This window comes from Triticum urartu, chromosome 2 (genome assembly GCF_003073215.2).
Source record: "Triticum urartu cultivar G1812 chromosome 2, Tu2.1, whole genome shotgun sequence".
Taxonomy (NCBI): domain Eukaryota; kingdom Viridiplantae; phylum Streptophyta; class Magnoliopsida; order Poales; family Poaceae; genus Triticum; species Triticum urartu.
Genome location: NC_053023.1, coordinates 378,107,933 through 378,180,021, shown reverse-complemented (window position 1 = coordinate 378,180,021; position 72,089 = coordinate 378,107,933). Strand labels below are relative to the sequence as shown.

Here is a 72,089-nt window from a genome sequence, read left to right as displayed (position 1 = left end):
GTTGAATTTTAATGTGTTCCTTGAGAAAGCAAAGTTGAAAGATGATGGTAGCAATTACACGGACTGGGTCCGTAACTTGAGGATTATCCTCATTGCTGCACAGAAGAATTACATCCTGGAAGCACTTCTAGGTGTACCACCTGCGCCAGCAACTACAGACATTGTGAATGTCTGGCAGTCGCGTGTTGATGACTACTCGATAGTTCAGTGTGCCATGCTTTACGGCTTAGAACCGGGACTTCAACGACGTTTTGAACATCATGGAGCATATGAGATGTTCCAGGAGTTGAAGTTAATATTTCAAGCAAATGTCCGGATTGAGAGATATGAAGTCTCCAATAAGTTCTACAACTGCAAGATGGAGGAGAATAGTTCTGTTAGTGAGCATATACTCAGAATGTCTGGGTACTGCAATCACTTGATTCAACTGGGAGTTAATCTTCCGGATGATAGCGTCATTGACAGAATTCTTCAATCACTGCCACGAAGCTACAAAAGCTTCGTGATGAACTATAACATGCAAGGGATGGATAAGACGATTCCTGAGCTCTTCGCAATGCTAAAGGCTGCGGAGGTAGAAATCAAGAAGGAGCATCAAGTGTTGATGGTCAATAAGACCACCAGTTTCAAGAAAAATGGCAAAGGGAAGAAGAAGGGGAACTTCAAGAAGAACGGCAAACAAGTTGCTGCTCAAGAGAAGAAACCCAAGTCTGAGACTGAGTGCTTCTACTTCAAGCAGAGTGGTCACTGGAAGCGGAACTGCCCAAAGTACTTGGCGGATAAGAAGGATGGAAAGGTGAACAAAGGTTTATGTGATATACATGTTATTGATGTGTACCTTACTAATGCTCGCAATAGCACCTGGGTATTTGATACTGGTTTTGTTGCTAACATTTGCAACTCGAAACAGGGGCTATGGATTAAGCGAAGATTGGCTAAGGACGAGGTGACGATGCGCGTGGGAAATGGTTCCAAAGTCGATGTGATCGCAGTCGGCACGCTACCTCTACATCTACCTTCGGGATTAGTTTTAGACCTGAATAATTGTTATTTGGTGCCCGCGTTGAGCATGAACATTATATTTGGATCTTGTTTAATGCAAGATGGTTATTCATTTAAATCAGAGAATAATGGTTGTTCTATTTATATGAATAATATCTTTTATGGTCATGTACCCTTGAAGAGTGGTCTATTTTTGTCGAATCTCGATATTAGTGATACACATATTCATAATATTGAAGCCAAAAGATGCAGAGTTGATAATGATAGTACAACTTATTTGTGGCACTGCCGTTTAGGTCATATCAGTGTAAAGCGCATGAAGAAACTCCATACTGATGGACTTTTGGAACCACTTGATTATGAATCACTTGGTACTTGCGAACCGTGCCTCCTGGGCAAGATGACTAAAACGCCATTCTCCGGAACTATGGAGCGAGCAAGAGATTTGTTGGAAATCATACATACAGATGTGTGTGGTCCAATGAATATTGAGGCTCGCGGTGGGTATCGTTATTTTCTCATCTTCACAGATGATTTAAGCAGATATGGGTATATCAACTTAATGAAACATAAGTCTGAAACATTTGAAAAGTTCAAAGAATTTTAGAGTGAAGTTCAAAATCATCGTAACAAGAAAATAAAGTTTCTATGATCTGATCGTGGAGGAGAATATTTGAGTTACGAGTTTGGTCTTCATTTGAAACAATGCGGAATAGTTTCCAACTCACGCCACCCGGAACACCACAGCGTAATGGTGTGTCCGAACGTCGTAATCGTACTTTACTAGATATGGTGCGATCTATGATGTCTCTTACTGATTTACCGCTATCATTTTGGGGTTATGCTTTAGAGACGGCTGCATTCACGTTAAATAGGGCACCATCAAAATCCGTTGAGATGGCGCCTTATGAACTATGGTTTGGCAAGAAACCAAAGTTGTCGTTTCTTAAAGTTTGGGGCTATGATGCTTATGTGAAAAAACTTCAACCTGATAAAGCTTGAACCCAAATCGGAGAAATGTGTCTTCATAGGATACCCAAAAGAGACTGTTGGGTACACCTTCTATCACAAATCCGAAGGCAAGACTTTTGTTGCTAAATTTGGAATCTTTCTAGAGAAGGAGTTTCTCTCGAAAGAAGTGAGTGGGAGGAAAGTAGAACTTGATGAGGTAAGTGTACCTGCTCCCTTATTGGAGAGTAGTTCATCACAGAAACCGGTTTCTGTGACACCTACACCAATCAGTGAGGAAGCTAATGATAATGATCACAAAGCTTCAGATCAAATTACTACCGAACCTCGTAGATCAAATTACTCCCGGATGGATCATGAAGCTAATGATAATGATCATGAAGGTTTTGTCGATCCAGAGGGAGCTAACAAAGTGTGCAAGCTCCAACGATCCATTTATGGACTGGTGCAAGCCTCTCGGAGTTGGAATAAACGCTTTGATAGTGTAATCAAAGCATATGGTTTTATACGGACTTTTGGAGAAGCCTGTATTTACAAGAAAGTGAGTGGGAGCTCTGTAGTGTTTCTAATATTATATGTGGATGACATATTGTTGATTGGAAATGATATAGAATTTCTGGATAGCATAAAAGGATATTTAAATAAGAGTTTTTCAATGAAGGACCTCGGTGAAGCTGCTTATATACTAGGCATCCAGATCTATAGAGATAGATCAAGATGCTTAATTGGACTTTCACAAAGCACATACCTTGACAAAGTTTTGAAGAAGTTCGAAATGGATCAAGCAAAGAAAGGGTTCTTGCCTGTGTTACAAGGTGTGAAGTTGAGTAAGACTCAATGCCCGACCACTACAGAAGATAGAGAGAAGATGAAAGATGTTCCCTATGCTTCAGCCATAGGCTCTATCATGTATGCAATGTTGTGTACCAGACCTGATGTGTGCCTTGCTATAAGTTTAGCAGTGAGGTACCAAAGTAATCCAGGAGTGGATCACTGGACAAGGGTCAAGAACATCCTGAAATACCTGAAAAGGACAAAGGATATATTTCTCGTTTATGGAGGTGACAAAGAGCTAGTCGTAAATGGTAGATGATTCTAAATCGCAAACCGGATACGTGTTTACATTGAACGGTGGAGTTGTCAGTTGGTGCATTTCCAAACAAAGCGTTGTGGCGGGATCTATGTGTGAACCAGAGTACATAGCTGCTTCAGAAGCAGCAAATGAAGGAGTATGGATGAAGGAGTTCATATCCGATCTAGGTGTCATACCTAGTGCATTGGGTCCAATAAAAATCTTTTGTGACAATACTGGTGCAATTGCCTTGGCAAAGGAATCCGGATTTCACAAGAGAACCAAGCACATCAAGAGACGCTTCAAATCCATCCGGGATCAAGTCCAGGTGGGAGACATAGAGATTTGCAAGATACATACGGATCTGAATGTTGGAGACCCGTTGACTAAGCCTCTTCCACGAGCAAAACATGATCAGCACCAAGACTCCGTGGGTGTTAGAATCATTATTGTGTAATCTAGATTATTGACTCTAGTGCAAGTGGGAGAATGAAGGAAATATGCCCTAGAGGCAATAATAAAGTTATTATTTATTTCCTTATATCATGATAAATGTTTATTATTCATGCTACAATTGTATTAACCGGAAACATGATACATGTGTGAATACATAGACAAACAGATTGTCACTAGTATGCCTCTACTTGACTAGCTCCTTGATCAAAGATGGTTATGTTTCCTAGCCGTAGACAAAGAGTTGTCATTTGATTAACGGGATCACATCATTAGGAGAATGATGTGATTGACTTGACCCATTCTGTTAGCTTAGCACACGATCGTTTAGTATTCTGCTATTGCTTTCTTCATGACTTGTACATGTTCCTATGACTATGAGATTATGCAACTCCCGTTTACCGGAGGAACACTTTTTGTGCTACCAAACATCACAACATAACTGGGTGATTATAAAGGTGCTCTACAGGTGTCTCCGAAGGTACTTGTTGGGTTGGCGTATTTCGAGATTAGGATTTGTCACTCCAATTGTCGGAGAGGTATCTTTGGGCCCACTCGGTAATGCACATCACTATAAGCCTTGCAAGCAATGCAACTAATGAGTTAGTTGCGGGATGATGTATTACGGAACGAGTAAAGAGACTTGCCGGTAACGAGATTGAACTAGGTATTGAGATACCGACGATCGAATCTCGGGCAAGTAACATACCGATGACAAAGGGAACAACGTATGTTGTTATGCGGTTTGACCGATAAAGATCTTCATAGAATATGTAGGAGCCAATATGAGCATCCAGGTTCCGCTATTGGTTATTAACTGGAGATGTGTCTCGGTCATGTCTACATAGTTCTCGAACCCGTAGGGTCCGCACGCTTAAAGTTAGATGACGGTTACATTATGAGTTTATATGTTTTGATGTACCGAAGGTTGTTCGGAGTCCCGGATGTGATCACAGACATGACGAGGAGTCTCGAAATGGTTGAGACAAAAAGATAGATATATTGGACGACTATGTTTGGACACCGGAAAGGTTCCGGAAGGTTTCAGACATTTATCGGAGTACCGGGGGTTACCGGAACCCCCCGGGAACTAATGGGCCTTGTTGGGACTTAGTGGAGAGAGAGAGGGTCTGGCCAGGGCAAGAGGCGCGCCCCCTCCCCTTGAGTCCGAATAGGACAAGGAAAGGGGGCGGCGCCCCCCTTGCCTCTCCCCTCTCCCACTCCTTCCTTCCCCCTCCTTCTTGGACTAGGAAAGGGAGGGGCAAACCTACTTGGAGTAGGTTTACCCCTCCTAGGGCGCGCCACCCCATTGGTCGGCCCTCTCCTCCTCCCCCCTTTATATACGGAGGAGGGGGCACCCCATAGACAACAACAATTGATCTATTGATCTCTTAGCCGTGTGCGGTGCCCCCCTCCACCATAATCCACCTCGATAATATCGTAGCGGTGCTTAGGCGAAGCCGTGCATCGGTAGAACATCATCATCGTCACCACGCAGTCGTGCTGACGGAACTCTCCCTCAAAGCTCGACTGGATCGGAGTTCGAGGGACGTCATCAAATTGAACGTGTGCAGAACTCGGAGGTGCCGTGCGTTCAGTACTTGATCGATCGGATCGTGAAGACGTACGACTACATCAACCATGTTGTGCTAATGCTTCCGCTTTCGGTCTATGAGGGTACGTGGACATCATGTTGGGGAACGTAGTAATTTCAAAAAAATTCCTACGCACGTGCAAGATCATGGTGATGCATAGCAACAAGAGGGGAGAGTGTGATCTTTGTACCCTTGTAGACCGACAGCGGAAGCGTTAGCACAACGCGGTTGATGTAGTCGTACGTCTTCACGGCCCGACCAATCAAGCACCGAAACTACGGCACCTCCGAGTTTAGAGCACACGTTCAGCTCGATGATGATCCCCGGACTCCGATCCAGCAAAGTGTCGGGGAAGAGTTCCGTCAGCACGATGGCGTGGTGACGATCTTGATGTTCTACCGTCGCAGGGCTTTGCCTAAGCACCGCTACAATATTATCGAGGATTATGGTGGAAGGGGGCACCGCACACGGCTAAGAATATGATCACGTGGATCAACTTGTGTCTATGGGGTGCCCCCTGCCTCCGTATATAAAGGATCAAGGGGGGGTGCGGCCGGCCAGGAGGAGGGCGCGCCAGGAGGAGTCCTACTCCCACCGGGAGTAGGATTCCCCCCCTTTCCTAGTTGGAATAGGATTCGGGAAGGGGGGAAGAGGAGAGAGAAAAGGAAGGGGGGGCACCGCCCCCCTCTCCTTGTCCTATTCGGACTAGGGGGGAGGGGCGCGTGGCCCAGCCCTGGCCACCTCTCCTCACTTCCACTAAAGCCCACTAAGGCCCATATACCTCCCGGGGGGTTCCGGTAACCTCTCGGTACTCCGGTAAAATCCCGATTTCACCCGGAACACTTCCGATATCCAAATGTAGGCTTCCAATATATCAATCTTTATGTCTCGACCATTTCGAGACTCCTCGTCATGTCCGTGATCACATCCGGGACTCCGAACAAACTTCGGTACATCAAAATGCATAAACTCATAATATAACTGTCATCAAAACCTTAAGCGTGCGGACCCTACGGGTTCGAGAACAATGTAGACATGACCAAGACACGTCTCCGGTCAATAACCAATAGCGGAACCTGGATGCTCATATTGGCTCCCACATATTCTACGAAGATCTTTATCGGTCAGGCCGCATAACAACATACGTTGTTCCCTTTGTCATCGGTATGTTACTTGCCCGAGATTCGATCGTCGGTATCTCAATACCTAGTTCAATCTCATTACCGGCAAGTCTCTTTACTCGTTTCGTAATACATCATCTTACAACTAACTCATTTGTTGTAATGCTTGCAAGGCTTATGTGATGTGCATTACCGAGAGGGCCCAGAGATACCTCTCCGACATTCGGAGTGACAAATCCTAATCTCGAAATACGCCAACCCAACATGTACCTTTGGAGACACCTGTAGAGCACCTTTATAATCACCCATTTACGTTGTGACGTTTGGTAGCACACAAAGTGTTCCTCCGGCAAACGGGAGTTGCATAATCTCAGTCATAGGAACATGTATAAGTCATGAAGAAAGCAATAGCAACATACTAAACGATCGGGTGCTAAGCTAATGGAATGGGTCATGTCAATCAGATCATTCACCTAATGATGTGATCCCGTTAATCAAATAACAACTCTTTGTTCATGGTTAGGAAACATAACCATCTTTGAATTAACGAGCTAGTCAAGTAGAAGGCATACTAGTGACACTCTGTTTGTCTATGTATTCACACATGTATTATGTTTCCGTTAATACCAATTCTAGCATGATAATAAACATTATCATATATAAGGAAATAAATAATAAATTTATTATTGCCTCTAGGGCATATTTCCTTCACATCACTCTCCCCTCTCGTTGCTATGCATCACCATGATCTTGCGTGTGTGTAGGATCTTTTTTGAAATTACTACGTTACCCAACACTTCCCACTGCACTAAGTGATTGGTATGAGGATAGGAAAGATGGCAACACATGCACACACTAGCCTCGCCTCGTCAGGCACGGGCACAACCACATGATGGGACAAAGGGCGCCAACGTGCGACATGTGCGTGAATGTTCTGCCAAAATATGACCCATGGCTTGGGAGGAGCGCAACTTCTTTTTGTCGTTTTGTTTTATTTTTAGTTTCTTGGTAGACAAGTTGATTGTTTCTTGACCCGTAAGTTGGAAACCAAGTCGGTTGAGATCATGACCGCGACACGATACTACATGGGTTCTCCTATAAATATGACTTACCAGTCAAAGTGAAAGATACAATAAAAACGAGTTAGGGGTTTGCCTCCTCTAGCTACTTGCATTGCAGCCGTAGTCTACTCCATCCCGAAGGCCGGTAACGAGCGTGAGAGAAAGTCTCTGGAACATCTCCCCCTTGTGATCCTGCACCGAAAGAGGGCGAATTAGGTTTATGGGAAGCGTTATGCACGACTGCTCAAGTTCGTTGCCACAGGTCGTCTTCCATCCAAGTCGGGGGCGTCAAGTATCGACGTATTCAACATCATGTGCTTCAGCCGGTCTTCACCATCGTCGTCTGCTTCTGGCGGTCTTCACCAACGTTGTCATCAACAACATCGCCTCTGCAACAGTCACCCGCCGCTTCTTCTACAACTGATTAGTACGCGCGTCGTAATCTGATCCAGCCTCTTATTACGCTAGTGTTGCATTTGCGATGCTATTGTACAAGTTTTTCTTGTTCATCTAGTATGTTTTTTTCCAGGGATCATCTAGTATGCTAGAGTGTTACATCTAATAATAGTTTTAATCATAATTTATATATTCTAATAAATCACAATCTCCACCTAATAATAAAGGGGTTATTGCTTTTGGCGGTATGTCATAAAATTTCCCTTAAAGTTGCCATGAATTATCCACTATGCCACTCATAAGTTAAAAAAATGATTCATTTTTTCCTTCTGATGCGTTCGCTTTGTTTCATTTAGGGAAAACCCCTCATGTATCACGAGAATATAATCGGTGCAGTGGCCAACGCGTCAGTCTTGTATCCGAGAGGCCATGGTTTGACTCCCCCTTTCTCGTCATTTTTCCTCCCTTTACTCTTTAGATGCTGGTGGGCGTATGCTCGCCAAAGCATCGATGAGCCTTTCCTTTTACGGGCAGATTCATTTTAAAAAAAAATCACAACTTTCAAACCATAACTCCAAATATAACATGTTATATATGAAAATCCCTCAAAAAATATGTAGATTTCAGTTATGCTATTATCTCACTGGTTAATCAGTTCTAAAATTGCTTTAGGATGCAACCTTAAATAAATATCTTCACTATATTAGGTATTTGGGAATGCCTACATTTTCTACCCTATTTGAATTTAGTAGACATGGCAGAAAATCTATTATTGGCATCGTAGGGGATGTTGATTCCTACCAACTACCATGCTAAAGGTTAAAACACGTATGTAATCATCCTCTCTATTTTGCACAGTGCACTACCAATCCCTATATGATGATTCATATAAACTAAGGATACGAGCTTTATGTAACCAGTAGCTTAATGTCAATTTTCATATTGTTTGAAATTGTGCCAGTACAGATTTTTTTTAAATATTGTTTGTTGATGTTGTCGGGTGTGTATGAGGGATAATTTTTTTCTTCCCGTTGTAACGCACGGGCATGTTTTGCTAGTATTAACTAATTATATATCCAACATAAGTGAGGTGTCTCTTGTTTGAGCTTTCACAAAGTTGCAGTGTTCCGCTTCTTCATTTTTTGAGTTGACTTTCTTTTTCTTTGAAATGGAGCTTGTTCACTTCCATGTGGACACATCTGCCATTCTCACATGCACAACTTCGGCTCCAAGAGAAAAGGACACTGGCCGATAGCTTAGCCGGACGCGTAAACCTAGAGATCTCTCTCCATCACCGAGTCTCATGCTCAACTTAAAGCTTCATATTCAAAAGAGCTTGCAAAGTTGTCTTCTCCTCTTGTTGTTAATGATGATGCTTGTGCTTCTAACTCTATTTCTTGTGAAGCATCCATTTTGAAGGAGAATGTTGAGCTAACGGCTCAACTTGAGTTACTATCTAGAAATTATGAGAAATTGGAAGAAAGTCATGTAAAGCTCACAAGCTCTCATGACAATCTTCTAGTATCCCATAACATCCTAAAGATAGCTCATGAGGCTATGATTACTAAGGTAACATCTAGTGAGCCTCATGTGGATACTAGCACTACTACAAGTCAAAATGCTATCTTGCCATGTGCTAGTCCTCGTAATTCATCTACTCATAATGTTACTACATCTTGTGATGAATTACTTTCCTTGTCTTGTTGCTCTAACGTTGAAGCTTATACTTCCTCGAGTACTTTTGTTGAGACTAACCATGTAAAGGAAATCAACGATCTCAAGTCCCAAGTCACTTCTTTGAAGATTGACTTGCAAAAGTGTCATGAAGGGAAGTCCACACTCGACAATATCTTGAGTGTGCAAAAATCCCCCAATGACAAAGGTGGACTTGGGTTCAACTCCAATAAGAAGAAGAAGTCCAAGAGCAACAAGAAGAAGGGCCAAGAACAAGTCAAGAATTCGGCCAAGATTATTTACTTCAAGTGCAAAATTGAAGGGCATCATGTTAGATCTTGTCCATTGAAGAAGATGCCCATTAGTGAAAAGCAACAAGGGAAGCAGCCACAAGTTCACTCACATGCTCAACCTCAAGTTGAAGAATGGCCTCTTCCCAAGAAGACTCAAGCTAATGCTTCTCAAGTTGAGAAATCAAGTGAGAAGAAAGTGGAGAGTAGACGTTGCTACTTATGTCATGAGAAAAGTCACGTCGCTTCTTCATGCATGAATGGTACCTTATCCAACCCTATTATAATTGATGATGTATATTCTCTTGGGAAGGATAAGGTTGGCTGTGACGCCCCGAGACCGATTTGCCAGGTGTCCTCTAGTTATTCGCTGTTGTTGCCTTGTCATTGCTTGCGTGTCATGCATGTCATACCATTTCATCATGTGCATTTCATTTGCATACATGTTTGTCTCATGCATCCGAGCATTTTCCCTATTGTCCGTTTTGCAATCCGGCGCTCTTATGTCACCCGGTGCCCCTTTCTACCTCTTTTCGTGTGCGGACGTTAGACGTTTTCATATTGGACCAAAACTTGTCATGCGGCCTTGGTTTACTACCGGTAGACTGCCTGTCAAGTTTCGTATCATTTGGACTTCGTTTGATACTCCAACGGTTAACCGAGGGACCAAAAAGGCCTCGTGTGTGTTGCAGCCCAACACCCTTCCAAAGTGGCCCAAAAACCCACCTAAACCTCCTCCATCATCTCAGTCGTTCGATCATGATCGTGTGGCCGAAAACCGCACCTCATTTGGAGCTTCCTAGCTCCCTCTATCTATAAATATGTGTCTCCATCCGAAATTCTCGCGCAGATGAAACCCTAAAAACCCCTCCGCGCGTCGCCGGACACTTCCTCCCGCGCCGGCCGGACATGTCCACCCCGCCGCCACGTCGCCCGGACCAATCCGGAGCCGCCACCTCAGTGTGCCGCCTGCCCGAGCCAACCGCAGGGCACCACGTCACCGCCGCCAGTGCCCCACATCACCGCCGCCGCCCGGGGCCCAGATCCGGCCCGCCCCGGGGCCGAACCGGGCTGCGCCGGGCCCGCCCTCCGCGTCGTCGCCTCGCGCCTCGCCGCCCTTGCTCCACCGCCTTCACGCCGTCGCCGACGATCTACTCCGGCGACCGGACCGCGCGCCAACCGCGCCGGGCCCGCCTCCGCACCACCGCGAGTCGCCGCGCCGCTCGTCTTTCGCGGTGCCCGAGCCCCGCCGCCCCTCGCGCGCCCCCGCGCCGAGCTCGCCGGCACCAGGAGCTCGCTGGAACCGCCGCCCGACCTCCAGCGAGCTCGCCGGAGCACGGGAGCCGCGACGCCGTCCGCTCTGCTCCTCCGTCTACTCCGATGGGCGCCCGGCCTCCTCCGGTCAGATCCGGGGTAGGGATGGCCGGATCCGCCTCCTCCGGCGACTTCCTCGACCTCCGGCCGCCCCTTCCTCGTCTTCTCCGGCCATCCTCGTCTCCCAATCCGCCGTTGACTTTTGCTCCGAGGTGGTGATATTTCTGCTAAGTCCCCCAGATTCCAGTATTTTTGGGCATTTTCATCGCATCATAATTCATCATCCGTGGCTCCGTTTTCAGCGTGTAGCATATCAAAATGTTCGCCTGGACGAGTACATCATTTCATCTCATTGCATCGTTTTCTTTTGAGCTCATCTTGATGCCCGAAATGTCGTTGGAAGAGGGCTATGTGAGTAATTTGTCAGATCTGTTTCATCAAATAGCTATTTGTCATTTTTGCCATGATTAATGTGTGCATGCTATGATCCTAAGCTCTACATGTGTTTTGTTATATGCCATGCCATCTTTATAGAGGTGCTTGCCATGTATTTTTGTGATATTTGTGGTGACTAGCACAAGCTTGCAAAGTAGCGTAATCGGTAATGCTGATTTCAGGGACTTAGAATTTCACTAAGTCCTTATCCTGATTTTGTCGTTATGCCATATGTTCATGTTTTTTCCTAGTGACCCGTGCCTCTTTTGAGGATGATCAGTAAGGATGTTTTGTTAACATTGTGGTGCTATATTCATCCATGTCTTTGTTTGCAATTATGGAGCACCCTAGCTTGAGTGAATCGAGCTCTACTTTTGCTATTTAATGTTCCTGGCAGATCATTGACATGATTAGCGATTTTGCTGAGGATGTTGCTATTGATCTGTGCATGATATGTTGTTGTTCTTGCCATGTATAGCTCCTAGGCCATGTCTTCTTGATGGTTGTATGCTTAGTTTGTCATGCCATGTTTTTTAGTGAGTGCATCGAGCTCGTAAACATGCCTACTCGTTAACTGATTTGCATGCTCCAGTTTTTCACCAAGTCTGAATCTGTTTATGTTTTTGCCATGTTCACATGCTTGCATTTGTATTTTATGATCCCTTTTGGCTCACGGTCACTAAGGGACTTTTGTTAAGTGCTTTGAGTAGCTTCATGCCATGCCTTGCTTTGCCATGTTATATTCCTGTAGCATGTAGTTTTCATGCTCCAAAGTACGCTTCCTGATAATAAATCCCAGACTTGTGTTAATTTCACTAAGTCTGAAACCTGTTATCATTTGCACTTTTGCCATACTTGTTTGAACCTGTTAATGAGTGAATTAGCCGTAGCTCAGTGTTCATATTTTGTCAAGAATCTTGATTGGATTCCTGCCATGTATTTTGTTGCCATGTTTGAGTACTGTAGCATATTTATCTTGATGCATTTAGATGCCTACTTGCTGTTTATCGCAGACCAGTGCCATATTTGTTTTGCTTGCCATTTCCAAACCGTGCATCCGATTCCGGTGATCTTTATATCGATTTCAACCGAAATCACCTCACCTTTCCATTGGCACTCTTGGATTTCCAAGTTGAGGCCAGGTTCAATCATTCTTTGTCAAATCATGCATATGCATCACATACCGCATCCCGCATATCATACCATGTTCGTGTGTTGGTTGTTTACTATGTTGTGTGCTTCTTTCCGGTGTTGCTTCTTCGGGTTGGTTCCGGTAACGTCGTGATTGTGAGGACCCGTTCGACTACGTCCGTTTATCTTCTTCATGGACTCGTTCTTCTTCCTTGCGGGATTTCAGGCAAGATGACCATACCCTCGAAATCACTTCTATCTTTGCTTGCTAGATGCTCGCTCTTTTGCTATGCCCATGCTGCGATACCTACCACTTGCTTATCATGACTCCCATCTTGTTGAACCAAGCCTCTAACCCACCTTGTCCTAGCAAACCTTTGTTTGGCTATGTTATCGCTTTGCTCAGCCCCTCTTATAGCGTTGTTAGTTGCAGGTGAAGATTGGAGCTTGTTCCATGTTTGGAACATGGATATTTTGGGGATATCACAATATCTCTTATTTAATTAATGCATCTATATACTTGGTAAAGGGTGGAAGGCTCGGCCTTATGCCTGGTGTTTTGTTCCACTCTTGCCGCCCTAGTTTCCGTCATATCGGTGTTATGTTCCCAGATTTTGCGTTCCTTACGCGGTTGGGTTATAATGGGAACCCCTTCACAGTTTGCTTTGAATAAAACTCCTCCAGCAAGGCCGAACCATGGTTTTACCATTCTCCACCTAGCCTCTTTTTCCCTTGGGTTAGGCCAGCCCAAGGGTCCTCTTTATTTTAACCCCCCCCCCCGGGGCCAGTGCTATGTTTGAGTGCCGTAGCATATTTATCTTGATGCATTTAGATGACTACTTGCTGATTATCGCAGACCGGTGCCATATTTGTTTTGCTTGCCATTTCCAAACCGTGCATCTGATTCCGGTGATCTTTATATCGATTTCAACCGAAATCACCTCACCTTTCCAGTGGCACTCTTGGATTTCCAAGTTGAGGCCAGGTTCAATCATTCCTTTCCAAATCATGCATATGCACCGCATACCGCATCCCGCATATCATACCATGTTCATGTGTTGGTTGTTTACTATGTTGTGTGCTTCTTTCCGGTGTTTGCTTCTTCGGGTTGGTTCTGGTAACGTCGCGTTTGTGAGGACCCGTTCGTCTACGTCCGTTTGTCTTCTTCATGGACTCGTTCTTCTTCCTTGCGAGATTTCAGGCAAGATGACCATACCCTCGAAATCACTTCTATCTCTGTTTGCTAGTTGCTCGCTCTTTTGCTATGCCTATGTTGCGATACCTACCACTTGCTTATCATGCCTCCCATATTCTTAACCCAAGCCTCTAACCCACCTTGTCCTAGCAAACCGTTGTTTAACTATGTTACCGCTTTGCTCAGCCCCTCTTATAGCGTTGTTAGTTGGAGGTGAAGATTGAAGTTTGTTCCTTGTTGGAACATGGAGATGTTGTTCCTTGTTGGAACATGTTTACTTGTTGGGATATCACAATTTCTCTTATTTAATTAATGCATCTATATACTTGGTAAAGGGTGGAAGGCTCGGCCTTATGCCTGGTGTTTTGTTCCACTCTTGCCGCCCTAGTTTCCGTCATATCGGTGTTATGTTCCCGGATTTTGCGTTCCTTACGCGGTTGGGTTATAATGGGAACCCCTTGACAGTTCGCTTTGAATAAAACTCCTCCAGCAAGGCCCAACCTTGGTTTTACCATTCACCACCTAGCCTCTTTTTCCCGTGGGTTAGGCCAGCCCAAGGGTCATCTTTATTTTAACCCCCCCCGGCCAGTGCTTGTCTAAGTGTTGGTCCGAAATGGGCAGCCTGCGGCCACCTCGAGGAAACTTGAGGGCTGGTTTTACTCGTAGCTTGACCTATCCGGTGTTGCCCTGAGAGCGAGATATGTGCAGCTCCCATCAGGATGTCAGTGCATCGGGCGGCTTTGCTGGACTTGTTTTACCATTGTCGAGGATGTCTTGTAACCGGGATTCCGAGTCTGATCGGGTCTTCCCGCTAGAAGGAATATCCTTCGTTGACCGTGAGAGCTTGTGATGGGCTAAGTTGGGACACCCCTGCAGGGTTTTGAACTTTCGAAAGTCGTGCCCGCGATTATGGGTAGATGGGGATTTGTTAATGTCCGGTTGTAGAAAACCTGAAGTTGATCTTAATTAAAATACATCAACCGCGTGTGTTACCGTGATGGTCTCTTCTCGGCGGAGTCCGGGAAGTGAACACGGTGTTGGAGTTATGCTTGACGTAGGTTGTTCTAGGATCACTTCTTGATCATAGTTGTTCGACCGTGCTTTTGCCTTCTCTTCTCGCTCTCTTTTGCGAATAAGTTAGCCACCATATATGCTAGTCGCTTGCTGCAGCTCCACCTCATACCTTTTACCCTTCCTATAAGCTTAAATAGTCTTGATCTCGAGGGTGTGAGATTGCTGAGTCCCCGTGACTCACAAATACTTCCAAAACCAGTTTGCAGGTGCCGATGTTACCGAGCAGGTGACGCAACCAAGCTCAAGGAGGAGCTCGATGAAGATCTTGTCCTTTGTGTTGTTTCGTTCTAGTTGATCAGTAGTGGAGCCCAGTCGGGACGATCGGGGATCTGTGTAGCATTTGGGGTAGTCTTCTTTTATTTTGGTTCCGTAGTCGGACCTTGATTGTATTTGGATGATGTAATGCTTTATTCATGTAATTGTGTGAAGTGGCGATTGTAAGCCAACTATGTATCTCTTTCCCTTATGTATTACATGGGTTGTATGAAGATTACCTCACTTGCGACATTGCTTTCAATGCGGTTATGCCTCTAAGTCGTGCTTCGACACGTGGGAGATATAGCCGCATCGAGGGTGTTACATTGGCAATGTGTTTGCCAAATTTGTTGGTACTCAAAGTGGTGTCAAGAAAAGAACCAGTTGGGTAGCCAAGCCTACTGTGACTAACCTCTTAAGACCCTAGTTGGTCGGGGACCAACTAGCTCAAACTTGATCAATAGGTGTTGTTGGAGGGCATTGTAGACTTGGCTACATTATGAAGAATTAAGGGGACTTCATCATTCTTATTGTTTCAAGCCAAGTCAATTGGGCTATCAAGTTTCTATCTTATATCCAATGTGCCTCCTTGCGGTTACTTGTACTTAAATTGTTTACATTGAAAGTTACTTGCTCCTTTGCATGTTTTGGCTTTGTACCTTACATATGTTTGTATATGTTGTGCTTCCAATTTGCTTATATTGAGCAATCAAGTATGTGTGTGTTGGTTTGCACATCATGTACGTGTGTGTCGTGCGTTGAACCTTTATGATTCTTGTTTTTATCTTAGTTGGCTCTTGTGAGAGATTAATGGAACATCCCATTTTGAGGTAGTAATGTGCCTTGGGCATTTCACGATCCTACAAATGTGTGTACATGAGGAATACCACCTAGTATTGATATTATAAGATTATCTAGTCTTTATGTGGTATGTCTCCTCATGAGAAATTCAAATTCTAAATAGTCCATTAATTATATCTTGTTGGATCCTCTTATTGCATCTTGTTAAGTTTTTATTGGTATCACATTATGGGGGAGTAATATGCTATGTGCATATTACAAGCTTAGAAAATGTGTACATTTGAGGCATTGTCACTTAGAATTGATATTGTAAATTATCTTGTTCCTAGGTGACATGTTAGCTCCACAAGTTGCAATTTGTTTTTGTGTTTGGTGTGAAGATGATGATGGATATCTTTGAAATCTACCACCAGGAATTATTTCCAAATACTTCTTGTCTCTTGACAATTGGTAATCATTTATGTGGTAGAAATTGTTGATCATCTTTACATTGGCCTTTGCTTTTATTTGCCTTATCTCTTGCCTAGGATTGTGTCAACTCCCACTGTATTCCATACCACTTGTGGATCTTGTTAATTCATTGAGCTTGTCTAGTGTATCTATAGATATAGTGAAAGCGGTGATCCCATCTTGTGCATTTTGTATTCAAATGCAAATTCTCTATAATGCACAATGCTAGGGGAGCTATCCTATTTCTCTTGGCACACTCACCTTGTGATCCTTATCAAGTGTGTGTTGGTGGAACGCAAACCTTTTCTTTTTGGTACTTTGTGCCATCATGAAACTTTGTAGAGCGTTTGGTTTGTTTAGAACCATTCTCTCTTTTGGGAGTTCGACATCTTTCTTTTTGCATGTATCAATGGATATCTCATTCCTTGATGTATCTTTTAATTGATATCTTCCAAGTGATGATATCTCCTTTTGGTATCCTTTTCACTTGGTTTCCCTTTTTCATTTGGGTGTTGGTTCTTGAAAGTATTTAGCATGCATATTTACTTCATGTATTTTCTTTGGCATGCTTTCTTTCTTTGACCCAATATATAGGGGAAAGTCCACCAAGTCTCAAATTGGATGAGATGTGCATGATATTTATTTTCATATCTATGTGCGCATATTTATGTGGAGTTTGTCCTATGTATTTGTGTTTCTAACTCTTTGGTCCCAATGAGTTTGGGTACCATTTTGTTTGTGTTATTGTTCTAGGAACAATTGGAGATGCATTGGATGCTCGGCTCACTCATAAGGAAGGTGGTGTCACCATGTGCTTATTGGAGTCGAGATAGGATGTTCGATGAACTACTATCTAATACCTTCAATTGGTATCTTCTACATCCTTCCAATGCTATCTCGGTAACAAGTATCTATTCATGCATTCCTCTCTTGCATTCAACCTTGTGTAGGTTGCATCTTGGCATGATATTCATTTTATCTTGTGATACTTGTTTCCTTTCTCAAAGCATCCCAACGATGATCTCTTGTTGCTAGTTGTGATGTATTTGATGGAGGTGTGGTAGGAGTTCATTTATATACAATAAGACCATATCTAGCCATGTGATATGCTTTCAAACAAACATCTTATTGGTATATTTATGACTTCCTTGTGGATATCTTGTTCTTTCCTTTGTGTAACTATTTCGTGTGTTCATCCTTCTTTGTGGATTGATATCATCTTGATTTTGATCTACCTAGAATCTTATAAACTTGAGAGAAGTTACATCTCTAGTTGATATCCTTATTCTTTCACGTCCACCTTTTTCCTTGGTGGTTTCGTGAAAGGATTTATCTTGAGTGTGGGTCTTATATCGTTGCACCTTGATGCACTCTTTTGTGGTGAATATTATTTTTCTCTTGCTTGTCTTGATGAGGCCTTCAATTTCGATTGGTATCCCTCCTCTTGACAAAGCCATCATTGTATATCTTCATCATGGGTCGTCACAAGCTTTGGTTTTTAAGTTGCTTTTTGGAGAGCTTGTGAACCCATTTGCTAGTTGAGTGTGGGGGGGAGGACATGTCTTGCACCTTGTATCTCATTATTTAAGACTATGTTGATGCTTAATGCTCATCCATATATTAGTCTTATCAAGTGCTTTGCCATGGCTCACACACATCCTTTTGGTCGAGCCCATTAGTAAGTTGTCTCTTTTACATGTTGCTCAACCATGTGCTTGTTGCAAGAGCTATGCCTTGTATCTTATCTTAGCCCACTTGCACTTGTTGTGAGTTTCTGTTAATTTTGGGGGAGTGATGACCCTATTTTGTGCACTTGGTATCATAATGCAAATATTCTAAGTAGTGCACAAATCATGGGGAGCTTCACTAGTGTCTTTAGAACACTCTGTTGCTCTCTTGCAAGTGTTAGGTTGAGATTTTTCTATTTGCTCTCTTGCACTTGTCGTGAGGTTCTAGTGATTTTGGGGGAGTGACGATCCTATTTTGTGCTCATTGTATCCAAATACAAAACTAAATAATGCACAAAACACGAGGAGCTTCTCTAGTTTCTATAGAACACTTCTATGATCTTATCATAATATCTTTTATTCATGTGGCTCATAGGATATTTGGTCTAGTTGGTTCAATTGGTTTGCTTGCTTCAATTGGTATCTTTTGATTGCTTGATTGCTTGTGTATCTCTTTGTTATGTCTTTGTGGCATATCATTCTTTAGCAATCTCTGTGCCTCAATATAGTTTGTCTTCCTCCAAGTATTTACCTTTGGATATGTGCATTGCATTCCACTCTCTTGCTGAGAAATACACAATTTATGGAGGAACACAATTTATATTGGCCTTCAAACTCTTCGCCCATTTTGGGAATCGATGCCAATGGGGGAGAAGTTTCAGAGAGTTTTGTGGAGAAGTGTACAAAGTTATTTCTTCTTGCTTTGGTTTTGTTCCTTAGCATTTGCATATCTTACGCATGCATCATTGGTTGTTGCATTGCATGGTTGGTGATGCATAATTCCTTGTATAAACTCTCTTGAAAGTGATTGTCATCAATTACCAAAATGGGGGATATTGAAAGAACATGTGGTGCCCCCATGTTTGGTTTTGGTAATTGATGACAATCTCTATGGACTAATGGTTGTCCTGAGTTATATTTGAAGGATTTGTCCATATGATTTTCTTGAAGTCCATTTGTTGGTTTCAAAGAGTTTATATGTTGACTAATGTCCTTTTCAAGGAATTATCCAAATATTGGTCATGTGAGAGTTGAGCTTATTGCAAGCATTTCTTAAAGAAGAAGATTGTGTGATCATTCATGTTTACCTTCAAGACATCATCCAAATGAAGAGAGTTGGAAAGATTCAAGGTTGATCAAGACTAAGTATAGAGAGTGATTCAAGTGGATCAACACACAAAGCGTACAAGATGTACCGAGTGGGATCAAGTGATCCCATGGTATGGTAAGCCTTGTCCATTGCGCTTTGTGTACTAACCCATAATCTACGTGAGAGTTCTATGTGGGGTTAGGTATATTTCCATGGGCTTGCGTCAAGAGGAAGATATAATAAAACCCATGGAGAGGATGACATCAAGTGGTGATCGTCATCAAGATCGCGGTGTGCAAGTTCAAGTGGAGCATCACGAAGAGATCAAGTGCTTGAAGCTTGTCGTCCATTGTGGTGTCAATGGACGTGTGAAGATGTGCCGAAGAGTGGCTCACCCATAGTGGAGATGGGGGAGCAATCAACTAGTATTCATCAAGCCAACGCAATCAAGAAAGATGGTCCAACTTGAGGGAGTCAAGATCGTCATCATCTAGATCAAGTGGACTTTGTGCAAGGAAAAGGTTTGCCCTTGATAGGTTTTCTATTTTATCGGTCTCACGGTGGTAGTTGGGAGACCGAGTTATAGGATCGATTATTGTACTATCAAGGGGGGCTCTCGATGAGTAGCTTGATCGTATCGTTCGTAGAGAGCTCAAACCATTGCATCCTCGCATCATCTTTATTGGTTATTGTTTGTTCCTTCTCCTTGTGAGATTTAGAGCTTATGGTCATTTTCATGACAACCTCGAGTTCATCGAAAACGGAGTTCACATGCATCTTCTATGATGTTTTTGATGTTGGAGGTTATGTCGCTTCTTCGATGTTGGATGCTTCTCATCGTCACCTATCCAATAAGCTTGAGTTTGCTCAATTCGGAGATCATTTGTAGTAGTTGTGGCAGTTCTGGTTTTCCGGGTGCATCTGTTTTGCTTGGGGATTGCTTGATGCACCCTTGTAGTAGTATTGCTCTGGGCAGCGGTAGTACCGCTTGCAAGCGGTAGTACCGTCCCTGTCGGGCGATAGTACCGCTTGTAAGAGGTACTTCGGTTGTCCAGTTCCGCGGCTTCTACTGCTACTTATTCTGGGGGTCTGTTTTTCATATCAGGTTCAGCAGTAGTAGGAGTGGTAGTACCGCGCCTACCACCACTCCTAGTACCGCTCGTGGTGTTCCTCTCCATCTCTCCCCTGTGTGCTCTATCCCTAGTGGTAGTACCGCTCACCTGAGCGGTAGTACCGCCAGTTGCAGCCAAGCGGTAGCACCGCTCCCTTGAGCGGTAGTACCGCGCGGTGCGGGCTGAGCACATAACGGTTGGATTTTCCCCCACCTATAAAAGGGGGTATTATTTCCCATTGAACCTTATCCCTTTACCCCGTGTTGTTCCCCCATTGTTGACCTTCTTCGAGCTTGCTATCTCTCAATCCCTCCATGGATTCTTGCTAGTTTTTTTTGGGGGGGGGGGGAGATAGGAGATCTAGATCTACGTTTCCACCAATCACTTTCTCCTCCATGTTAGGGATTGGATCTAGATCTTGGAGTTCTTCGTGTTCTCTTCTTCGTTCTTCCTCTCATTTTCCTCCCTAGCATTAGTTGCTTTGGTGGGATTTGGGAGAGAAGGACTTGGGCACTCTGTGTGCCCTTGCCATTGCATTTGGTGCATCGGTTTGAGTTCTCCACCGTGATACATGGAAGTTACAAGTTGAGAAGCTTATTACTCTTGGGTGCTTGGTACCATTGAGCTTGTTCCTCTTGGGTGCCTTGGTGCCCTAGACGGTTAGTGGTGTTCGGAGCTCAATCATTGTGGTGTAAAGCTCCGAGCAAGCTCGGGGTCTCCAATTAGGTTGTGGAGATCGCCCCGAGCAATTTGACGGGTTCTAGTGACCGCCCCCAAGGGTTGCCAATGTTGGGGAACGTAGCATGCAATTTCAAAATTTTCCTACGCTCACGCATGATCTATCTAGGATATGCATAGCAACGAGAAGGGGAGAGTGTGTCCATGTACCCTTGTAGACCAAAAGCGGAAGCGTTTGCTTAACGCGGTTGATGTAGTCGAACGTCTTCTCGATCCAACCGATCAAGCACTGAACGTACGGCACCTCCGAGTTCTGCACACGTTTAGCTCGATGACGTCCCTCGAACTCTTGATCCAGCAAAGTGTCAAGGGAGAGTTCCGTCAGCACGACGGCGTGGTGACGGTGATGGTGAAGTGATCCGCGCAGGGCTTCGCCTAAGCACTGCGTGAATATGACCGGAGGCGTAAACTGTGGAGAGGGGCGCCGCACATGGTTAACAATGTTTGTTGTGTGTTCTAGCGGTGCCCCCCACATATATATAGGTTGGAGGGGAGGAGAGGCACCCAAGGGGGCGCCCCAGGTAGGACGAATCCTACTTGGGGTCCTCCCAATTCGGCCTCCCCCCTTTCCTATTCCTATTCGGAGTAGGAAGGGAAGAGGGGGAAGGGGGAATACTATTCCCTTTTTCCTTTCCTTCTCCAATTTGGCCAGCCCATATGGGGGGGCGCACCAGCCCCTTAGTGGCTGGTGTGTTTCCCCTCTTGGCCCATTAGGCCCATATAGCTTGCCGGGGGTTGCCCAGAACCCCTTCCGGTGACCCGATACATACCTGGTACCCCCAGAACACTTCCGTGTCCAAATACTATCATCCTATATATGAATCTTTAACTCTCGACCATTTCGAGACTCCTCGTCATTGAAGGAAATATGCCCTAGAGGCAATAATAAAGTTATTATTTATTTCCTTATATCATGATAAAAGTTTATTATTCATGCTAGAATTGTATTAACCGGAAACATAATACATGTGTGAATACATAGACAAACAGAGTGTCACTAGTATGCCTCTACTTGACTAGCTCATTAATCAAAGATGGTTATGTTTCCTAACCATGGACAAAGAGTTGTTATTTGATTAACGGGATCACATCATTAGTTGAATGATCTGATTGACATGACCCATTCCATTAGCTTAGCACCCGATCGTTTAGTATGTTGCTATTGCTTTCTTCATGACTTATACATGTTCCTATGACTATGAGATTATGCAACTCCCGTTTGCCAGAGGAACACTTTGTGTGCTACCAAACGTCACAACGTAACTGGGTGATTATAAAGGAGCTCTACAGGTGTCTCCAAAGGTACATGTTGGGTTGGCATGTTTCGAGATTAGGATTTGTCACTCCGATTGTCGGAGAGGTATCTCTGGGCCCTCTCGGTAATGCACATCACTTAAGCCTTGCAAGCATTGCAACTAATGAGTTAGTTGCGGGATGATGTATTACAGAACGAGTAAAGAGACTTGCCGGTAACGAGATTGAACTAGGTATGGGATACCGACGATCGAATCTCGGGCAAGTAACATACCGATGACAAAGGGAACAACGTATGTTGTTATGTGGTCTGACTGATAAAAGATCTTCGAAGAATATGTAGGAGCCAATATGATCATCCAGGTTCCGCTATTGGTTATTGACCGGAGACGTGTCTTGGTCATGTCTACATTGTTCTCGAACCCGTAGGGTCCGCACGCTTAAGGTTACGATGACAGTTATATTATGAGTTTATGCATTTTGATGTACCGAAGGTTGTTCGGAGTCCCGAATGTGATCACGGACATGACGAGGAGTCTCGAAATGGTCGAGACATAAAGATTGATATATTGGAAGCCTATGTTTGGATATCGGAAGTGTTCCGGTTGAAATCGGGATTTTACCGGAATACCGGGAGGTTACCGGAACCCCCCGGGAGGTATATGGGCCTTAGTGGAAGAATAGAAGAGGCGGCCAGGGCTGGGCCGCGCGCCCCTCCACCCCTAGTCCGAATAGGACAAGGAGAGAGGGGGCCGGCGCCCCCCTCCTTCTCTCTCTCTCTCTTTTCCCACCCCACGAATCCTATTCCAACTAGGAAAGGGGGGGAGTCCTACTCCCAGAGGGAGTAGGACCCCTCCTGGCGCGCCTCTCCTGGCCGGCCGGCCCCCCTCCCTTGAACCTTTATATATGGACGTAGGGGCACCCCCTAGAGACAAGTTGATCCACGTGATCATATTCTTAGCCGTGTGCGGTGCCCCCTTCCACCATAGCCCTCGATAATATTGTAGTGGTGCTTAGGCGAAGCCCTGCGACGGTAGTACATCAAGATCGTCACCACGTCGTCGTGCTGACGGAACTCTTCCCCGACACTTTGCTGGATCGGAGTCCGGGGATCGTCATCGAGCTGAACGTGTGCTAGAACTCGGAGGTGCCGTAGTTTCGGTGCTTGATCGGTCGAGACGTGGAGACGTACGACTACATCAACCCAGTTAACGCTTCCGTTGTCGATCTACAAGGGTACGTCGATCACACTCTCCCCCTCTCGTTGCTATACATCACCATGATCTTGCGTGTGCGTAGGAAATTTTTTGAAATTACTACGAAACCCAACAGTGGCATCCGAGCCTAGGTTTTATATGTTGATGTTATATGCACGAGTAGACCACAAGTGAGTTGTGGGCGATATAAGTCATACTGCTTACCAGCATGTCATACTTTGGTTCGGCGGTATTGTTGGACGAATCGGCCCGGATCGACATTACGCGTACGCTTATGCGAGACCGGTTCTCCCGACGTGCTTTGCACATAGGTGGCTTGCGGGTGACAGTTTCTCCAACTTTAGTTGAACCAAGTGTGGCTACGCCCGGTCCTTGTGAAGGTTAAAACATCACCAACTCGACAAACTATCGTTGTGGTTGTGGCGCCCGGATAATCAAGCTACAGTAACCCTCTATTAATGCTGCCTTGTCACCACTGTTACTGTTGTTAATCTCGCGTTAGTTCGAAACTGTTTCGAATTCAAAATTCAAAATCAGCGCAAACAATAAAAGTTTTCAAACGTTCAAACTAAAATGTTCAAAATGGGACGAATAAATCCTAAGTAATAATGGTGAAGAGACCACACTTGTATAAAATGTGTAAATACTCAAAAATGAATAAAACATCAGCAAAATAAATTAATTAAATGCCTTTTGTATTTTGTAAAATATTAAACTATTTTATTTAGTTGTCCAAATTATTGTGGCAGTGGTATATTTAACATACTACATTTAGGTGTTATTCTCACATTCTATAAAATTGAAATAAATTAAAGATTTAAGAAAACCAAAAAGAAGAAATAAAAGAAAATAGAAAAAAAACAAGAAAATTAAAAGGAGAAGGACCCCCCCCTGCCGGGCCACGGCCCAGTTGGCCTAGCGACCAGGCCAGCCCACCCCGCGCCCCAGCCTACTTACCGCCCCGGTCCACCCGACCGAAACCCTAACCGCCCCACTCTCCTCCCGATCCCCCACTCTCCCCTCGCACTCCTCTCTCTCCCTCCTCTGCCCGATCTGGATCGGGGAAAACCCCGATCCCATCGGCCCGACGCCGCCGCCGATTCCCGCGGCCACTACGCCGAGTCCCCCCCTCGCTGTGACGCCCTCCCGCCTCTGCGCGAATGCCCTCGACGCCGCGGAGCTTCGTCACCAACCGCCGGAAGCCGCGGCCTCGACCCGGTGACGCCTCGTCGTCGATCTGACGCCGCCGTCCGTTGTCACCGCCACCTCGTCGCCGCCCCGTCATCATCTCCTTCCCGCGTAGCTTCACCGAGCCTCGCCGCCCCGTACCCCTGCAACGTCGGTGAGGCCCCCGGCCTCCGCCTCGCCTCTTCCTCTCCCTGTACAGAACGACACCGCGCCGCCCCGTTCCTCCCTGTCGCCGCTACCCCCGTCGTGGCCTCGCCCTAGCTCGCCGGCGTCTTCCCGTTCCTGCCCGCGGTCGTCGCTTGCCGTCAACCGTTGCTGGCTGCTGGCCCTCCCTGCCGCAGCCTCGCAACGCCGCCCGACCACCGCCGTTCGCCGCCGGCCGCACTTGCTGCACGCGCCCTGGCCGTGCCACTCGCTCCGGCCTCGTCGTTCCCATGCGCGCTCCAAGCGCATCCCGCCCCGCTCTCCCTCGCCGACTCCCTGCGCTCGCCTCGCCCAGCTGCCGTGGCTGGCCGGTGTGACGCGCCGCCGAGCGCGCCCCCAACCCCGTTGCTCCGACGGCCGTCGCCCCGTGCCTGTTCGCCGGTGCCCGGGCCCTCCTCGCCACGGCGATCTGGGCGAACGCCCAGTCGGGCGCCGCAACGCCCGACCCGCCCCGTTAGTGCCCAGCGCCCGATAGGCCCCCTGGGCCACTAACGCGGGGGCCCCATGGCCCCAGAACGTTTTTATTAAAAAAGAAGAAGAATTAAAAAAAAGATAAATATAAAAATATATAACTAATTAATTACAGAAATAATTAACTTAATTAATTTTGATTAATTAAACTAAACAAATAATTAATTTAATTAAACATTAGTTATCTAATTAACCTGGTTAGTTAATTAGCTAATTAATTAGTATGACAGTGGGGCCCACCCCTAATTAATTTTGATTAAGTTTAATTAAACTGTTTAATTAAAATGTGTCACTGACCAGTGGGACCCACTGGTCAGGTTGACCAGTCAACTCTGTTGACTGCTGACGTCAGCATGACATCATGCTGATGTCATAAAACCAAATTTCGAATTAAATTAAATAATTAATTAGATTTCAGAAATTAGTAAAATCTTTAGAAAATCATATCTTTTAATCCGTAACTCGGATTAAATTATTTTCAACATGAAAGTTGCTCAGATCGACGAGACGATTTCGGATACGCAACCCGTTCGTCTGCCACACCCCCCTAACCTATTGAACTCGCAACTTTCCCCCTCCGGCTCCTTTGCCGGAAAACGCGAAACACCGGGGATACTTTCCCGGATGTCATCCCCCTTCACCGATATCACCTACTACCGTGTTAGGGCACCTCTAACGCCGTTACTTGTCATGTCATGCATCGTCATGCAATTGTTTGCATTATATTTATTGTTTCTTCCCCCTCTTCTCTCGCTAGACACCGAGACCGACGCCGCTGCTACCCAGTACGACTACGGTGTTGACGACCCCTCTCTCTTGCCAGAGCAACCAGGCAAGCCCCCCCCCTTTGATCACCAGATATCGCCTACTCTTCTCTATACTGCTTGCATTAGAGTAGTGTAGCATGTTACTGCTTTCCGTTATTCCTATCCTGATGCATAGCTTGTCCTTGCTACTACTGTTGTTACCATTACCTGCTATCCTACTGCTTAGTATAGGATGCTAGAGTTCCATCAGTGGCCCTACACTCTTATCCGTCTGCCATGCTATACTACTGGGCCGTGATCACTTCGGGAGGTGATCACGGGCATATACTATATACTTTACACAGTTACATTACTTATGATACTGTTCGGAGATGGGGGCTGAAGGGGCAGGTGGCTCCATCCCGGTAGAGGTGGGCCTGGGTTCCCGACGGCCCCCGACTGATACTTTGTGGCGGAGCGACAGGGCAGGTTGAGACCACCTAGGAGAGAGGTGGGCCTGGCCCGGGTCGGCGTCCGTGGTTATCTCAGAATAACACGTTAACGAGATCTTGGTATTTGATCTGAGTCTGGCTACTGGCCTATACGCACTAACCATCTACGCGGGGACAGTTATGGGCACTCGACGTCGTAGTATCAGCCGAAGCACTTCGTGACGCCAGCGATTGAGCGGCGCGTGCCGGGTTGGACCGCGTAACGTGACTTCCTTTGTAATGGAGGTTGCTAGGTCTGCTCTCTGGCCACGTACGCAACGTGCAGGTGTGCTATGGGCGATGGGCCCAGACCCCTGTGCGCTTAGGTTTAGACCGGCGTGCTGGCCTCTCTGTTGTGCCTAGGTGGGGCTGCGACGTGTTGATCTTCCGCGGCCGGGCATGACCCAGAAAAGTGTGTCTGGCCAAATGGGATTGAGCGTGTTGGGTTATGTGGTGCACCCCTGCAGGGAAGTTAATCTATTCGAATAGCCGTGATCTTCGGTAATAGGACGACTTGGAGTTGTACCTTGACCTTATGACAACTAGAACCGGATACTTATTAAAACACACCCTTCCAAGTGCCAGATACAACCGGTGATCGCTCTCTCACAGGGCGACGAGGGGAGGATCATCGGTTAGGATTATGCTATGCGATGCTACTTGGAGGACTTCAGTCTAATCTCTTCTACATGTTGCAAGATGGAGGTGACCAGAAGCGTAGTCTTCGACAGGATTAGCTATCCCCCTCTTATTCTGGCTTTCTGCAGTTCAGTCCACCGATATGGCCCTTTACACATTTACCCATGCATATGTAGTGTAGCTCCTTGCTTGCGAGTACTTTGGATGAGTACTCACGGTTGTTTTCTCCTTCCCTTTCTTCTATCCTTTCTACCTGGTTGTCACAACCAGATGTTGGAGCCCAGGAGCCAGACGCCACCTTCGACGATGACTCCTACTACACCGGAGGTGCCTACTACTACGTGCTGCCCACTGACGACGACCAGGAGTAGTTTAGGAGGATCCCAGGCAGGAGGCCTGCGCCTCTTTCGATCTGTATCCCAGTTTGTGCTAGCCTTCTTAAGGCAAACATGTTTAACTTATGTTTGTGCTCAGATATTGTTGCTTCCGCTGACTCGTTTATGATCGAGCTCTTGTATTCGAGCCCTCGAGGCCCCTGGCTTGTAATATCATGCTTGTATGACTTATTTTATTTGTAGAGTTGTGTTGTGATATCTTCCCGTGAGTCCCTGATCTTGATCGTACACGTTTGCGTGTATGATTAGTGTACGATTGAATCGGGGGCGTCACAAGTTGGTATCAGAGCCGACTGCCTGTAGGAATCCCCCTTCCACACTCTTTGGTCGAAGTTGAGTCTAGACATTACAAAAACTTTTACTAACCTGGCCGTGTTCCTTACGGGCCCACGTCGCTATTTGGGTGGTATTAGAATCTTTTACTCCTCGATCTTTACTCCGGGATTCTGAACTCTCTTCTATTCGGGTTAAACGATTTTTTACTAAAATCTAACTTTAGGTTCTCGAAATTACTTTCTCCCGGAGAGCCCCTTCAGTCCAGATGATCGCCGGCTGCACCAGAAGATTTCGAAGATACTCCCCGATATTCTCTCGAGACCTTGTGCCGTTGCTTTTGCAATTCCCTTCCACCGAAATATCCCTATGGATAAATACTTACACCTGTCGTGCTTACTTTTATTCCCAGTCGATCTTGTTATTACAAGATACCCCGAGAATATTTTGTGCCTACTGCCTTGCAGTTCTTTGCCACCTGATTATCCCTAAGAATAATTTCTCGCACTTTCCGAGTATCCGCTCATCCCCAGTTGTTCAGGTGTTTCACAAAAGTCTTTGAAATACTATTCAATCCTCCGAAAATCCTTAGCAACTAATGCTCTGCAAATACTTGTATGCTTATATTATGGATGCTCCCATATCACTAGCAATATTCACTAGTATCTTTTGACACCGTCATTTTGATCCTATTGATTCAACATGTGTGCGAATGCACACAATCATCTATCAACCCTTCTAAATTATCTTTCCGGCTCAGACATCCTTTTGAACATGAGCTGGTTCCCGACCAGTCGGATTGCCATTGATTGTACCCCTAAGTCTATGCAACTTATCCATCCTTAAGTCAGAGCGTTTGCTTCTGATCCCTTGATCGGAAATCATAATCCTTTTGCATTTGAACTTTGAATTAGTCAGGTGTTTCTATAATCAGATCTCCTTGCATTCTTCTTCCTCTGGTTGAGTACCGATGCTCACATCATATCCCTTGTGGACCATCGGTTCCTTTGTTGGATTTTATCCGATAGTGTGCTTCATATTGAATAACCTTGTGAGCCTTTGCAGGGGTATATAATGCCTTTGGTAAATTGTATCATCTGCTTTTGAACAATGCTCTACTTTCGAGCTTGTATTATCTACTCCGAAGTTTGTGGTATATGTTCCTAAGATGCCCTGATGGGTTGGACCTACGCCTTCCCTAATCCGCGTGAACCCGAAATATTACACGGGTCATACTTATCTGGTATTGCACCAGGTAAAAACTTTCAACAACTAATGTCATTTTCGAAATACGAGAGGTGAATGAAAGGTTATGCGTTGAACAAGTGGGAGTCGACCTTGAACCCTGTGTTCATGCCCATGGACACGATGTATACCTTATCATGGAAGCTTCTCTTAAAATAATTATCCCCTTGTTATAAGTTCACCTTGTATCCATGGACGTGGTTCCGACCATGTTCCTCCTTGATTCCGTTTCTCGTGCAAGTTTGAGCCCTTATCTTCTGCAGAGCAACACCCTAGTCCAACCTCTACCTTGATCTGTCATCGAGTATTACCCCTTGTTATCTTGAGATAATCATGGAACTGCATAACTTCTTATGAGTTCTTCATCAAGTGCTACATTCTCACTGATTCCAATTTTCCACGGGCTGGAGTTATTAGACACTCAAAGACACCGATAACTGAATCAAGATCGCACCGCGATTAAACAACTCTTGGTAACCTTCATTACTTACGAATTTGAACTCGATCACGTAAGTCCTGGCCTACTCGGCTATATCATGATCATGCTAAACTTTAACTGTGCTACCTGGTCCTTAATCCCGGAGCACCACTTTCGATGATGAGCTAAGCTTACGACGATCATGCTCGTCATATCAGTTCACCTTGAACAACAAGCTTGATTTCAAGTTTGTGTCCTACCCATGGTTCCAGTAACCTTCCGCTCCATCATTCCTTTGACCTGATGTCGTTGCTGATTGATTACATCTTCATGAAATCCCTCGACAAATGTGTCGTGATCATCATCGACCTTATGAGCTCTTCCAGGATATCAATTGAGTTCATGATGAGAAATATTATCCTTGCCCCCGATGATTTGTGTTAGTTTTGACCACTTTATTGCCTTCCGGTCAACACAAACGTGTTCGTGTTTTGTGTTATACCTTGAGTTCCCTGCTATCCAGCATTTGTTCTTCTTTACCTTGGAGTATTACCATCTTTTAATATCAAGGATGTTGTGAGGATTGCTCCACCTCTTAAGAATTCTTGGAATAGTGATACTTCTCATCATCACCATTCTTTCTTGGTCCTCACGTTGATTCCAACTGGGGTACCAACAAGTGAACGGTGTTGTTTGGATTCTGCCTTCCTAGCAACCCTATTACTTTGAAGTTAATGTCCGGCCATTCATTCTTAGACTATTGATTATTGAATCACCATTCTGACATTGGTCGTGCAGCCCAACCATATTTCGGGCGCATCTTTCTACCAATGTTTAACTGTGTATGTTTTCCTCCAGCATACCTCATTATATCATTTAATCTGACAAATGTTATCTCCTTGTTCACATAGTTGTGGAAATCCATCCTTTTTGGAAATGTCAATGGATTATCGCTGAGTCAATCAGCCACCTCCTCATCCTCTCCTTGGTCTAATGATGAACTATTGTTTTGGGACCCACTTCCATAGTTCATTTCCCGAGAATCTTACAATGTCGTCTCGTCGATTTGTGTTGCACCTTTTCATCTCGGACATCCTGCGTCTGAGGTATCATGGCACCAACCAGATCTGAATCTTAGTCAGATATGATGGTTGGGACTTATTTCCAAGAGTTATAACATTGGTCCTTATATATCGGTAAGGTGAGGTCATGCCTATCACCCCTGGCCGGAGGACCTATTGTTATAGTTCCCTTTTTAGCAAGCTTAGCGATTCTTCCCTGAGGAAATCATAAGACTTATGCTATAAGTTGTTCCTGATGAATCCTTTGTGCATCCAAATTCCGACCCCTTACTTGATGATCACGTCAATGCTATCTCGAAGCATGTCTATGGTACTCCGTTTTTCAACAAGAACATTTGAAGCCCAGTGCTAAATGTTTCTTGCTCAATTATCCAATCACCGTTGTATGGGTAATGTCATGAAATTTCTCTCCCCTTTCCTGAAGGGTTTTCTACTTAATATCCTGCCAGGGATATCATGCTCTATTTGTCCTTGGGAAGGATATACCCCTGAAATAAGTGTTCAAAAACATTTTCCTTTCCATTGATCTGTTTAATCTGATAATCATACTATCCTTCCCATTGTATTGATTAACATTTCTAGTAATCTGACTTATCTGAGCAGTGGCATTTCCCTGCTTAGCTAAGCACCTTGTTGTACCACTCTGTCAGTAAGACCCTGTTACTATTGTTGATGACATTCCGGTAGCCACCGATGGACGAGAATTTTGCCTATTGGTCCGCCTCGTTCAACGAGCAGGAAAATGGTTCTCTTCGTCCCTCACCCTTGGTACCGATGTTGTTGCCGACATAAATGATAGGCTATAACCCACATGGTGGGCCCATAACCCATAGTTCCACAGGATCGAAACCTGACTCTCATGTGCAACCCTGTTTCCAAAGTTATTCCTCACGCTTGGCTTCGTATGTAATTCACGAGCCACCTTTCGGGGAATCATCGATTCTGGTATTAAACATAATACCTATACCCGTTGCCTTGTTTCAGGCAACGACGATTGTCTATCCATTTCAAACTTCTTATGGTACCTTCTTACTTTGCTCTCGATGTGTTTTATTTGTTCAACTCGAGAGATACCTTATGATCATTCTTGGGATACCCCCAAATGAATTTCCCTTATAACATTCAATTGTTGTAAAGCTGCCCCTTACCTATTCGTAAGTACGATGGAGTTCCCGAAGAAAGGACGACAACTTCATCATGATGACCTGAAACAGCGAAATGAAGACATCAATGTAGTGGATCAACCTCTTCGAGAAGGACAACCAAGACCAAGAACACTCCCTAGAATTTCGTAACCCGAACCTTCCCCCCTTTACTTCCCTCTTAAATCTCGGGACGAGATTTCTTGTAGTGGAGGAGAATTGTGGCGCCCGGATAATCAAGCTACAGTAACCCTCTATTAATGATGCCTTGTCACCACTGTTACTGTTGTTAATCTCGCGTTAGTTCGAAACCGTTTCGAATTCAAAATTCAAAATCAGGGCAAACAATAAAAGTTTTCAAACGTTCAAACTAAAATGTTCAAAATGGGACGAATAAATCCTAAGTAATAATGGTGAAGAGACCACACTTGTATAAAATGTGTAAATACTCAAAAATGAATAAAACATCAGCAAAATAAATTAATTAAATGCCTTTTGTATTTTGTAAAATATTAAACTATTTTATTTAGCTATCCAAATTATTGTGGCAGTGGTATATTTAACATACTACATTTAGGTGTTATTCTCACATTCTATAAAATTGAAATAAATTAAAGATTTAAGAAAACCGAAAAGAAGAAATAAAAGAAAATAGAAAAAAACAACAAACAAGAAAATTAAAAGGAGAAGGAACCCCCCCCCCTGCCGGGCCACGGCCCAGTTGGCCTAGCGACCAGGCCAGCCCACCCTGCGCCCCAGCCTACTTACCGCCCCGGTCCACCCGACCGAAACCCTAACCGCCCCACTCTCCTCCCGATCCCCCACTCTCCCCTCGCACTCCTCTCTCTCCCTCCTCTGCCCGATCTGGATCGGGGCAAACCCCGATCCCATCGGCCCGACGCCGCCGCCGATTCCCGCGACCACTATGCCGAGTCCCCCCCTCGCTGGGACGCCCTCCCGCCTCTGCGCGAATGCCCCCGACGCCGCGGAGCTTCGTCACCAACCGCCGGAAGCCGCGGCCTCGACCCGGTGACGCCTCGTCGTCGATCTGACGCCGCCGTCCGTTGTCACCGCCACCCTCGTCGCCGCCCCGTCATCATCTCCTTCCCGCGTAGCTTCACCGAGCCTCGCCGCCCCGTACCCCTGCAACGTCGGTGAGGCCCCCGGCCTCCGCCTCGCCTCTTCCTCTCCCTGTACAGAACGACACCGCGCCGCCCCGTTCCTCCCTGTCGCCGCTACCCCCGTCGTGGCCTCGCCCTAGCTCGCCGGCGTCTTCCCGTTCCTGCCCGCGATCGTCGCTTGCCGTCAACCGTTGCTGGCTGCTGGCCCTCCCTGCCGCAGCCTCGCAACGCCGCCCGACCACCGCCGTTCGCCGCCGGCCGCACTTGCTGCACGCGCCCTGGCCATGCCGCTTGCTCCGGCCTCGTCGTTCCCATGCGCGCTCCAAGCGCATCCCGCCCCGCTCTCCCTCGCCGACTCCCTGCGCTCGCCTCGCCCAGCTGCCGTGGCTGGCCGGTGTGACGCGCCGCCGAGCGCGCCCCCAACCCCGTTGCTCCGACGGCCGTCGCCCCGTGCCTGTTCGCCGGTGCCCGGGCCCTCCTCGCCACGGCGATCTGGGCGAACGCCCAGTCGGGCGCCGCAACGCCCGACCCGCCCCGTTAGTGCCCAGCGCCCGATAGGCCCCCTGGGCCACTAACGCGGGGGCCCCATGGCCCCAGAACGTTTTTATTAAAAAAGAAGAAGAATTAAAAAAAAGATAAATATAAAAATATATAACTAATTAATTACAGAAATAATTAACTTAATTAATTTTGATTAATTAAACTAAACAAATAATTAATTTAATTAAACATTAGTTATCTAATTAACCTGGTTAGTTAATTAGCTAATTAATTAGTATGACAGTGGGGCCCACCCCTAATTAATTTTGATTAAGTTTAATTAAACTGTTTAATTAAAATGTGTCACTGACCAGTGGGACCCACTGGTCAGGTTGACCAGTCAACTCTGTTGACTGCTGACGTCAGCATGACATCATGCTGATGTCATAAAACCAAATTTCGAATTAAATTAAATAATTAATTAGATTTCAGAAATTAGTAAAATCTTTAGAAAATCATATCTTTTAATCCGTAACTCGGATTAAATTATTTTCAACATGAAAGTTGCTCAGATCGACGAGACGATTTCGGATACGCAACCCGTTCGTCTGCACACCCCCTAACCTATCGAACTCGCAACTTTCCCCCTCCGGCTCCTCTGCCGGAAAACGCGAAACACCGGGGATACTTTCCCGGATGTCATCCCCCTTCACCGATATCACCTACTACCGTGTTAGGGCACCTCTAACGCCGTTACTTGTCATGTCATGCATCGTCATGCAATTGTTTGCATTATATTTATTGTTTCTTCCCCCTCTTCTCTCGCTAGACACCGAGACCGACGCCGCTGCTACCCAGTACGACTACGGTGTTGACGACCCCTCTCTCTTGCCAGAGCAACCAGGCAAGCCCCCCCCCTTTGATCACCAGATATCGCCTACTCTTCTCTATACTGCTTGCATTAGAGTAGTGTAGCATGTTACTGCTTTCCGTTATTCCTATCCTGATGCATAGCTTGTCCTTGCTACTACTGTTGTTACCATTACCTGCTATCCTACTGCTTAGTATAGGATGCTAGAGTTCCATCAGTGGCCCTACACTCTTATCCGTCTGCCATGCTATACTACTGGGCCGTGATCACTTCGGGAGGTGATCACGGGCATATACTATATACTTTACACAGTTACATTACTTATGATACTGTTCGGAGATGGGGGCTGAAGGGGCAGGTGGCTCCATCCCGGTAGAGGTGGGCCTGGGTTCCCGACGGCCCCCGACTGATACTTTGTGGCGGAGCGACAGGGCAGGTTGAGACCACCTAGGAGAGAGGTGGGCCTGGCCCGGGTCGGCGTCCGTGGTTATCTCAGAATAACACGTTAACGAGATCTTGGTATTTGATCTGAGTCTGGCTACTGGCCTATACGCACTAACCATCTACGCGGGGACAGTTATGGGCACTCGACGTCGTAGTATCAGCCGAAGCACTTCGTGACGCCAGCGATTGAGCGGCGCGTGCCGGGTTGGACCGCGTAACGTGACTTCCTTTGTAATGGAGGTTGCTAGGTCTGCTCTCTGGCCACGTACGCAACGTGCAGGTGTGCTATGGGCGATGGGCCCAGACCCCTGTGCGCTTAGGTTTAGACCGGCGTGCTGGCCTCTCTGTTGTGCCTAGGTGGGGCTGCGACGTGTTGATCTTCCGCGGCCGGGCATGACCCAGAAAAGTGTGTCTGGCCAAATGGGATTGAGCGTGTTGGGTTATGTGGTGCACCCCTGCAGGGAAGTTAATCTATTCGAATAGCCGTGATCTTCGGTAATAGGACGACTTGGAGTTGTACCTTGACCTTATGACAACTAGAACCGGATACTTATTAAAACACACCCTTCCAAGTGCCAGATACAACCGGTGATCGCTCTCTCACAGGGCGACGAGGGGAGGATCATCGGTTAGGATTATGCTATGCGATGCTACTTGGAGGACTTCAGTCTAATCTCTTCTACATGTTGCAAGATGGAGGTGACCAGAAGCGTAGTCTTCGACAGGATTAGCTATCCCCCTCTTATTCTGGCTTTCTGCAGTTCAGTCCACCGATATGGCCCTTTACACATTTACCCATGCATATGTAGTGTAGCTCCTTGCTTGCGAGTACTTTGGATGAGTACTCACGGTTGTTTTCTCCTTCCCTTTCTTCTATCCTTTCTACCTGGTTGTCACAACCAGATGTTGGAGCCCAGGAGCCAGACGCCACCTTCGACGATGACTCCTACTACACCGGAGGTGCCTACTACTACGTGCTGCCCACTGACGACGACCAGGAGTAGTTTAGGAGGATCCCAGGCAGGAGGCCTGCGCCTCTTTCGATCTGTATCCCAGTTTGTGCTAGCCTTCTTAAGGCAAACATGTTTAACTTATGTTTGTGCTCAGATATTGTTGCTTCCGCTGACTCGTTTATGATCGAGCTCTTGTATTCGAGCCCTCGAGGCCCCTAGCTTGTAATATCATGCTTGTATGACTTATTTTATTTGTAGAGTTGTGTTGTGATATCTTCCCGTGAGTCCCTGATCTTGATCGTACACGTTTGCGTGTATGATTAGTGTACGATTGAATCGGGGGCGTCACAGTGGTTTTGATGCGTAGGTAAGATTGGTTCTTGCTTAAGCCCGTAGCAGCCACGTAAAACTTGCAACAACAAAGTAGAGGACGTCTAACTTGTTTTTGCAGGGCATGTTGTGATGTGATATGGTCAAGACATGATGCTAAATTTTATTGTATGAGATGATCATGTTTTGTAACCGAGTTATCGGCAACTGGCAGGAGCCATATGGTTGTCGCTTTATTGTATGCAATGCAATCGCGCTGTAATGCTTTACTTTATCACTAAGCGGTAGCGATAGTCGTGGAAGCATAAGATTGGCGAGACAACAACGATGCTACGATGGAGATCAAGGTGTCGCGCCGGTGACGATGGTGATCATGACGGTGCTTCGGAGATGGAGATCACAAGCACAAGATGATGATGGCCATATCATATCACTTATATTGATTGCATGTGATGTTTATCTTTTATGCATCTTATCTTGCTTTGATTGATGGTAGCATTATAAGATGATCTCTCACTAAATTATCAAGAAGTGTTCTCCCTGAGTATGCACCGTTGCGAAAGTTCTTCGTGCTGAGACACCACGTGATGATCGGGTGTGATAGGCTCTACGTTCAAATACAACGGGTGCAAAACAGTTGCACACCCGGAATACTCAGGTTATACTTGACGAGCCAAGCATATACAGATATGGCCTCGGAACACGGAGACCGAAATGTCGAGTGTGAATCATATAGTAGATATGATCAACATAGTGATGTTCACCAATGAAACTACTCTATCTCACGTGATGATCGGACATGGTTTAGTTGATTTGGATCACGTAATCACTTAGAGGATTAGAGGGATGTCTATCTAAGTGGGAGTTCTTTAAGTAATATGATTAATTGAACCTAAATTTATCATGAACTTAGTACCTGATAGTATCTTGCTTGTTTATGTATGATTGTAGATAAATGGCCCGTGCTGTTGTTCCGTTGAATTTTAATGCGTTCCTTGAGAAAGCAAAGTTGAAAGATGATGGTAGCAATTACACGGACTGGGTCCGTAACTTGAGGATTATCCTCATTGCTGCACAGAAGAATTACGTCCTGGAAGCACCGCTGGGTGCCAGGCCTGCTGCTGGAGCAACACCAAATGTTGTGAACGTCTGGCAGAGCAAAGCTGATGACTACTCGATAGTTCAGTGTGCCATGCTTTACAGCTTAGAACCGGGACTTCAACGACGTTTTGAACGTCATGGAGCATATGAGATGTTCCAGGAGTTGAAGTTAAATATTTCAAGCAAATGCCCGGATTGAGAGATATGAAGTCTCCAATAAGTTCTATAGCTGCAAGATGGAGGAGAACAGTTCTGTCAGTGAGCATATACTCAAAATGTCTGGGTATAATAATCACTTGATTCAAATGGGAGTTAATCTTCCAGATGATTGCGTCATTGACAGAATTCTCCAATCACTGCCACCAAGCTACAAGAGCTTCGTGATGAACTATAATATGCAAGGGATGAATAAGACTATTCCCGAGCTCTTCGCAATGCTGAAAGCTGCGGAGGTAGAAATCAAAAAGGAGCATCAAGTGTTGATGGTCAACAAGACCACTAGTTTCAAGAAAAAGGGCAAAGGGAAGAAGAAAGGGAACTTCAAGAAGAACAGCAAGCAAGTTGCTGCTCAAGAGAAGAAACTCAAGTCTGGACCTAAGCCTGAAACTGAGTGCTTCTACTGCAAGCAGACTGGTCACTGGAAGCGGAACTGCTCCAAGTATTTGGCGGATAAGAAGGATGGCAAGGTGAACAAAGGTATATGTGATATACATGTTGTTGATGTGTACCTTACTAATGCTCGCAGTAGCACCTGGGTATTTGATACTGGTTCTGTTGCTAATATTTGCAACTCGAAACAGGGACTACGAATTAAGCGAAGATTGGCTAAGGACGAGGTGACAATGCGCGTGGGAAACGGTTCCAAAGTCGATGTGATCGCGGTCGGCACGCTACCTCTACATCTACCTTTGGGATTAATATTAGACCTAAATAATTGTTATTTGGTGCCAGCGTTAAGCATGAACATTATACCCGGATCTTGTTTGATGCGAGATGGTTATTCATTTAAATCAGAGAATAATGGTTGTTCTATTTATATGAGTAATATCTTTTATGGTCATGCACCCTTGAAGAGTGGTCTATTCTTATTGAATCTCGATAGTAGTAACACACATATTCATAATGTTGAAACCAAAAGATGCAGAGTTGATAATGATAGTGCAACTTATTTGTGGCACTGCCGTTTAGGTCATATCGGTGTAAAGCGCATGAAGAAACTCCATACTGATGGACTTTTGGAACCACTTGATTATGAATCACTTGGTACTTGCGAACCGTGCCTCATGGGCAAGATGACTAAAACGCCGTTCTCCAGTACTATGGAGAGAGCAACAGATTTGTTGGAAATCATACATACAGATGTATGTGGTCCGATGAATATTGAGGCTCGTGGCGGATATCGTTATTTTCTCACCTTCACAGATGACTTAAGCAGATATGGGTATATCTACTTAATGAAACATAAGTCTGAAACGTTTGAAAAGTTCAAAGAATTTCAGAGTGAAGTTGAAAATCATCGTAACAAGAAAATAAAGTTTCTACGATCTGATCGTGGAGGAGAATATTTGAGTTACGAGTTTGGTGTACATTTGAAACAATGCGGAATAGTTTCGCAACTCACGCCACCCGGAACACCACAGCGTAATGGTGTGTCCGAACGTCGTAATCGTACTTTACTAGATATGGTGCGATCTATGATGTCTCTTACTGATTTACCGCTATCGTTTTGGGGTTATGCTTTGGAGACGGCCGCATTCACGTTAAATAGGGCACCATCAAAATCTGTTGAGACGACACCTTCTGAACTATGGTTTGGCAAGAAACCAAAGTTGTCGTTTCTGAAAGTTTGGGGCTGCGATGCTTATGTGAAAAAACTTCAACCTGATAAGCTCGAACCCAAATCAGAGAAATGTGTCTTCATAGGATATCCAAAGGAGACTATTGGATACACCTTCTATCACAGATCCGAAGGCAAGACTTTTGTTGCTAAGTTCGGAAACTTTCTGGAGAAGGAGTTTCTCTCAAAAGAAGTGAGTGGGAGGAAAGTAGAACTTGACGAGGTAACTGTACCTGCTCCCTTATTGGAAAGTAGTGCATCCCAGAAAACTGTTTCTGTGACACCTACACCAATTAGTGAGGAAGCTAATGATAATGATCATGAAACTTCAGAACAAGATACTACTGAACCTCGTAGATCAACCAGAGTGAGATCCGCACCAGAGTGGTACGGTAATCCTGTTCTGGAAGTCATGCTACTAGATCATGATGAACCTACGAACTATGAAGAAGCGATGGTGAGCCCAGATTCCGCAAAATGGCTTGAAACCATGAAATCTGATATGGGATCCATGTATGAGAACAAAGTGTGGACTTTGGTTGACTTGCCCAATGATCAGCAAGAAATTGAGAATAAATGGATCTTCAAGAAGAAGACTGACGCCGACGGTAATATTACTGTCTACAAAGCTCGACTTGTCGCAAAAGGGTTTCGGCAAGTTCAAGGGGTTGACTACGATGAGACCTTCTCACCCGTAGCGATGCTTAAGTCTGTCCGAATCATGTTAGCAATTGCCGCATTTTATGATTAAGAAATTTGGCAGATGGATGTCAAAACTGCATTCCTGAATGGATTTCTGGAAGAAGAGTTGTATATGATGCAACCGGAAGGTTTTGTCGATCCAAAGGGAGCTAACAAAGTGTGCAAGCTCCAGCGATCCATTTATGGACTGGTGCAAGACTCTCGGAGTTGGAATAAACGCTTTGATAGTGTGATCAAAGCATTTGGTTTTATACAGACTTTTGGAGAAGCCTATATTTACAAGAAAGTGAGTGGGAGCTCTATAGCATTTCTGATATTATATGTGGATGACATATTACTGATTGGAAATGATATAGAATTTCCGGATAGCATAAAGGGATACTTGAATAAGAGTTTTTCAATGAAAGACCTCGGTGAAGCTTCTTACATATTAGGCATAAAGATCTATAGAGATAGATCAAGACGTTTAATTGGACTTTCACAAAGCACATACCTTGACAAGATTTTGAAGAAGTTCAAAATGGATCAAGTAAAGAAAGGGTTCTTGCCTGTGTTACAAGGTGTGAAGTTGAGTCAGACTCAATGCCCGACCACTGCAGAAGATAGAGAGAAAATGAAAGATGTTCCCTATGCTTCAGCCATAGGCTCTATCATGTATGCAATGTTGTGTACCAGACCTGATGTGTGCCTTGCTATAAGTCTAGCAGGGAGGTACCAAAGTAATCCAGGAGTGGATCACTGGACAGCGGTCAAGAACATCCTGAAGTACCTAAAAAGGACTAAGGATATGTTTCTCGTATATGGAGGTGACAAAGAGCTAATCGTAAATGGTTACGTTGATGCAAGCTTTGACACTGATCCGGACGATTCTAAATCGCAAACCGGATACGTGTTTACATTAAACGGTGGAGCTGTCAGTTGGTGCAGTTCTAAACAGAGCGTTGTGGTGGGATCTACGTGTGAAGCGCAATACATAGCTGCTTCGGAAGCAGCAAATGAAGGAGTCTGGATGAAGGAGTTCATATCCAATCTAGGTGTCATACCTAGTGCATCGGGTCCAATGAAAATCTTTTGTGACAATACTGGTGCAATTGCCTTGGCAAAGGAATCCAGATTTCACAAGAGAACCAAGCACATCAAGAGACGCTTCAATTCCATCCTGGATCTAGTCCAGGTGGGAGACATAGTGATTTGCAAGATACATACGGATCTGAATGTTGCAAACCCGGTGACTAAGCCTCTTCCACGAGCAAAACATGATCAGCACCAAGGCTCCATGGGTGTTAGAATCATTACTATGTAATCTAGATTATTGACTCTAGTGCAAGTGGGAGACTGAAGGAAATATGCCCTAGAGGCAATAATAAAGTTATTATTTATTTCCTTATATCATGATAAAAGTTTATTATTCATGCTAGAATTGTATTAACCGGAAACATAATACATGTGTGAATACATAGACAAACAGAGTGTCACTAGTATGCCTCTACTTGACTAGCTCGTTAATCAAAGATGGTTATGTTTCCTAACCATGGACAAAGAGTTGTTATTTGATTAATGGGATCACATCATTAGTTGAATGATCTGATTGACATGACCCATTCCATTAGCTTAGCACCCGATCGTTTAGTATGTTGCTATTGCTTTCTTCATGACTTATACATGTTCCTATGACTATGAGATTATGCAACTCCCGTTTGCCAGAGGAACACTTTGTGTGCTACCAAACGTCACAACGTAACTGGGTGATTATAAAGGAGCTCTACAGGTGTCTCCAAAGGTACATGTTGGGTTGGCGTATTTCGAGATTAGGATTTGTCACTCCGCTTGTCGGAGAGGTATCTCTAGGCCCTCTCGGTAATGCATATCACTTAAGCCTTGCAAGCATTGCAACTAATGAGTTAGTTGCGGGATGATGTATTACAGAACGAGTAAAGAGACTTGCCGGTAACGAGATTGAACTAGGTATGGGATACCGACGATCGAATCTCGGGCAAGTAACATACCGATGACAAAGGGAACAACGTATGTTGTTATGCGGTCTGACCGATAAAAGATCTTCGTAGAATATGTAGGAGCCAATATGAGCATCCAGGTTCCGCTATTGGTTATTGACTGGAGACATGTCTCGGTCATGTTACATTGTTCTCGAACCCGTAGGGTCCGCACGCTTAAGGTTTGCACGCTTAAGGTTACGATGACAGTTATATTATGAGTTTATGCATTTTGATGTATCGAAGGTTGTTCGGAGTCCCGAATGTGATCACGGACATGACGAGGAGTCTCGAAATGGTCGAGACATAAAGATTGATATATTGGAAGCCTATGTTTGGATATCGGAAGTGTTCCGAGTGAAATCGGGATTTTACCGGAATACCGGGAGGTTACCGGAACCCCCCGGGAGGTATATGGGCCTTAGTGGAAGAAGAGAAGAGGCAGCCAGGGCTGGGCCGCGCGCCCCTCCACCCCTAGTCCGAATAGGACAAGGAGAGAGGGGGCCGGCGCCCCCTCCTTCTCTCTCTCTCTCTCTCTCTCTCTCTCTTTTCCCACCCCACGAATCCTATTCCAACTAGGAAAGGGGGGAGTCCTACTCCCAGAGGGAGTAGGACTCCTCCTGGCGCGCCTCTCCTGGCCGGCCGGCCCCCCTCCCTTGAACCTTTATATACGGAGGTAGGGGCACCCCCTAGAGACAAGTTGATCCACGTGATCATATTCTTAGCCGTGGGCGGTGCCCCCTTCCACCATAGCCCTCGATAATATTGTAGCGGTGCTTAGGCGAAGCCCTGCGACGGTAGTACATCAAGATCGTCACCACGCCGTCGTGCTGACGGAACTCTTCCCCGACACTTTGCTGGATCGGAGTCCGGGGATCGTCATCGAGCTGAACGTGTGCTAGAACTCGGAGGTGCCGTAGTTTCGGTGCTTGATCGGTCGGGCCGTGGAGACGTACGACTACATCAACCCAGTTAACGCTTCCGTTGTAGATCTACAAGGGTACGTATATCACACTCTCCCCCTCTCGTTGCTATACATCACCATGATCTTGCGTGTGCGTAGGAATTTTTTTGAAATTACTACGAAACCCAACAGTCATTTCCGTGATCTCATCCGGGACTCCGAACAACATTCGGTCACCAAATCACATAACTCATATAATACAAAATCGTCATCGAACGTTAAGCGTGCGGACCCTACAGGTTTGAGAACTATGTAAACATGACCAAGACACCTCTCCGTTCAATAACCAATAGCGAAACCTGGATGATCATATTGGTTCCTACATATTCTACCAAGATCTTTATCGGTCAAACCGTAATGAAAACATACGTTATTCCCTTTGTCGTCGGTATGTTACTTGCCCGAGATTCGATCGTCGGTATCTTCATACCTAGTTCAATCTCATTACCGGCAAGTCTCTTTACTCATTCCGTAATGCATCATCCTGCAACTAACTCATTAGTCACATTGCTTGCAAGGCTTATCATGATGTGCATTACCGAGAGGGCCCAAAGATACCTCTCCGATACTCAGAGTGACAAATCCTAATCTCGATCTATGCCAACCCAACAAACACCTTTGGAGATACCTGTAGAGCACCTTTATAATCACCCAGTTACGTTGTGATGTTTTTGATAGCACACAAGGTATTCCTCCGGTATCCGGGAGTTGCATAATCTCATAGTCAAAGGAATATGTATAATCATGAAGAAAGCAATAACAATAAAACTGAACGATCATAATGCTAAGCTAATGTATGGGTCTTGTCCATCACATCATTCTCCTAATGATGTGATCCCGTTTATCAAATGATAACACATGTCTATGGTTAGGAAACTTAACCATCTTTGATTAACGAGCTAGTCCAGTAGAGGCTTACTAGGGACACGGTGTTTTGTCTATGTATCCACACATGTATCAAGTTTCCAGTTAATACAATTGTAGCATGAGTAATAAACATTTATCATGATATAAGGAAATATAGAATAACAACTTTATTATTGCCTCTAGGGCATATTTCCTTTAGTCTCCCACTTGCACTAGAGTCAATAATCTAGTTCACATCGGCATGTGATTAAACGCCAATAGTTCACATCTTTATGTGACTAACACCCATAGTTCACATCGCCATGTGACCAACACCGAAAGGGTTTACTAGAGTCAATAATATAGTTCACATCACTATGTGATTAACATCCAAAGAGTACTAAGGTGTGATCATGTTTTGCTTGTGAGAGAAATTTAGTCAACGGGTCTGCCACATTCAGATCCGTATGTATTTTGCAAATTTCTATGTCTACAATGGTTTGCATGTATCTAATTTAGCTAATTGCTCCCACTTTCAATATGTATCAGATCGAGACTCAGAGTCATCCGGATCGGTGTCAAAGCTTGCATCGACGTAACACTGTACGATGAACTCTTTATCACCTCCATTACCAAGAAATATTTTCTTAGTCCTTTAAGGATATTTTTTACCATTGTCCAATGATCTACTCCTGAATCACTATTGTACCCCCTTGCCAAACTCATGGTAAGGTATACAATAGGTCTGGTACACAGCATGGCATACTTTATAGAACCTACATAGGCAAGAACCCTTTCTTTAACTGATCCATTTTGAACTTCCTCAAAATCTTGTCAAGGTATGTGCTTTGTGAAAGTCCTATTAAGCGTCTTCATCTATCCCTACAGATCTTGATGCCCAATATAGAAGTAGCTTCACTGAGGTCTTTCATTGAAAAATTCTTATTCAAGTATCCTTTTATGCTATCTAGAAATTCTATATCATTTTGAATCAACAATATGTCATCCACATATAATATCAGAAATGCTATAGAGCTCCCACTCACTTTCTTGTAAATACAGGCTTCACCATAAGTCTATATAAAACCATATGCTTTGATCAGCTTATCAAAGCTTATATTCTAACTCCGAGATGCTTGCACCAGTCCATAGATGGATCGTTGGAGTTTGCACACTTTGTTAGCACCTTTAGGATTAACAAAACCTTCTGGTTGCATCATATACTACTCTTCTTTAAGAAATCCATTAAGGAATGCAGTTTTGACATCCATTTGCCAAATTTCATAAAATGTGGCAATTGCTAACATGATTCAGACAGACTTAAGCATCGCTATGAGTGAGAAATTCTCGTCGTAGTCAACACCTTGATCTTGTCAAAAACCTTTTGCGACAAGTCAAGCTTTGTAGATAGTAACACTACCATCAGCGTCCGACTTACTCTTGAAGATCCATTTATTCTTAATGGCTTGCCGATCATCAGGCAAGTCCACCAAAGTCCACACTTTGTTCTCATACATGGATCCTATCTCAAATTTCATGGCCTCAAGCCATTTATCAGAATCTGGGCTCATCGTCGCTTTCTCATAGTTCGTAGGTTCGTCATGGTCTAGTAACATGACTTCCAGAACATGATTACTGTACCACTCTGGTGTGGAACATGCTCTGTTCGACCTACGAGGTCTAGTAGTAACTTGATCTGAAGTTTCATGATCATCATCATCAGCTTCCTCTCTAGTTGGTGTAGGCATCATGAGAACGGATTTCTCTAATGAGTTACTTTCCAATTTGAGAGAAGGTATAATTACCCCATCAAGTTCTACTTTCCTCCCACTCACTTCTTTCGAGAGAAACTCCTTCTCTAGAAAGGATCCATTCTTAATAACAAATATCTTGCCTTTGGATCTATGATATAAGGTGTACCCAACAGTTTCTTTTGGGTATCCTATGAAGACGCACTTCTCCAATTTGGGCTCGAGCTTATCAGGATGAAACTTTTTCACATAAGCATCGCAACCCCAAACTTTAAGAAATGACAACTTAGGTTTCTTGCCAAACCACAGTTCATACAGTGTTGTCTCAACGGATTTAGATGGTGCCCTATTTAACGTGAATGCAGCTATCTCTAATGCACAACCCCAAAACAACAGTGGTAAATCGGTAAGAGACATCATAGATCGCACCATATCTAATAAAGTACGGTTACAGCGTTCAGACACACCATTACGATGTGGTGTTCCAGGTGGCATGAGTTGCGAAACTATTCCACATTGTTTTAAATGAAGACCAAACTCGTAACTCAAATATTCGCCTCCGTGATCAGATCATAGAAACTTTATTTTCTTGTTACGATGATTTTCCACTTCACTCTGAGATTCTTTGAACTTTTCAAATGTTTCAGACTTGTGTTTCATTAAGTAGATATACCCATATCTGCTCAAATCATCTGTGAAGGTTAGAAAATAATGATACCTACCGCGAGCCTCAACACTCATCGGACCACGTACATCGGTATGTATTATTTTCAATAAGTCAGTGGCTCGCTCCATTGTTCTGGAGAACGGAGTTTTAGTCATCTTACCCATGAGGCATGGTTTGCAAGCATCAAATGATTCATGGTCTGTTGGGCCGGGCAGAGGACCCCCCTTGTCGGTTTTGTCCTGGGACACTTTGGGTGGCCCATGGCGATCTACAAGGAACATCAAGAAGCCTTGTCGTTCAAGACAAGGACTCCTTATCCGTGGAGGACTCTCCTCCACCAACGTAGCCGACTAGGACTCCTGTAATCCTAGGCCTCCAGCATTCTTATATAAGCCGACACTGGGCTAGTCGATAGGACACAATCGACACACAACGATCTCACGGTAGATCACCTATACTTTGTACTCAATTCCAAATCAATACAAACACAAGAAATACATAGGGTTTTATCTCCATGGAGAGCCCGAACCTGGGTAAAAACTCATGCCATATTACCATCATGTCAAGACTACAAGCTCAGGACCCCCTATCGGAGATCTGCCGAATTCGACTCCGTCAACTGACAGTCAAGTATTAGTTATGACTTTGAGTGAAACCTCTTCACACAAAACTTGACATTCAAGGAATTGTCAATTGTCAAGTTGTGAAGGATGTAATTTAAAACTCTAAGTAGAAGTTCAACTTAAGAGTTTCCATTGAAAGATTAGTATATTAAACAAAAGCAATATCAAGCAAATCTCTAAATGGATATATGAGATTTGGTGGGCGAATGTCAGAATTAATGGCCTTGGCCCATGTGTATTTTCAGAAAATTCTGAAATTAATCTCAAAGATCCATGAATAAATGCAAACGATTGTGTAAATGTTTAGTCCCATACTGCTAATGGAGGAGGTGTGAGATCTCTTCATATAGTGGGTTCTTCCCACTACACTAAGTGATTGGTATGAGGATAGGAAAGATGGCAACACATGCACACACTAGTCTCGCCTCGTCGGCACGGGCACAACCACATGATGGGACAAAGGGCGCCAACGTGCGACATGTGCATGAATGTTCTGTCAAAATATGACCCATGGCTTGGGAGGAGCGCAACTTCTTTTTGTTGTTTTGTTTTATTTTTAGTTTCTTGGTAGACAAGTTGATTGTTTCTTGACCCATAAGTTGGAAACCAAGTCGGTTGAGATCGTGACCGCGACACGATACTACATGGGTTCTCCTATAAATATGACTTACCAGTCACAGTGAAAGATACAATAAAAACGAGTTAGGGGTTTGCCTCCTCTAGCTACTTGCGTTGCAGCCGTAGTCTACTCCACCCCGAAGGCCGGTAACGAGCGTGAGAGCAAGTCTCTGGAACATCTCCCCCTTGTGATCCTGCACCGGAAGAGGGCGAATTAGGTTTATGGGAAGCGTTATGCACGACTGTTCAAGTTCGTAGCCACATGTCGTCTTCCATCCGAGTCGTGCGGCGTCAAGTACCGACGTCTTCAACATCATGTGCTTCAGCTGGTCTTCACCATCGTCGTGTGCTTTAGCCGGTCTTCACCAACGTCGTCGTCAACAACAACGCCTCTGCAACAGTCACCCTATCGCTTCTTCTACAACTGATTAGTACGCGTGCCGTAATCTGATCCAGCCACTTATTATGACTAGTGCTGCATTTGCGATGCTATTGTACAAGTTTTTCTTGTTCATCTAGTATGTTTTTTTCCAGGGATCATCTAGTATGCTAGAGTGTTGCATCTAACAATAGTTTTAATCATAATTTATATATTCCAATAAATCACAATCTCTACCTAATAATAAAGAGGCTATTGCTTCTGGTGATATGTCATAAATTTTCCCTTAAAGTTGGCACAAATTATCCACTATGCCACCCATAAGTTAAAAAAATGATTCATTTTTTCCTTCTGATGCGTTCGCTTTGTTTCATTTAGGGCAAACCCCTCATCTATCATGAGAATATAGTCAGTGCAGTGGCAAGCGCGTCAGTCTTGTATCCGAGAGGCCAAGGTTCGACTCCCCCTTTCTCGTCATCCCCCCCCCCTTCTCTTTAGATGCTGGTGGGCGTATGCTCGCGAAAGCATCGATGGGCCTTTCCTTTTACGGGTAGATTCAAAAGTTTTTTTTTAAATCACAACTTTCAAATCATAACTCCAAATATAACATGTTATATATGAAAATCCCTCAAAAATATGTAGATTTTAGTTATGCTATTATCTCACTGGTTAATCATTTCTAAAATTGCTTTAGGATGCAACCTTAAATAAATATCTTCACTATATGAGGTATTTGAGAATGCCTACGTTTTCTACCCTATTTGAATTTAGTAGATATGGCAGTTTGTGCTCTCACAAAATCTATTATTGGCACCGTAGGGGATGTTGATTCCTACCAACTACCATATGCTAAAGGTTAAAACAAGTACGTAGTCATCCTCTCTATTTCTTACAGTGCACTACCAATCTCTATACGATGATTCATATAAACTGAGGATACGAGCTTTATGTAACCAGTGGCTTAACGTCGATTTTCATATTGTTTGAAATTGTGCCAGTACAGATTTTTTAAAGAATATTGTTTGCTGATATTGTCGGGTGTGTATAAGGGATAATTTTTTTTTCCGTTGCAACGCACGAGCATATTTTGCTAGTATTAAGTAATTATATATCCAACATAAGTGAGGTGTCTCTTTTTTCTTTTCTTGTTTGAACTTTCACAAAGTTGCGGTGTTCCGCTTCTTCATTTTTTTGAGTTGACTTTCTTTTTCTTTGAAATGGAGCTTGTTCGCTTCCATGTGGACACATCTGCCGTCTCACATGCACAGCTTCGGCTCCAAGAGAAAAGGATACTGGACGATAGCTTAGCCGGACGCGTAAACCTAGAGATCTCTCTCCATCAATTCCAAACAGTAATGTGTTTAATAAAGAAGAAAAGAAAGAAGCAATGACCGATCAGGACAAGAAGCGGATGGACAAAACGAACATTCCTCGGTCGGTCCGAGCCCACGATCGAGCCCGCGAACCCGACCCCGCCCGCCCGCCCGCGTGGAAACCAAGCGGGCCCAGAAGCCAGTGAAACCCAGCGCCCCTCACGCCTCCACGCTTCCATGCGGACCACGGGTCACAGACAGGTGGGCCAGCCGTTCCCGGCATTCCGGCCGCCTTCCCACCTGCAGGACACGGCCCGCATTGAAGCGGGGCAGCGCCGGGCCCGTGAGACGGGCCCACGTGAATGCGATCCGGGACGGCTGGAAGAGGGTCCCACAGAACATCGCTCTTTAGTTTACTCGCCCGCACACATGCCGGTTTCGTTTCTTGCTTGTCTCGCCTCGCCGCCTCGCCGCCACGGTCAACTCCTCCTTGCTTGCCTCTCCCACGTCTCCGTGCCGCCCAGAGCCAGAAGCATTCCCTCAAACACCTCACGGGCGCCTCTGACCCCGCCTCCCTCCATGGCCGCGCCCTAGAGACCAGACTGTCGCAGCCGCTTCGGTGCTCCGGCTCCACCCATGCCGCACTGCCGCCTCCTCCTGGCCGCCGTGGCCCTTTTGGGGGCTGTGGCGGCGGCCGTGGCGCAGCAGCCGCTCGCGTCGCCGTCGGACCTGGCGGGGCTGTACAGCCTGCGGGCGTCGCTGGGTTTGCGGGCGCGGGAGTGGCCCGCGAGGGCCGACCCGTGCACGGCCTGGGTGGGGGTCATGTGCCGCGCCGGCCGCGTCGTGGGCGTCAGCGTCGCGGGGTTCCGCCGCACCCGCCTCGCAAGCCGCGCGCCGGCGTTCGCGGTCGACGGGCTGCGGAACCTCACAGCGCTCGAGCTCTTCAACGCCTCCGGTTTCCCGCTCCCCGGCGAGGTGCCCGCGTGGTTCAGCCGCGGCCTCCCGCCGCCGCTCGCCGTGCTCGACCTCCGCTACGCTGCAGTCAATGGCACGCTCCCGCCCGATCTCGGCTCATCGGGGAATCTGACTAGGTTGCTCCTCTCCGGGAACAGCCTCTCGGGCCAGGTTCCGGAAACGCTGCTCTCCGTCAAAGGCCTTCGCGTTCTTGACCTCTCCACCAACAATTTCACCGGGGAGCTACCCAGCGTCTCTGTCGGCGCCGGTGATGTAGCGGCATCGTTGTTTAACATTTCAGGGAATTCTCTGTATGGTGTGGCCACTGATGCCATTGGGGCACTCAAGACGAGATTCCGGCTGGTGGACGTGTCAAGCAACTACCTCGATGGAAATTGGAATGGATCCGATGCAACGGTGGATGTTAGCGTGAATTGCTTCTCTGGTGTCTCTGGTCAGCGCCGCCGTGTTGATTGTGAAGACTTCTATAGGAGGGAAGGGGTGAGACTTGTTGATATTCCAGTGCCTGCACCTTTGCCTCAGCCATCACCGGAGAAGAGCCGTGGGATCTCCAAAAATGTACTTATTGGGGTTCTTGCAGCCGCGGCAGCATTGATGGTTATGTTTTTAGTTGCATTGCTTTTCTGTTTGATGAGGAGGAGACAAAGAGGAGGTGGGAGAGGGGCGGAAACAAATGAGGAAGGTGCACGCGGCATGCGTAGGAGGGACAGCAGCGTAAATCCTGTGGCCTCATCACCAGTAGCAGTGTCCCCGAGAGCCGATGCTACTCCTAAGGACGCGATTGCCGTTTTTGGTGAGTTGACCTATGAGCAATTGGTCCATGCCACCGGGGGCTTTGGTGATGACAACCTCCTCAAGCATGGGCATTCTGGGGATATTTACCATGGTGTGTTGGAGAATGGCGCACATGTCATCGTCAAGAAGATTGGTACAAAGAGTATCAACACAGTTTCAAGCGAATTGGACTTCTATTCGAGGTACTCACATGAGAGGATTGTTCCGTTGCTCGGCCATCTGGCCAACAATGACGAAGAATTTCTGTCCTACAAGTATATGCCGAAGGCGGACTTGACCAACGCATTGCACAAGAAACCTGTGGACACTGAAGATGGCTTGCACTCATTGGATTGGATAACTAGACTGAAGATCGCCACTGGTGTAGCTGAGGCCATGTGCTTCCTTCATGACGAGTGCAGCCCACCATTCGTTCACAGGTATTTTATGCCTTTTGTATGCTCCAAACATCAATGCTGGTGCATTTCCCAGTACATGTGGAATATGCTATTGGAGTATTTAATCTTATGGTATAAATTTGCTACATTTAGTTTATACTTTCTGGGGTCCTCTAAGTGGTGGTTGTGCTTTTGACGTTTATGAATACACCAGTAAAATTCATATCTGTCAAGGCATTATTGCTGAAGAGAGAGAAATATTATATATGTGAAACTTTTGTTTGACCTATTATTCCCAAGTCTGAACGAAAGATTAGAGGAATATGATTTGTCTTTGTATATGGTAGAAGAATTGACCTGATGTAGAAGTATATGGTTTTGTATGACTAGTCATTTTCTGATTGTTTTGCTGAGTAAAAAGTGTTACATTTTTTTGCGTGGAAGTAAAAAATGTTACTTGATTGTATGTTTTTCTGATATATGCATGTGGTTTCTGTACAAAGCGTATATGCTGCACGAGAGAATATCTGAGGAAGAGTTATACAATGAAGATAAATTTGATATATGATAATAGTTTTTTTAATAGAAATAAGCTCTACCAAAGCCTCACGTCTCTATTGGAGCGTAGGCGTAGCATTTGTATTCGTATTTTACCAACTGCTCTCTGGACGTCATCAGTTATTCCAGTATTGTATTACTTTTGACATAATTGGTAGTAGTCATCTTCTGTCCCATCTGCCTGTTTTGACTGCTTTATCTTTTGTTGCCATCTTATATTACTTTGACTAGTCAATGTTGTCACTTGTCAGTAGGTGAGGTCAAGTATTTTAAGTTACAGGCCTTATCTCCACGTAGCTGCATGTTGCTTGATGCCCTAATCTTCTTCTTTAATATCGTTCTTGATATTTGATTTATCATGTTCTGAGTTCTGATTCTTTCATTGTAACTGTAGAGATATCCAAGCAAGCAGTGTGCTTCTTGATGATAAATTTGAAGTGCGACTGGGAAGTATGAGTAACATATGCGCTCAGCAAAGTGCAGGAAGCCAGAATGTTTTCTCTCGGATCTTGAGATCATCAAAGTGAGATTGCGACCTGTTTAATTCTTTTTTTCTACATGTTTTGTGATAGGCTTAGAAGAATCTAATAACCATGGTAATTAACTCCTGAGCTTAATGTTGTAAAGTTTGCTCTGAGTTATCTTGATGTTAAGGCTTATATAGCATTAATATACGAGGAGCATACATATAGAAATAAATGGAAGGTAAAGCAACTCTACTTATAAATCATCGATGACCCTATGTATAGAAAAGAAGTTAGAGGCATTAATCTACATAATTTATATTTGTGGTTTTACTTGACTTGCTGTAAGCAATTTGTTTGGCCACTTTCTTACTAATTTTACTGGTACTAACTTAAAGATACTACAGCATGCTAGCAGTGACGAGTTCTGGTATTAAGTGCCTTTTATTTGCCAAATGCACACCAAATAAGGACATGACAGTAAGGAATTTGGAGTTGTTTACTTGACTACCAGTTTCTAGGACTGCAAACTGTTGATTGCAGAAACATCAGTGAATAATGAATCTTATTTTTTGGCGTATTTTGATTGATTGGTGGTTGGTACTTGGTAAATCATTGTTTGGTCACACACCTACTTACTGCCCTCTGATTCTGTTGTCTTGAGCAAATTCCATTCTTGTCTTTTTTTAGAAGAAACTTATGTTAGTAGTATTTTGTTAAGCTTCTTCAGTCTTCTGAACTGACGTTCCTAACTGACATTGGTAACTGGCACTTTCTTGTGGCAGGTCTCTTGACAAGAACACATCAGGTGCATAAATATTTCACATTTGTCCGCATGCTACTTTCATAATTGATATACAAAGTCTGATATCAGAAAAAGAACGAAATTTATCTCTTTTGTGTGTCTTTCTCATTTTCAGGCCCACCAGCAACTTGTTCATACGATGTTTACTGCTTTGGGAAGGTGATCCTTGAGCTAGTAACAGGCAATTTTGGTGTAAGTGGATCAAACGATGCTGGCTCCGAGGAGTGGCTGGCGGGCACAACAAATCGCATCAGCATCAGTGACAAGGATAGCATTACTAATATCATCGATCCTTTACTTGTCGTTGATGAGGACCATCTTGAAGAAGTATGGGCAGTGGCGATCGTCGCAAAGACGTGCCTAAACTCAAAGCCTTCAAGGCGTCCCTCTGCTCGCTACGTCTTGAAAGCCCTGGAGAATCCGCTGAGGGTGGTCCGAGCGGGTTCCCAGTCCAACTCTGCAAGGCTCAGGAGCTCGTCATCGCGGAGCTCATGGCAGTCTGCTTTTCTTCAGGGCAATCGTTACCAGAGCTACGAGGTCATGTCGCCATCAGGGCGAATGCTTGATCGCAGAGGCTCAGTTAGGTCGCATATTAGTGGGGGAGAAGCTTCCTCGTCCTTCAAGAGATCTTTGCGGGAGATTGCTCCGGACCCGCAAGTGCTGGACGAGGACGTCGCTGTGTAGAGAAAAGAGAAGATTTTATCCGGAATTTCTTTCAGGCGCTGGTGATTCTTCCTTACCTGTGTATAATTGTCATCGGATGTGCATGGCTTTGGTTACTCAAGGTCAGAAGTGTGCATAAAGAGAGGCTAAGTTGTGGGTTTTCCTTCATTGGCACATGGAGATGGTACATGATGTTTTCAGAGTGCACATAGAGCAACAACATTCAGTATGACACAATTAATTTCTTTTCACCAAATCACATTGATTTTGACATAATCTGTACTAGTTAGTTTGATTAATTTGAGACATGATTGTTCTGGGTCGAAGGTTGAAAAAATAAGTCAATTTGAATTTTTATTTTTATTTAAATTTAAATTCAAATGTGACCGTTTAGCAGTTGGCCATGCCAGTTTACCTTGCCTTGTTTTCTCTCTCTCTCTCTCTAAAAAAAGCTGTTAACCCCCAAACAGTTAAAAAAAAACTCAAACCGGATAGAGCTAAACCTCGCTCCACCTTCCACTCGTCTCCAATGGCCACCACCACTCTCCCACGCTCTCACATCCGCCTGCACCTCCCGCTCCACACCGCCAACCCTTCCTACCCTCGCTGCTGCCGCCTCCTTCCCTCCTCCGCCGTCTCATCGCGTCTCCAGAACCCCGCCACAACCACCGCCACCCACTATCCCATCCTCCCGCCCGCTCCATCCCCTTCCCTCCTCGCCGCCGAGGAGGCCTCCCTCGCCCCGCGCCGCACCCACCGGTTCCCGGGCTCTGTCGCGCCCCCGCGCATCCAGGACTCCCGGGAGGACCTCGACGTCCCGGCCGACGATGACGTCCTGCGGCGTGCGCTCGAGGTGCGCCGCGCTGTGGCCACCGAGGCGCTCGTGGCCGCGCTCAGCGGCGGGAAGGCCGGGGGCCTCACCTACGTCAACAACCTCACTTCACGGATGGGCGCCTTCGTCGACCGCATTGTCGTCGGAGCCGCCGCCATGCGGCGCGACCGCCCCGAGCTCGCGCACCAGTCCTTCAACGCGCGGGCACGGACCTACATCCAGGAATCGGGCGTGGTCGAGCTGGTCAAGTAAACGTCGCAGCGTCCCCTTTTCTTTTTCTTGTTCAATTCTTCTGTTTATTTCTTCTCAAGTACTGGGCACATGAACTGCAACAATGCAACTACCAGTCTCGAATGAAATTTTGTTTTTGTGTGAGCAAAAACTATAAATCTATAGGAGTTGTCATTTAACAGAAACAGAGAGAAAAGAAGCTTGACCATCACTCACCTAGCTAGTTTCAAGACGGTGCACATTTTGTTAGGCTTGAAATGAAAGTGCCCTCATATCAGTGGCCAACCATGACAATCACAAGCTTAGTTATACACCCCCTGTCAACAAGTTCCATTGTGATTATTTTCCAATTCCTGCTTTTTAACCTCAGCAAGCTCAACTCAATCTTATTAAATTTTCAGTTCTAGTTATCTTGAATTTTTTTTCAGTTTTAGTTGTCTAAGCTGCATTTATCTGATGTCTTTTCACACTGTTGTATACCTATTTGAACATTTCATTTGAACTGACATGATAAGTAACTGTGCAAACTTTGAAGTAGTGTATTTCATAATACGTACGTAGTTTCCTCGCTAGTATTGAAACAATATATTCACTTCAGGTGGTTCAAGCACAACTCGTTGACATATCCCCAGATTGCGAAAGTAGTTTGCTCCTGTTCTGGTGATCTGGAGAAAGTGAGAAGGATGCTAAAGTGGTTGAGATCAATTTATGTGAAAGGAGAATTTTTGGGACGTGTGCTTGCGAAGGGTGAATCCCTTATGAGTCGCAGTTTTGAAGAATTGGAAGAGATTACTGGCTATCTGGAATGCTGTGGTGTTAGGAGAGACTGGATTGGTCACGTGGTCAGTAGATGTCCACAGCTATTGAATTTGTCCTTGGATGAGTTAGAGACACGAGTGCAATTTTATACAGATATGGGAATGAATGAGAATGACTTCGGCACTATGGTCTATGATTATCCAAAAGTTCTCGGGTTTTTCAGCCTAGAAGAGATGAACAGTAAGGTGTTTACTGCGCATTAAGTTTTGCTCCATGCTATTTTTCTTTCTGCACCTTGCCCACTTGGAAGAATATTTGACACCATTTTTTCCTGCAATTTATTCCCTTTCTCTTACTATTACTATTATGCAAGAGTCAATTTAATCTTCAGATGATTGAAGATCGATTCATATTTTGTTAAAGAACATTGGTGGAGCAAAACTAAACTCACAGTTCCCTTTTTGGATAGGCATCAATGATTTCGCAGTGTTGTCCGCCATATGATTATAACCGATCTAACACTGAACTACTGACGAACTAGTGAAAGTAAATTTCTTGTAATTCTGGGAGATGTCGTCATATGACTTTGGATTAATGAAAATTTTGTCTTGACATGCTAAGTTGTCTCCCCTATAGCTAGTAGGTTGATGGCTTGCAGGCCCCACACACATGTTTTGGCCTTGCTTGTGTGTCTATAACTCAAAATAGGTGACCTAATGGCCTAAACATACCAATAGTCACCAAATTTATATCGGCTACTGAGGAGTAGGCAATGATCTTCTTAAGATCGATCTATCTTCAAGTGGTCAAGGAAGTACTCCCTCCGTCCCAAAATTCTTGTCTTAGATTTGTCTAAATACGGATGTATCAGATACATCCGTATTTAGACAAATCTAAGACAAGAATTTTGGGGCGGAGGGAGTATATTTTATAGCAATCGCGCCAAAATCTCGCTTCAGGAAACATGGTATTGAAAATCTTAGAAACAGAACTCAGTCGTAGGTGCGTCTACATGGGCTTCGGGTAACTAAAAAAGAACTGGTCCATAGGCACTTTGATGACAAAAGAGGTGGGAAAAGCAATCCATAGAAGAATTTGGCGCTGCTCATTAAATTCAGTGGTTAGTAAAATTTGTAAATCTGTGGCTCTTGTTTGTAGAAGAATCAACATAATACCTGATAGCATAAAAATGGATACAAGTAAAGTATATAGGAAAAACTGAGTTCTTGAATTCAACATTTCAGTTTGTCATTGTTAATTGTATAGCAATGATTGTTTGTGCTTCATAATTAGAACAAAGTCTGTGTTGAAAATAATGGTGTTCTGGCTCACAGGTTCAATATCTGAAAGAGTTTGGTTTGAGCACAGAAGAACTTGGAAAAATGCTGGCTTATAAGCCACAGCTCATGGCCTGCAGCATTGAAGAAAGGTGGAAGCCACTTGTGAAGTACCTATATCATCTAAACATTTCACGGGATGGTATGAAGCGTATGTTGGTGGTCCAACCTACGATTTTCTGTCTTGATTTAGAGACAGTAATTGCACCAAAGGTACCCCATAAATAATTAGTACTATGCATGCATGTTTTGATGCTACTTGGGCACTCTTTTATGAGTTATTCACTGCAGGGTACTATGATTCGTCGGCCTGTTCACAAAATATATTATGATCTGTTGAACATGCTCTTTAACTCTCTGATAGGAGTAACTGCCTTTTTTTTTACTCTTAGGAGTAATTACCTTTTGTATCTAATGGAGCGTAGGCGTATTGGATTTCTAGTTCTGATGTATGGCTTGTTGACAGTTGACCCTTCTCATTTCTACCCGATCAATTTTCCAGGTACGATTTCTACAGGATATTGGTGTGAGGAATGATGCAGTCGGCAATGTGCTTGTGAAGTTCCCCCCTGTACTAACTTATAGTCTGTACAGGAAGTTACGCCCAGTGGTTTGTTCTCGTATCATTTTATTTCACCATGTTTTACAATGCTTTCCGTAGGATAAGTTTACGTACATCATAAGTGCAGTTTGTTTCAAATCTCATTAAGCCGGCCTTGTTGTTATTCGGCTTATGTGTCTTGAAACTGCAGGTTATATTCCTGAGGACAAAAGCTGGAGTAACAGAGGATGACATTGGGAAGGTCATTGCGTTGGACCCGCAGCTCATGGGCTGCAGCATCGCACACAAACTGGAAGCCAGCGTCAAGTACTTCCGGTCACTGGGCATCTACCACTTGGTGCTCGGCCAGATGGTTGCCGACTTCCCGACGCTTCTCCGATACAATGTGGATGTTCTACGTCCAAAATACCAGTACCTCAGGCGTGTCATGGTACGGCCGCTGAAAGATCTTATCGAGTTTCCCCGGTGAGTGTACCGCATCCATATCCTCTTCTGAGAAGAAGATGAGATGATACAGGCTGATGCTTCCCATCCTTGTGCCTTGCCAGGTTTTTCAGTTACTCTTTGGAGCATAGGATAGAGCCTCGGCACAAGGTTCTGGTGGCCAACAGGATAAACATGAGGCTGCGGTACATGCTGCCTGGTTCCGATGAGGAGTTTGCACAGAGGGTGCAAGAGGCCGTCGAGAGGAGGGCGAGATTCGAAGCCGGAGAGGCTACTCCGGAGACATCAGGTGCGCCCGAAACACCCAGCAGCAATGGAAATGGCGTAGCAGCAGTAGCCTGTCAAGAGATGGAGGCAGTACCTTGCAAGAAACAAGAATTCCATGTCCCTGACTTGTAGTGCATACGTGTACATATTCCTGTTCCACGTTTGTGGTTGGCTATGCTCACTGTGAGCCTATTTGATCCTTTGTGACTCCAAAGTCCTAAGCCAAATCGACGGTGGATTCTGCTGGAGCCAGCGCGAGCACAAAATGCATAACTAAAATGTTTCACAAAAGAAAAAGAAAAACATAAGTAAGGTAGATCATCATCCCAGATCATAAGTATCTGGTTCGGCATGAAAGCACCTCATACAAAATTTCATTTACACCAAAGGTACCCAGAAAGGGACAGGCTAGGCACTAGTATTTTTTTTTATTTCCCATGGATTACACAGGATACACAGGAAAAACAAGGACAAAATTCAGCTGAAACTCCCAGCTAGAGAATACCCACAGCATGCTTTATTAACAACCTTAATTAAATCACCGAGCTGAGACGCATGAATCAGTATACTCGTGCTTTCGGTGGGAACGACTCGATTTCATCATCCAATGTGTTCATATGGACTCGCCTGTATGCCAATCGTACCTTCTCATTCTCCCAGTACCTGTAAAACACATGCAAATGGCATCAAGTTGCTGAATTTAGGACATCTCCAACGCTATACGCCGTACCGCGCCTAAATGTCCGGACACCACAGACGCGTCCAAATTCTCAGAAAACTGGCACCAAACCCAGGGGAGGTTCCAAGCGTTCAGATATCCGTCACGTAGGACTCCAACACCCCCGGCCCACCCAAAACCTCTCTCGGACTGCGTTTTTCTTACTCCCCCTTCCCCACACTCTGTATCCGCTCCCTCCCCAAGCGGCGGCTACCAACACCGCTGATGTATCACCCACGCGCCTACCTGCCTTGAAGTGCGGCACCGTTCCACCCCTCATCCGTCCGCTGCCCAGGTACCATCCGCCCTATAGGTGCCGTCCATGGCGGACACCACACCCGACAAGTGTTTGGCTAAATGCCATAGCCAAATTGTTGGCATTTTTTTCCCTTCCTTTGAAGCAAACACGATGGATTTGGAGTACTTCTACGACAACTTCATGGATTCATCCTCGTTGGATGATGGCGAATGACGATGATGAGGGCGGTCCTTCCAGATGCAAAGCGTACGGAGGAGCATGTGCCGGGGAGCATGTTCTCAGTTTCAAGGGGTCAGTCAAGGGACGAGTGTTGAATCAGAATAATGCATGGGGGCATTTGATGCTGATGGACGACTACTTTGTCCCCGATGCCCTATTCGTAGACCATTTTCGCCGATGCTTTCAGATGCGGAAAAATGTTTTTGATGGACGACTACTTTGTCCGCGATGCCCTATTCGTAGGCCATTTTCGCCGACGCTTTCATATGCGGAAAAATGTTTTTGATGGTCTCTACAATGGTGTCTGAGTCTATGATGACTACTTCATCTTGAAGGAGGCAGTTACCATTGTCTTCTCTAGTTATCAGAAGTGCACGGCTGCATTGAGGATGTTAGACTATGGCACGGCCGCAGATTCATGGGATGAGTAGCTCCAGATGTCTGAAAGCACATGCGAAGATGCCATGGTCAGGTTTGCTACTGCAGTGGTCAAGATGTTTGGACCGCAGTATTTGAGAAAACCAACTGTCGCAGACACCGAAAGGCTCATGGCACTCTCGGAAGCAAAAGGTTGGCCAGGTATGCTCGGATCCCTTGATTGCATGCAATGAAAATGGAAAAACTGCCTATATGTAAAACAAGGGCAATATCAAGGTCATGTTAAGAAGCCTACCATCATTCTTAAAGCAGATGCATCACAAGATCTCTGAATTTGGCACTTTTTTTGGCATGCTCGGGTCTCACAATGGCATCAATGTGCTGCAGCGGTCTCCTTTGTTTGCTAGGTTGACTGTGTGACAAGCTCCTCCGTGCAACTATACCATCAATGGTCATGACTACAACATGGGCTACTATTTGATTGATTGTATCTATCATCGGTGGGCGACCTTTGTCAAGACCATGTCTGAGCAAAATACTGAAAAAAGATCTTGCTTTGTCCGAAGACACTACAAAGGATGAATGAGTTTTGCAGTTGTTCGTGGACCTGCTAAACAATGAGATCCAGAGACGTTGCGGGAGGTGTTGACTTGTTGTGTGATCATGTACCACATGATTGTGGAGGATGAGGGTGAAGGAGTTGACGAAGGTCTGGAATTTGAGTGTTCCTATCCAACTTCCAGAGCAGAATTTGGTGATGTTTGGAGATTTTATCCAAATGCATCAAACATATTCTCCATCAAGCCATCGAGCAGCTCATGAGCAGCTTCGGAATGATCTGCTTGAGCATCTGTTGCGCTTAAAGGGGAGAACTAAACTAGAGCATATGCATAAAGTTGGATTCAAGATTGAATTGTTTTATTTGAAAACTTAATGTTTGGAATCATAGGAAGAAACAAGGACGGACAAGGGCGGACGTTTGCTGCACAGGGTTGGGTGGCCAGCTCCCGTATCCGGATCCGCGGGCGCATCCACGGAAGTTTGGTGGGTCCACGGACTTTTATTGTGTCCGATTTGAGGTACACCGTTGGAGATTCCCTAAGTGTGTTTTACACTGAATTACACACTACTATAATTTGTTTCACTCCACAAAATTGTTTGATGTGACCACATTAAGCTTAATAATGAAGAGAAGACGATCAAGATACTTACCCCAGTGAGTGCTTCATCCAACGTTCATCGTCTCTTGTCTGTAAGCAACGAGGAGAAACAATTGCCGTTACTACATAGAAGCATGTGGGTGCAAGGAAGAAGAGACAGTAAAACAAACAAGCCAAGTAGCAAACCGTGAAATCTTCACGAGCATGAGCTCCTCTGCTTTCCTTCCGAGCCTCTGCTGAATACATAGTTATGCATGCATTTATTAACAGATTTTTCAGCTCTATGGTTTCTATCAAGTCTGAATTCCTGCATAAACAAACAACAACAAAAATGGGTGATTACTGCAGGAATACAAGTCAAACTGCTTCATACAATTCCTGCGAGGAATAACATATACCATATGAGGCTTCGGTCACTGATCTTCACGTCATGATAACTTTCCCATGCTTTGCTGATCAGTTGACAACCTAATAAACATATGGTCAATGAGAATTTTTTGATAAATGATAATTATAACCAAGAATAATGGCTCTTCCTGCTTGTGTATCTCTTTACTTATGTTGTTCTGGCTTCCTGCTTTTCATGCATAAATAGCTATAAGAATTTCCCTTACCTCTCAAGGGTCTATGGTGAGAACAGATAACAGACACAGGATGGTGATTGTTCGAGAAAAAAACACAGGATGGTGATGAACTCTACAAAGGATATGTCCAATACCTTCTTCAAGCGTTTCTTGTGTACGGAAAACTGCAGCATTATTTTGCATAATACGTTGTGTGTTAAGACGGATCTTGGAAGTTGGCAATGATCCATTTGCATTTCTCAGCTTGTCCAGCCATGCTATAGTCTTCTCCCCTGCACCTTTTTCCAGAGGTTTCTGCTTGTCACCTGCAATATAGGTATAGTGAGTCAGAGCCAAGAAAGCAATGAGATGCAGAACAAAAGAAAGGAGCTTACCTGGTTTCGAAATCTCAGCTACCCTGTTTGCACAAGCTCTACCAAACACAACTATGTCAAGAAGTGAATTTGCACCCAAACGATTTGCACCATGAACAGACGCGCACGCTGCTTCTCCAGCAGCCATTAAACCAGGAATAACAGTATCTGGATTATCACCCTTGATATCCACAACCTAATAGTATTTAAAACAGAACACCTATTAGGAGAACAGCAAATATGATCCATGATCATGTTTAATTTGGTTACTCAAGACGAACCTCCCCATGGTAGTTTGTTGGGATCCCACCCATGTTGTAGTGAACGGTAGGCAAAACTGGAATGGGCTCCTTGGTGACGTCAACACCAGCAAAAATAGCAGCAGTTTCAGATATACCAGGAAGTCTTTCCTTGAGAACTTCAGGAGGCAGATGGTTAAGATGCAAATAGATGTGATCCTTCAATGGCCCTGCGATAACCAGACAAAAGGATTGGGTTGACGTGAATAAGCCACACAATTTGGCAACCTTTTGAACATATAAAAAGATGACTAAGACTACTTACCAACACCACGTCCTTCTCTAATTTCCATTGTCATGGATCTTGAAACAACATCACGAGAAGCAAGATCCTTTGCAGTAGGAGCATATCGTTCCATGAAACGCTCACCTTCACTGTTCCTAAGAATACCACCCTCACCACGGGATCCTGAGAAAATCATGTGAGATCAACAAGGTAAACACAAGTTGTCAGAGAAGAGAAAAGGGGGGCTTAACAGACAAGTACAACATCAAGTCCAGAAATACATCATCCATAGATTAGAGGGTTTTATGACCAAGTTGCTTCCCTAATGATAACAACAGGGAGAAATAGTTGAATATATACAACCTTCAGTGATGAGGCATCCAGCACCATATATGCCTGTAGGATGGAACTGGACGAACTCAAGATCCTGCAATGCATATATCACACAAGCATAATCAAACAGGATAATGGAAGAGGAGGAACTTAAAAATTAGCATCAGCATTAGATAAAAACTAACTTGAAGAGGTAAACCAGCACGTGCAACCATGGCATTGCCATCTCCAGTACATGTGTGAGCTGAGGTTGCTGAGAAGTAGGCCCTGCCGTAACCCTACTTCCATAACCCAAAAATAATTTCACAGTTAAAGTAAGCAAGCACAAACAATTTATACCTACAAACGTAGAAATAATAATAATATTACCCCTGTGGCTAGAATTGTATTTGTTGCACGGAAACGGTGAAGGGTGCCATCCTCCATGTTTAAGGCAATGACTCCCTGGCAGTTGCCTGAAATATCATTATGTGTTAATTACTAGTATTGACACCATGGAAAGCTCGAAACAATCTTCATGAGAAAAATACAAAAGCTCCAGAAGCAGCAAGAAGTGTTCAAGCATGTCAATGTCGTTATCAACAGAATAACAAAAGGAGGCAACAAACACTTAGGGAGAACTATGTAACAAGCAGGCTTGGGTTCACGGGCAATGGCATAGAGAATAAAGCAGACCATGTTAACACTAATGGACAAAGCCCCTATAAGTCCATAACACATAAGCAGCATTATGGTTAGTGCAACAAGAACACGACAAGCTCGGAAAACAAAAAATAATAATCAAACAAGTGCTTCGAATTCATAGACAGAACCATAACTAGAAAGTGTAATATGAAGTGTTCAACATGTCTATGGGGAGTGGGTTACTTTATTACATCATAGCAACAATTTGAAACACAAAAGATGAATATGATTGTTTCTAGATATGTATATCTTTGTAATATTCTGAAATTGGGGGTGTGTGGCTGCAGGGCAATACATGAGCTGGAACTTGCCCTGCCTGGTTTTGTGTTAGTTGCTTGGGCGATATGGATTGGTATGAATGCTATGGTCTTTGAATATTCGCCACCAGAAATAAGCTGATTATGAAATCGTATTTTGTTTGACTGGAGGAAGTTGGCTTCAATAACAATCATATTGCAGTGGATCAAGCAATTGAAGATAGTGGAAGAACAATTGCTGTGGTCTAACAATCATATTGCAGTGGCTTTGTTAGCTTCGTTGGCTAGGAGTGTGCGTGGCCTCAGGGCCGGTGTGGTAGTCGGAGCGGCGGCTCCGGAAGTCTCCTGCGCGTGGTCGTGGCTTTGGTCACTTGGGCGGCAGTGCCATTGACTAGCTGGTTCGTGGCCTCAGGGCTGATGTGGAAGTCGGAGCGGCGGCTCTGAAGATCTTCTGTGTGGAAGTGTTGTCTTTGGTCACTAGGGCGACAGAGACATCGACTAGGCTGGTGCGCGGCCTCAGGGTCGATGTGGTCGTCGGAGCGGCGGCTCCGAAAACCGGTGTTGAGTGATTGGGTGTCGTCTCTTGTCACTTAGGTGGCAGTGTCGACGGCTCGGTTGGTGCGCAACCTCAGGGCTGGCGTGTGCGCTTGTCGCAGATGTATCAGTTTTCTGCCAGATTCCCTTATAAACTGGCCAATTCTCTTCTTAATGAAAAGGCAGAGCTCCTGCCGATTGCCCGGAAAAAAAATCAAGCAGACAAATTTCGGGCGTTCCTTCATTGCTGGTACTTCCACTGAGATGTTCCTTTTAGATCCTGGTGAGTTATTAAGTTCTAACAGATGTCTCTGTTGTACGTTGCCACAAGAAGAAAAAGTTGAAACTAAGATGTCTGGCAGAGCAATTCATTTCAATTGGAAATAATTTTATCTAATTCAAATTGAATCTCGTGTGCTACCAGATATGAGGGGAGAAGATACATGACAATCTGAATAACATAGTTATCTTACCTTCATTGTCCATGAGAAGGTCTAGTGCAAAATATTCTACAAAAAACTGAGTGTTATGCTTCATGGCTTGACCATATAACGTGTGGAGCATAGCATGCCCTGTCCTGTCAGCAGCACATGCACATCGGTAGGCCTGTCCACCTGATGATAGCAGATAGTGGTAGGATGAGGAATAAGATACTATGAAGGTGTCCTTCTTACACTTTAGTTAGGAAGTACCTTTCCCGAAATCTAAACTCTGGCCTCCAAATGCACGTTGGTATATCTTTCCATCTTCAGTTCTTGAAAATGGCAATCCATAATTTTCAAGTTCTATAACAGCTTTTGGTGCTTCTCTGCACATATATTGGATAGAATCTTGATCACCTGAAAGTGGATAAGAGTTGCATATTATAAAGAAATTTCAATGAGGTTTTGTAGGTTCTGTTAAAAATGAATGGGGTTTCATGCCAGTTGCTTAGAAAGATATCAGTTCGCATTAGCTCTCAAATTTCTATGATTATAGCCTCTATGTATTTTCCCTAAAACATCAAAATCTGTGGAGTAGCTTACCAAGCCAGTCGCTTCCCTTGACTGTATCATACATATGCCACCTCCAGTCATCTTCGCTCATGTTTCCTAGAGCAGCATTTATGCCTCCCTGCATACATTCTTGCATGTTAGTGCATGCCCAAAGTAAAAAAAAAAACTTAGACAATAACTCACAACTAAACAGGAAATCTAGCAGTTCATATTAATAGTGCAAAAGACACAAAGCCTGAAAGTGACCTTACACCTACATGGAAAATGCAACATTACAAGTCAAGCAAGCACAGTTCAGTGGCGTAGTAGCACAGAAATTTGTCAGATAAAATGCATGCTGACAAATTGAGAGTTTCGACATTACAAACTTAGGATGGTATTCTGTCAGTAAAATGCATGCTGACAAATTGAGAGTTTCGACACTACAAACTTAGGATGGTATCCCATCACTATGAATATTCCTTAACATAATAACCTTACTAGTCAAGGAAAGCACGCAAAAAGTCCTGAACAGCACATCTGCTTCAGCATGAAAAACACATTGCTGAGAAATGCGAATACTACGCCTAATTCAGGTATGGAAATAACAGGGTCACACATAATTCGCAGAATTTAAGCTCACGTATCATTTAATTTTTGGACCAGACACACCAGAACTTCGGCTTATTCTATACAAGACTTTATTCACTACCTTACCTTGGTCACCCCTAACAAACTGTAAATTATGAAATCCAGCAACAGATGCTCCACTCCTTGCGAATTGCAACAATATTGATCCACCCTAATGCTCAGGCTAGCATCAGCTTAAAACCACTTGACTGCCTTTCACTCTTCTACTCTCTTACTTGATTAGCATACTACACAAGGAGTACTAGAAAAATAAATAGCCCTACCAAATGGTAATTTATTGGCATGCAAGGGCAGTTCAACGGAGTTTGTCATGGGGATCGTCTATGCCTCGCAAGGTCACCGCAATAAGGAAATCAAGTCAATGATCATCATGGGGGATTAGGAGCTGTGGCAGGAGAGAAATAACTGCACTTTCAGAGTGGTTATTGAGCCTGTCACCGGCATAGACGTGGAGATCCTCGGCGTATGGCCGGCGCAAAATGTCCGGGACCCCTTTCAGGGATCCGTCGTGAAAGATTGGGAACTCGTTTTCAGGCCTTTTCGGGGCCTTTTTTATTTTTCTCTGACTGTTCTTTTACTTTCCTCCTTGGATCCATGGATCAGCCTGTTACTGCTTACTATATAAACCAGCGTTTTGCTGGATCGTTCAAAAAAATTCATCCTATTCCAAAACTGACTAACCAACGGAAATTAGCACCAAACGGCACACGGAAAAAGAAACAGTTTCCGTCTTATATGTCTTTCAGCGAATTTCATTTCAATAAATAGAATAACAGGATACACAGATACCCAGGGTTTGCGATGATAATTGTACTATACCTGCGCTGCGACGGTATGCGACCGCGTGGGGAAGAGCTTGGTGATGCAGGCGGTGTTGAAGCCGTGCTCCGAGAGCCCGATGGCCGCCCGGAGACCTGCGCCTCCTGCGCCCACCACCACCGCGTCATACGAGTGGTCCACCACCGTGTACGAAGACTGCAAATGCTCACAGCCACAGAAGAACAATCAATCGTCGTGCATTCCTCGAACACTAAGCCATCTCATCGCATAGAAAACCAAGATTACTCTCTTTTTTTGCCAAAGGAAAACCAAGATTACTCGAAGAAAAAGGTAGAATTTCCACCTCAAAACCTCCAGCTCCGCGATTAACTATAAGAATACTCGAAAATTTCGGGGAAAACTACGTCGATCAGATGAAGCAGAGAGAAAGAGGGGATCAAGGGTACCGAGGTCGTGGAGAAGAGCCTGGAGGCGGAGGCCTTTGCCTTGGAGAGGCCGCGCGAGACGCAGCCGCGCCACATCTCGCGTAGATCTCAGGGCTCGCGAGTGTTGGGGGGTTTCGAGTGGCGCTGGCGGTGGTGCGCGCGGAGAGAGGTGGCGGTGGCGGTGGCCAAGAGAGAAGACGAAGGGCAGATCGTTTATGCAGGGGTTTAGGTGACGGTTTTGCACTTGCGGCTGGTAACTTTTACGATACTGCCACTGCTTTATTTTCCTTCTTCCATTTTCTTCTTGTTTGGGTATCGTTTTAGAATATCATTTTAAAATACATTTACTATTAGAACAGTAAAATACTACTGTTTCGCATCATCTGCTATCAGACCGTTTAAAATAAAATCAAACGGCTGATAACACTGCTTCTTCCTTTTCTTACTCTTGTTCATTCCTTATTGTGACCCGCCCCTCCATATTGTCGCCCCTGCCAAGCGGTGTCATGTCTGTCTTGCCACCTGACCATTCTCGATCCGCCTCCTATGTCGGTCCAGAGTCCTGCCCAACTCCAACGTCAGTGACCGCACCCCGTATTGCACCCACGCCAACAATCTGGATTGTGGATTTTTCACACTCCCATGTAGCTACACCTTCTATTTAGGCCATCAAATATGCATCAAAATTTGTGTTATCTTTCTATAGAAATTTCTCCTTTTTTATTTCTTGCAAGTAAGAAAACATTTGACCTTGGCTCTTTGCACGTCAACGATACACAAATGCCACTATGCGTATAAAATGATTTTTTTATGAAACATAATTTTGTGAAATTTCACATTTCAAATGAGTTGCGTCATTTTTAAAATAACATGTTGCGCCAAAAAACCTGAAAAGAATCTACACATGGTAGTATTTTGTGTGAAATTGATCTACAGAGTTTCGGATTCTAATGTTTTTTCATTTATGCGAAAAAAGAAGTTTGTCGACGTAAACTCTGATACAAATCAACCTACTTCTTGTCCTCCATCAGCATGGCGCGACATCCCCATCTCCGGCCAAGTCCATGCTAATCATAGTGTGAGAGGCCGAGGCCTCCTCGTCTTTGATTTGGTGCCACGTCTTCTCTAAATCGACCGACGCCGAAACTAATCCTAGGAAAAATGATATTTTAGCGCGGATGGGAATGGTCTTAGAGTCTTAATATAATTTTTATTATGTTTGACGTGTTTTGTACTTTTAGTGAATTTTGATATTTTCTTCTATTGATATTACTTATCGCTCAAACGAGTGAGTAATTATTCGCAAAAAAAGAAAAAGATTTGGACCATTTTTACAAAAAGAAAAAAGAGAATGGTGAAGGGCGAATACGTAATCCGGTGAAAGCGTGAGGTTCCTTGTGGTGTCGTGGAGGAAAAGTCCACCGCCCCGTTCAAGTGGAGCGCGCCATGTCCACGAATATGGCCAACAGAAGAGAAACGCGGCATACCTGCATCAAGCAAACAGACAAGCTGATGGACTGCCGTCGCCGTCATTAATTTGACCAGCGAAGCGGTCGCATGAAGTGTTGTTTCTCAAAATTTCCTTTTGCAGCTCATTTTTTGTCGACCAACTCATGTGACAGCAAACAACAGTAATACTCCAGTATATATATGGTCTATTTTTGTATCGCTCCTCAGGTACCATATACCATGTTCGCCCCCCCCCCCCCCCCCCCAAGAAAAATCATTGCTTTCAGGCTCTTTTCAGGACGTCACAACATCTACAATTGGACCCATACTCGCCCCACACGTCCGGACCAGTTTTCCGGCCAGTGACCAGACGCAAAATTGCACCCAATTGAGCGTCCCAAATTTGGTCCGAATGCTCGGACTGACCAGCAACCCCCAAATCCGGCTTATATATGAGGCTGATATAGGGACGCGTCCGGACCGGGTGCCGTTGGATCAGCCCGTTAGGGCCCGCGGCGCCCTCACCGATGCCCCCACAAATACCCCATCCCATCGGATGAAATCCTAGTTAAATCCATTTTTTAAGTCCACACTCGTTTTATCCGTTTCCCTCGGCTCCTTCGATTCATCCCAAACCCTTCCCATCCTCTCCGCCATGGCCAACTTCGGTCAGGACTCCAGTAGCGAGGCCGCCCCATGGACCGAGACGGTCTCGTGAAGGAGGAATCCGACGAGGTGGCGCTCGCTCTCTGCATCGCCATCCAGCGCTTGCGCGTGGACACCGACAGGAGCTCGAGCTCCATCGTGCCCGCAACGAGCTCCTCCTCGTCCCTCCGGCCGAATGCCAGCCGCGCCAACCCTTCTAGCTCCGCGGAATGCCAGTCACGCCTGCCCGTCCCGAGCTCGCCCTTCTAGCTCCGCGCCGCTCCAGATCTGAAGCAAGGTCTCTGATGCGGGGCATCCTATGAACATCATGTGAAGAGTCCCTTCGACAAGTGACACATGCAACATCTACTTCACATACATAAAGGTTAATCATCCCCTTTACACGTGTTCACTTGACCCCTTCGGGGATGGTATACTACTTGACATCCTTCTCGTGTGCATGCATGGGTATTACCGAAGCTTCATTGACGACGAGGAGGAGGAGCAAGAGGGACCCCAAGACGCGAAACACCGGAGGCCTCGGACCACCCCGGTTTCCCGGCCTCCTATGCCCCGGGTGCCCGGACCCCCGACCGCAAAGGGCGCAGCCCCTGTGTCCACCCCGGGTACCTGCACCCCGACCACCGGGTGCCCGCACCCTAACCCCCGGGTGCCCCCCCGGCTGTGTGATACGTCTCCAACGTATCTATAATTTTTGATTGTTCCATGCTATTATATTATTTGTTTTGGATGTTAATGGGCTTTATTTTACACTTTTATATTATTTTTGGGACTAACCTATTAACCCAAGGCCCAGTGCAAATTGTTGTTTTTTTGCCTATTTCAGTGTTTCGTAGAAAAGGAATATCAAACGGAATGAAACCTCCGGGAACGTGATTTTTGGAACAAACGTGATCCAGAGGACTTGGAGTGGACGTCAAGAAACAAACGAGGAGTCCACGAGGTAGGGGGCGCGCCCTCCCCCCTCGTGGGCCCCTCGTGGCTCAACCGACCTACTTCTTCCTCCTATATATACTCATATATCCTGAAAACATCCAGGAGCACCACGAAACCCTATTTCCACCGCCACAACCTTCTGTACCCAAGAGATCCCATCTTGGGGCCTTTTCCGGAGCTCCGCCAAAGGGGGCATCGATCACGGAGGGCCTCTACATCAACTCCATGGCCCCTCCGATAATGTGTGAGTAGTTTACTTCAGACCTTCGGGTTCATAGCTATTAGCTAGATGGCTTCTTCTATCTCTTTGAATATCAATACAAAGTTCTCCTTGATCTTCTTGGAGATCTATTCGATGTAACTCTTCTGCGGTGTGTTTGTCGAGATCCGATGAATTGTGGGTTTATGATCAAGTCTATCTATGAACAATATTTGATTCTTCTCTGAAATCTTTTATGTATGATTGGTTATCTTTGCAAGTCTCTTCGAATTATCAGTTTGGTTTGGCCTACTAGATTGATCTTTCTTGCAATGGGAGAAGTGCTTAGCTTTGGGTTCAATCTTGCAGTGCTTGATCCCAGTGACAGAAAGGGAAACGACACGTATTGTATTGTTTCCATCGAGGATAAAAAGATGGGGTTTATATCATATTACTTGAGTTTATCCCTCTACATCATGTCATCTTACCTAATGCGTTACTCTGTTCTTATGAACTTAATACTCTAGATGTATGTTGGATAGCGGTCGATGTGTGGAGTAATAGTAGTAGATGCAGGCAGAAGTCGGTCTACTTATCACGGACGTGATGCCTATATACATGATCATGCCTAGATATTCTCATAATTATTCGCTTTTCTATCAATTGCTCGACAGTAATTTGTTCACCCACCGTAATACTTACTTATGCTATCTTGAGAGAAGCCACTAGTGAAACATATGGCCCCGGGTCTATCTTTTATCATATAAGTTTCCAATCTATTTTACTTTCAATCTATATCATAGAAATACCAAAAATATTTATCTTATTATTATTATCTCTATCAGATCTCACTCTCGTAAGTGACCGTGAAGGGATTGACAATCCCTTTATCGCATTGGTTGCGAGGTTCTTATTTGTTTGTGTAGGTACGAGGGACTTGCGTGCGGCCTCCTACTAGATTGATACCTTGGTCCATGAAGACTGTAACGCCCCGTATGTAATTTACCATATTTGTATTCCAACTCTTGCCATTTTCGGCTCTAAGTTATGATATTCCCTCGTGGTTGGGTTTTGTCTTCGTTTTGCATTTTGTCCATGTCATGCATATCATATCATGTCATCATGTGCATCGCATTTGCATACGTGTTCGTCTCATGCATCCGAGCATTTTCCCCGTTGTCCGTTTCGCGATCCTACACTCCTACGTCCTCCGGCGCCTCCCTTTTGCCTCTTTTCGTGTGCGAGTGTTAAACATTCTCGGATCGGACCGATATTTGCCAAGCAGCCTTGGTACACTACTGGTAGACCACCTGTCAAGTTTTGTGCCATTTGGAGTCCGTTTGATACTCCAATGGTTAACCGAGGAACCGTAAAGGCCTCATGTGTGTTGCAGCCCAACACCCCTCCAAAGTGGCCCAAAACCCATCCAAACCCCCTCCATCCTCTCGGTCGTTCGATCACGATCGCGTGGCTGAAAATCGCACCTCATTTGGACTCTCCTAGCTCCCTCTACCTATAAATATGTGCATCTCCCCGAAAAACCGGATCCCGAAACCCTAACCTAGTCCCTCTCCGCGCCGGACACGTCCGGACGGCGCCGGACGCGTCCGCCGCCGCGCCCCGTCTGATGAAGCTATGTACCTAGGGTAGGGTCATGGATCTGATCAAGATACCCTCCCCAAGGACATCTCTTAAAGAACCAGAAGCAGTCGAAGAAAAATCATCGTCCACTCGACCATAAAGCCATGTTCCACTCGACAGTCTTGAAGACACTCGACCATACGAACAACCACTCGACTACCAGAAGACTAAGAGCCACTCACTCTGCAACGGTCGGGATTTAAGTCATAGCTTTAATGGTCATTTATGTACTTTATTACAGGCGTTACCAGTAACGTCTCTACCTTTATGTACCTTAAACGCTTTGTAACTGAGGGCGAGAAGGGTCTGGCGAACTCTATATAAGCCACCCCCCTCCTCAGGGACGAGGGTTCACACCCCCTGTAACTCACACGCATATAATTCAGTCGACCGCCTCCGGGCTCCGAGGCGTAGGGCTGTTACTTCCTCCGAGAAGGGCCTGAACTCGTAAAAATCGCGTGTACAACTCCTCCATAGCTAGGATCTTGCCTCTACATTCCTACCCCCATTCTACTGTCAGGCTTAGAACCACGACAGTTGGCGCCCACCGTGGGGCAGGTGTCTTAGCGACTTGTTGGAGA

General features: G+C 45.0%; 3 protein-coding genes across 3 annotated transcripts; 2 read left to right on the top strand and 1 right to left on the bottom strand.

The window, feature by feature from the left end:
- The first annotated feature begins 49,150 nt into the window (after nt 1-49,150).
- Nucleotides 49,151-53,716, top strand: LOC125537388 (probable LRR receptor-like serine/threonine-protein kinase At2g16250). Its single transcript, XM_048700695.1, has 4 exons — nt 49,151-50,903; nt 51,814-51,942; nt 52,669-52,691; nt 52,804-53,716. Exons 1-4 carry the CDS (start codon nt 49,351-49,353, stop codon nt 53,370-53,372), a joined length of 2,274 nt encoding a protein of 757 aa, XP_048556652.1. The 5' UTR covers nt 49,151-49,350; the 3' UTR covers nt 53,373-53,716.
- Nucleotides 53,717-53,825: 109 nt separating this feature from the next.
- Nucleotides 53,826-58,031, top strand: LOC125537390 (transcription termination factor MTERF2, chloroplastic-like). Its single transcript, XM_048700696.1, has 6 exons — nt 53,826-54,431; nt 55,013-55,418; nt 56,508-56,723; nt 57,013-57,120; nt 57,263-57,537; nt 57,621-58,031. The coding sequence occupies exons 1-6, from the start codon at nt 53,881-53,883 to the stop codon at nt 57,913-57,915; spliced, it is 1,851 nt and encodes a 616-aa protein (XP_048556653.1). The 5' UTR covers nt 53,826-53,880; the 3' UTR covers nt 57,916-58,031.
- Nucleotides 58,032-58,074: 43 nt separating this feature from the next.
- Nucleotides 58,075-66,831, bottom strand: LOC125537391 (succinate dehydrogenase [ubiquinone] flavoprotein subunit, mitochondrial). Its single transcript, XM_048700697.1, has 16 exons — nt 66,639-66,831; nt 66,232-66,387; nt 64,813-64,900; nt 64,480-64,626; nt 64,261-64,401; nt 62,682-62,767; nt 62,498-62,590; nt 62,343-62,406; nt 62,019-62,162; nt 61,736-61,923; nt 61,476-61,650; nt 61,236-61,406; nt 60,916-60,985; nt 60,704-60,824; nt 60,570-60,607; nt 58,075-58,446 (listed from the first exon to the last, which is right to left on the bottom strand). Exons 1-16 carry the CDS (start codon nt 66,711-66,713, stop codon nt 58,344-58,346), a joined length of 1,860 nt encoding a protein of 619 aa, XP_048556654.1. The 5' UTR covers nt 66,714-66,831; the 3' UTR covers nt 58,075-58,343.
- Nucleotides 66,832-72,089: the final 5,258 nt, after the last annotated feature.

Coding starts and splice junctions, on each gene's coding strand:
- LOC125537388 (XM_048700695.1), top strand. CDS start 49,351: ATGCCGCACTGCCGCCTCCTCCTGGCCGCCGTGGCCCTTTTGGGGGCT. Junction 50,904..51,813: donor AGCCCACCATTCGTTCACAG/GTATTTTATGCC, acceptor TTGTAACTGTAG/AGATATCCAAGCAAGCAGTG. Junction 51,943..52,668: donor CGGATCTTGAGATCATCAAA/GTGAGATTGCGA, acceptor TTCTTGTGGCAG/GTCTCTTGACAAGAACACAT.
- LOC125537390 (XM_048700696.1), top strand. CDS start 53,881: ATGGCCACCACCACTCTCCCACGCTCTCACATCCGCCTGCACCTCCCG. Junction 56,724..57,012: donor AGACAGTAATTGCACCAAAG/GTACCCCATAAA, acceptor TCAATTTTCCAG/GTACGATTTCTACAGGATAT. Junction 57,538..57,620: donor GATCTTATCGAGTTTCCCCG/GTGAGTGTACCG, acceptor GTGCCTTGCCAG/GTTTTTCAGTTACTCTTTGG.
- LOC125537391 (XM_048700697.1), bottom strand. CDS start 66,713: ATGTGGCGCGGCTGCGTCTCGCGCGGCCTCTCCAAGGCAAAGGCCTCC. Junction 62,163..62,342: donor TGGATGCCTCATCACTGAAG/GTTGTATATATT, acceptor TGATTTTCTCAG/GATCCCGTGGTGAGGGTGGT. Junction 60,825..60,915: donor AGTGACCGAAGCCTCATATG/GTATATGTTATT, acceptor TTGTTTATGCAG/GAATTCAGACTTGATAGAAA.